The 72,089-nt window shown below is 45.3% G+C and overlaps 1 protein-coding gene across 1 annotated transcript; it reads left to right on the top strand.

Moving 5' to 3' along the window:
- Positions 1–28,727: 28,727 nt before the first annotated feature.
- LOC123990395 lies at positions 28,728–48,576 on the top strand. Its single transcript, XM_046290951.1, has 6 exons — positions 28,728–29,125; positions 38,933–39,104; positions 39,319–39,346; positions 39,400–40,183; positions 40,348–44,402; positions 45,308–48,576. The coding sequence occupies exons 1-6, from the start codon at positions 28,728–28,730 to the stop codon at positions 45,340–45,342; spliced, it is 5,472 nt and encodes a 1,823-aa protein (XP_046146907.1). The 3' UTR covers positions 45,343–48,576.
- Positions 48,577–72,089: the final 23,513 nt, after the last annotated feature.

Here is a 72,089-nt window from a genome sequence, read left to right as displayed (position 1 = left end):
AGGGGGGGACCTGATTCTAAATCAACATGGGCCCAGAACTGATCGAGGCAGATCAAAGGGAGAGAATAAACATGCATGCGAGGTGGCACTGAGCTACGCCAGGTCAAATATAATGTCCACTTTATCCTATACCAAGCTTTGTGTTGTACAATGGCCACACTAGCTAACAGTAATATACCCTGTTGGCCTCCAATAGTCCATTACCTGATAGTATTTTTTAACTCATACAGCAGCAAGCCTCTTTTCATGTTCTGGTGTGTTTGGCACAGGCCCAGCCTTAAATGAAGACAAACCCTAAATATGACTCAAATGGCACCTTATTCCCTATTTCGTGCACTACTTTTGACCATAGGGCCCTGGTGAAAATGTGTGCACTATATAGGGAATAGAATGCCATTTGGGACACATTTCTATCGTCATTAGTTGTAAACTTTGATAAAACTTTGGTCGAAAAACCCAGTTCAAATGTAGCTGTTTTATGTCAGAGGACAAAGGAACCAAAGAGAATAATCTCCAAAGAGATGATCATTCATACCAGCAATTTTCTATTTACTTCACAAATATAATTCAGGCAGATTGGATGTGAGCTGAATGCCTACTACCAGGATGTGTATCAGAAACCTGCAGTCACACTGCCTACCTACCTTTCTCCAGGTCAGGTCAGCAGTCAGCCCACTAAGATGAGAAATATCAGAGTTGTGTCTCAAATGGCACCCTATTCACTAAACACTCTTAGAAGAAAGAGTTCCAAAAGGGTTCTTCGGCTGTCCCCATAGAGCACCCTTTTTGGTTCCATATAGAACTATTTTGGGTTCCATGTAGAACCCTCTGTGTAAAGGGTTCTACACGGAACTCAAATGGGTTCTACCTGGTTAGAATCACCTTTGGCAGTGATTATAGCTGAGAGTCTTTCTCTGTCAAGTTGGTTGTTAATCATTTCTAGACAGCCATTGTCAAGTCTTGCCGTAGATTTTCAAACCAATTTAAGTCAAAACTGTAACTAGGCCACTCAGGAACATTCAATGTTGTCTTGGTAAGCAACTCCAGTGTATATGTAGCCTTGTGTTTTAGATTATTGTCCTGCTGAAAGGTGAATTTGTCGCCCAGTGTCACTTGGAAAGCAGACGAAACCAGATTTTCCGCTATAATTATGCTTGTGGTTAGCTCTATTCCATTTCTTTTTATCCTGAAAACGGACCTTACAGATAATTGTATGTGTGAGGTACAGAGGTGAGGTAGTCACAAAAAAAATCACGTTAAACACTATTATTGCAACTTATTATATGATTAAGCATGTTTTTACCCCTCCTCACGCCTACTCCCGCTCCCCATCTCTGGTACTCACCCATCTACTAACCACCGGTCCTGACATCATCATTACACCCACCTGCTCCCCATCGTTACGCACACCTGGATCTCATCATCAACTTGATTACTCTGCCTTTATTTAGCTCTCAGTAGCCTTAGTCATCAGGCTGTATTGGTTTTGTTCATGTTCAGTACACTTCTCCTGTTTTTGTTTATCGGCCTTTCTTCTTATTAAACTCACCTTCTGCATCTGCTTCCTGACTCCAAGCGTATATGTGACACTCCTGAAGGTATTTAGGCTTGCCACAACAAATACTTATTGACTCAAGAAATGTCTGGTTTTAATTTCTGAAAACACCATTCCACTTTGATATTGTATTGGGTATTGTGTCTAGGCCAAGTGACACACAATCTCTACACGACAAGATGTGGAAAAAGTCGAAGGGTGTGAATACTTTCTGAAGGCACTGTATGTCACTGGTTGTTGGACATATCTGTTGTATGGTGAACTTGGGCTTCATCACGGTTTATTTGTGAGTAAATCTGGATTTGATAATAGCCAGTGCTTACCCAGTCACCAACCTCGCCACACGTCACTGGAGGAACAGGTTATAACAACATGAAACAGAGTGCAGATAGAATGTTGAGTGCAGATGGAAAGAGACAAAAAACATAGCATGCTGAACACTAAACAAAGAGTAACAGATTGGTTCAAAGCAAACCAATGACGTTCACTGATAGTGTGGTGACATGGTTTTATCATAGTATCATCTTATAGTTGATACACTGTACATTGTTTTGTATTATATAAGCAACAGCATGTACTGGAACCGATAATAAAGAAGACATTATGACTTGATAATCTTATATATCATATCACCTCGTCCCCAAGCTCAATTGCTAGAGCCAGCTGGTGGACGAGATTACATATCCTACATCTCTTCTCCTCTGTTCAGGAGACCATCTCCAACTTCTCTCCTCCAATTTAGAGCCAGGTCTCTACGAAGTCCATCGTCTCTACATGTTACTCAAAAGGTTTGATCATCTGTACAGCGGTGGCTTTATCTATACAGCTGTGGTATAGTCCTACAGTAATTATTTCTAAGGGCTTTATTGAACACACATACAGTACCAGTCAAAAGTTGGAACACACCTACTCATTCAAGGTTTTTTCCTTATTTTTTTTTTACTCTTTTCTACATTGTAGAATAAAAGTGAAGACATCAAAACTATGAAATAACACATTTGGAATCATGTTGTCCCACTAAGCTCAAACCAGATGGGATGGCGTATCGCTGCAGAATGCTGTGGTAGCCATGCTGGTTAAGTGTGCCTTGAATCATAAATAAATAACTGACAGTGTCACCAGAAAATCACCCCCACACCATCACACCTCCTCCTCCATGTTTCACAGTAGGAACCACACTTTCAGAGATAATCCAAATTTGAACTCATCAGACCAAAGGACAGATTTCCACCGGTCTAATGTCCATTGCTCGTGTTTCTTGGCCCAAGCAAGTCTCTTCTTATTATTGGTGTCCTTTAGTGTGGTTTCTTTGCAGCAATTTGACCATGAAGGCCTGATTCACTCAGTCTCTTCTGAACAGTTGATGTTGATATGTGTCTGTTATTTGAACTCTGTGAAGCATTTATTTGGGCTGCAATTTCTGAGGCTGGTAACTCTAATGAACTTATCCTCCGCAGCCGAAGTAACTCTGGGTCTTTCTTTCCTGTGACGGTCCTCATGAGAGCCAGTTTCATCATAGCGCTTGATGGTTTTTGTGACTGCACTTGAAGAAACGTTCCGGACTGACCTTCATGTCTAAAAGCAATGGTCATTTTTCTTTGCTTATTTGAGCTGTTCTTTCCATAATATAGACTTGGTCTTTTACCAAATAGGGCTATCTTCTGTATACATCCCCTACCTTGTTACAACACAACTGATTGGCTCAAAAGCATTTAGAAGGAACGGAATTCCACAAATGAACTTTTAACAAGGCACACCTGTTTATTGAAATGCATTCCAGGTGACTACCTCATGAAGCTGGTTAAGAGAATGCCAAGAGTGTGCAAAGCTGTCATCAAGGCAACGGGTGGCTACTTTAAAGAATCTCAAATATAAAATATATTTTGATTTGTTTAAAACTTTTTTGGTTACTACATGATTCCATATGTGTTATTTCATCGTTTTGATGTCTTCACTAGTATTCTACAATGTAGAATAATAGTACAAATAAAGTAAAACCCTGGAATGAATAGGTGTGTCCAAACTTTTGAATGGTACTACAGTAGAGACCATTGAGACTGGATGTTCCCTCATCACACACACACACAGACACACGCACACACACTATGACTTTCCGTTAATGCTGTGCTTACATATAATGGCCTGCAGGAGATGACTATGGGCCATTGGGCACACACTGCAACAATGACTAGCTTTAAAGGGAGCAGATAAGCATCAAGTAGGTCATTTGAAGTTAATTTGGACTCTCTGGTTCTTTCCCAAATGGCACCCTACTACCTATAGTGAACTACTTTTGACCAGGGCCCATAAAGTGCCATTTTGTATACAACCTCTGTAAACATGAGCATATTGTTGGGTCAGCAGGTAGAGTGGCCATTACAAATCAATTATGAAATAGACCTATATTGAAACGTTAGAATGGGTGAATCACTGACGTTATATTACTGGAATGATTTCCGTTGTGGGAATACACAGGTTGAGGCAGCCAGAAAATACCAGCCCCCCCAGTTTTCAGGGATTCAGTTATATGCAACATCTGTGTCAATATTATGGAGGTCATTTGGTTTCTCTGTTCTTTTAAGTGGTGCAAAAAAAGAGAACAACTCTCTCCACCTGTGAACATTCAGCAAGGAAAACATTCTCGTGTGTGTGTTTAGTGTGCATCGATGCGGGGTTGCGGGTGTAGTCCTACTGTATTTGGTCAGAAATGTGCGTGCGTGCGCCTACTTTTTGTTACCTAACTCCATGGCAGATGGATTTAGATATTGACTTACCTGGTTAAATAAGGGCTAAACTAAAAATGTACTGTTTAGGCTACTATCATAATCTCACTTTGTAGCAAACTAATTGGAAAAAGAAAATATGAGGGGCACAGTAGGTCTATAAATTCAGGGCCATCCATTCAGTACAAAATCATCCAGCAGCGCCACTGCTGAAAAAAAGCATACTGTATTCATTATGTCGCTAACCAGGGCGCGTTGAGGAGAGCTGCTGCTCCTGCGTCCCTCCAGTTGCCGCCCCGAATAGGCATGCTAAGCAAATGCCCAGCACAGTACAGCACAGAGCTCATTCGGCCGCAGATACTGAACGCAGGGAACTATAGCCTACCAGACGATAACGCGACCAAGGCATCTCCCAGGTAAAGTGTCTATACAGTGCGTAATTTCAAGGTGATGATAGCGGTAGCCTATGTGTGAAATGTAGACTAATGCAAGAAAACGACGGATTAAATAGGATATCGAGTGAAGGCTGTGTCCGCTGGAGGCATATTCGGCAGAGGTTGAAGAATGCTGCTGGTATGAAGTAAACAGAGCAGAGGCAGAGAGAGAGAGAGAGAGAGGCGCATCTGCAAACGGTGCCTCAACTTAAAGCCTGGCTGGGTGATCTTCATATCTGCTGCAATTGCTTGCATTTTTCACCATAGATAGCTCACCGTATGTGGTTAAACATGGGATGTCAAGAACATAAGTTAGGGGAATGGACGAACGGAGTGACCGTTGTTTACATATTTATTTACTTCAATATAGAGTGCTAGCTGGACTCGCTGAAGGTTACCTGCAACTGCACTTCAGACCTAGCTAGCTAGCAACCTAGTTGTTATTCAACATTTCGCGTGTTTACAATGTAGCCAGCCCACCTATCAATAGCTTGCTGAAGGTTAGACAAACGTAGTGGCAATCAGTATCCAAATTGCAAATTGCATTGGCATATCACAGTTATCAAGCAAATGTTCAATTTAGTAAAGGTACAGACTAGAACTACAGTTTTGAACGCCTTCAATCTTGCTACATAGCGCAGTTATATTTAAAACATTTGTAACCATCAACAACACATCGCAGTGGGAATGTCAATGACCCAGCAATGGCACGGTTTTGGTCTGTCAAGTTTATGCGGCTGGCTGCGATGTGTCCCAATGTCGCACCTGCAGCATCTTCTCAATCACATGTCTGAGGTCAAATCATCAATCTTCTTACGTTTGCCCCATTTGGTCGAACTTGGATAACTTTTCAAGTACTTCTATTATAATGTAATTCTGATGGATTAATACAACCATCTAGATAAAAAAAAACATTATTATTAGACTAGTTAGAGACATACTACTCAAAAGTGTAGGTTACCAGTTGTGTGTGTGTGTGTGTGTGTGTGTGTGTGTGTGTGTGTGTGTGTGTGTGTGTGTGTGTGTGTGTGTGTGTGTGTGTGTGTGTGTGTGTGTGTGTGTGTGTGTGTGTGTGTGTGTGTGTGTGTGTGTGTGTGTGTGTGTGTGTGTGTGTGTGTGTGTGTGTGTGTGTGTGAGAAATGTGACTCATTGTGTTGACACAGGAGACAGACAGTCTGAGCGTACTGAAGTGTGAAATCGGCGGGACGTTGTTTCAACTCATTATTATTAAGAAACTGGGTTCACATTCTTTTTTTTTGTTTACTCAGCTTTTCGGTTGATGTTTTACCTGAACAAAAATAAACGGCCCAAATTTAGCTCAAACTTGAGAAAATTTGACTCATATGGTCTCATATGTTCATTCAACTAGACATTATTATTTGGGCATTATTTTCAACATACATATTTGGCACACATTGACATACATAATTATATTGTGCATGTTCATTTATACAGTAGTTAATATACTGTACATGTCTTCGCCTGGGATTTAAACTCACAACCGCTAAGGGCCCTAAGCAGCCCCCCAACCAAGCAGGCCCCAAAAAATGGTGGCCCCCCTCTTGACGGCAGAGAGAAAAATGTTTTAAATTATACACATTTTGCCATGGGGCATAGAACATTATGCAATTTTAAGGCACATTTCATTCGATTCTACACATTTTGCCATGGGACCAATATAAATTCTTGTAGGTTTAAAGCTAATTTCCTGCTATTCTACACATTTTGCCATGAGGTTGAGAATTTTTTTGGCCGTTTTAAATCAAATTTCCTGCAGTTCTACACATTTCGCCATGATGCAATGGCCCTGAATGCCCAGTCGGTATTCGGCCATGATTACTACAAGTTCAGTGGCTGACAAAACAAGAGAACCTGCTGATGTACAACCACATTTCTAACTTGCACCTTGTCTATTCTACTATTCTAATTCTCAAAAGTAAGTTGAGACCCCGATTGAGTTCCTTATGTCGCTTATACCTGGAGCCGACCCTGGTTCGTGGCATTCCAATCTTCCTGCTATGCCACCAGGTCTGTGTCCATGACGGATTTCACCTGTATTGCTACACGTTGCACTCAGCTCTGTTAAAAGCACACTCAATTTATTGTATTTATCATAGTGATTAGGGAGTAACATTAAAACATGCCCCACCAACATTAGACAACTATAGAGAAAAATACAAAAATTGCTGAAATAAGTCAATTAAACCAATGATTAGAGAATAGTCAGATTAAACTAATAATTGGCACAGACATGGTGGTATAGCAGGAAGCTCGGAATGCCATGAACCAAGAGGTTGTTAGTTCAAATCCCAGGTGAGGACATGTTGAAATATAATTTCCGTATAAATGAACATGCACAATGTCAATGTGTGTCAAATATTTAAGTTGAAAACGTTGTATGTTATAAGCACTATGTGTGTGTAAATAGTTCCACATACTTTTTTTTTGGGGGGGGTAATTATAATTTATAATGCGAATGAACATATGAGACATATCAGACAAGTTGAGCAAACACATCATTTTAAGTTGAAATCATTTTTGCCAACCTTTTTTCAAGTTGGAGCTAAGTTTGGGACAACTTTTTTTTTGAAGGTTCAGGTAACACATGGACCAGGAAGTTGAGTAAACAAAACCAAAAAAAACGCAGTGGAACCATATACTTAATAATAATTAGTTGAAACAGTTTTTAAAATATTTTTTCTAACAGTGTATGACGATGGTGATAAGGCACGAGGAAGAGGTCAACAACTGGTGTGATGAATGGTCAAGGTCAACTAACTAGGCTAGTAATAGGCTTCTCCATTTATTACATTCATTGTAGTCGGACACTGCTTGTTAGTTAATCTGCATGTAGGAACACCAAAAGGTCCGTTTGTATTTGTCATCCTCTCGTTAATAAACAAAAACATAGCAATACGGTGATAGGCAATGCGTCTTGAGAGGGTCATGATGAGTATTGCACAAAGAATTCAACAAGCTTGGTCTCGTTTCACTTTATTCTGACATTTCAGTTAGCCTAGCCCATGGCTCATTCTGTTAATTGGTGCTGTATGAAAACTTAACCCCCCCCCCCCACGTATTCCCACTTACTGGGTCTGTTTTGTGTCACCTAGGAGGAGAACTCAACATAACCTTTAGGGAGAGGAGTGGTGTCGAAAGGAAGGAAAAGAGGAAGAGAGTTTTGCCAGGCGTCACTTATCTTGGATGACGTGGAGAGAAGGTATCCTTCCTGGAGAACACTAATAATGACGGGTAACAGTAACACATGCCTCTGTAAATAGTTTAGCAATCTGATAGTGTATTAATAATCAGAATCTCTCACTGAGTGCTAGCTCGGCCTGTCAATATGGTTTTAGACTGAAGTTACCAGACAGAAAATCTAAGTTAAAACAGTGTAGGCCTATATGTCTACACTGTCTCATGAATAATACTAAACACAGACATAGACCTACACTCTATGAAATGAAAGACATTCAGCTGGATGGTATTAACATATTAGACTGGTTTGCTTCTGAAGTCAGAGGGGTGTTGAAAGCCAGCTGTCTTTTTCTTGACCTTTCACTCAGGGTCCTCTAGAGGGCAGATGTCTAGACTAGAGACCAGAGACCTGTGGTTCAGTTGGCCAGTTCAACTGGAAGTTCAGGAATCCAAACAAAGGTCATTATGATGCAGACATTACTGTGTTTTGTAGTGCTCTCACGCAACATTGCATTTTTACGAGTTTCATCCCAAGTGGTGCACTATTCCCTACATAGTGCACTACTTTTGACCTGAGTCCTATGGGAATAGGTTGCCGTTTAGGATGCAAGCCCATATCTTGTTATAAGATGACCATAGTCAGTCTTTCTAGGCCAATGTTTTAGGTTGATTCGTGTAGTTATCGGAACTCAGCCAGCAGCGTAATTCCTCTGTCTGAACTCACTCTTATTGGATTCATTTAAGCCTAGGTGTAAGTCCTAAATGACCTACATAGTGCATTACTTTTGACCAGAGGCCTATGTGCTCTGATCAAAAGTAGTGCACTATATAGGGAATAGGGTGCCATTTGGGACGCATTGTAGGTGTGGCCTTGCAGGGCTAAGAAGCTGCATGAGAACAGTACTGTAGTCTAGTCCTGTGGATTTCTATTAGACAGTATTAGTTTGTTTAGTATTTAGCTGTTTATTCATTTAGAAGAACCAGTAGGCCACAATGCTTTAGAGCCCCTGGTTTTACAGCATTTTAAGATGAAGCAGTAGACTACAAAGGACTTTGCATTGTCTAGGCAGAGGACAGATCCTCAACCGACGGGCACCGTGTGAGAGGTTATGTTAGCTGCGACAGCCTCTGTAGCATTTGTTGTAATGTTATTTCAAGGTTATGACTCTGGCATTCTTAGATTGACACATTGTTTTGGTCCACTACTGTAGTTTCCAAAGGATAACCGACACTGGACATGTAAACAGAGAGGTTGAAACTCCTTGACAAGTTTCAGCTCTGGGGTTTGATTTTATGGTGTGTGTGTGTGTGGGTGGGGAGGGGGGGGGGTGGTAAGTGTGTGTGTGTCAGTCATAGAGAGAGAAAGAGTGTGTGTGCACCTGTGCATGAGAGAGCGTGCTTGTGTGCGTGTTTTGACACATACCCTCCTTTGGCAGGGTCGGTGTAAGAACGTAAAGCCAGTTGGATGCCCCTGGCGGGTGGGTGTAAAGAGGGAAGTGGTTCGTTAATTCCGGCTGTACTACAGGAGAGGAAAGGAAAGGGCTGGTCAACACAGCCACAGCACTCTAGAGGCGTTGCATGGATGTATCCTGGCTATGTGACTCATACTGTACCAATTCAGCTTCTATCACTTAGCTCAAACAGCCGTAAGTCAGTTAGCCAGAGAGACTTCCTGGTACTAGACGATAAAACAGACCCATTCTTTACAGACATTGAATAATGTTAGCCATGCATGCACCATATCTTATTCCAAACTTTTATGCACTGTACGATTCTTATCAACGTTTAGGTCTGTTGACCTGTACTGTTTTTTTTTAAGGACGTTATCGACTAGTTCATAAAATAGCAGCTGATACTCTCTGATAAGGCAAAATCTGTAAAAAATCTGTCATCTAATTTGGAGTTCTGGACTTTTTGTCCCATAGCTTTTGATTCTTTCACATTTCTTCCCCCTCCATCGAAGTGTTCAGCTGCCTGCCAAGTCTGTCCATACCTGATTAGCATCGTGCTAGTGTACTGCGGTGTGTTAATCCTTTGATCACAGTGGTTCAGTCTGATAAACCATGCCTCGGTCATCTCAAGGTAGCCCCAAGAACCTTGATGAGAACTAATGACCATGAGAAGACAAACTGAACAGTGGACGGGGTAAAAAAAAAAAAAACACCTAGAAATATAATTTGTAGAAGGAACATTGGAACATCTCCATTCAAGTAAACATTCTATAATTCTATTTCTATGTTCAAAACCCAAAACAACGATGATATTCCTTTTATGAACTGCAGAGAACTGTACTGTATATCACGGGCATTAACTTGCTAATGTTTCAGACAGGCTTACCAAGACGTTCCAAGGCGTCTTTTATACTGTAAATTTAAAACTGGAGCAGGGTGTGGACTGGATTCCATTGAAAAACGTGTTATAAATAAGCCTATTGCGTGTGCGACACTAATATCCAACAAAACTTTTAATTTAGACCTAGATTTTTTTACACACTGCAATACTCTTTTAATGTTCCTCATCATCTGAAGTCATAACTTTGAATTGACAAATCCGCACTGCATTACAAACACTTTACACTGTTTGATTAGATCACTCTAGTGTGTCTAAAGTGAATCAAGTCTGTGGTCTGTAATATGTTACTGACTCCAGTGTAGGGGAATGTAACATCCCATCCCAACCCAACCCAACGGAGGTCCTTTCATACTGAAGCCAGATGACTCCCTCAGTAACTCCCACACTGTCAAGTTTTGGAGGGAAACAACAGGGATGTATCCCAAATGGCACTATGAGCCCTAGTCAATAGAGTGCCATTTGGGACATAGAATATGTGGAGCGAACAGCCTACATACATTTGTCCATAAGCAATCTGCTAAAACTCCCTAGAATGGCCAAAACCTAGGAAGAAACCTAGAGAGGAACCAGGCTATGTGGGGTGGCCAGTCCTCTTCTGGCTGTGCCGGGTGGAGATTATAACAGAACATGGCCAAGATGTTCAAATGTTCATAAATTACCAGCATGGTCGAATAATAACAAGGCAGAACAGTTGAAACTGGAGCAGCAGCACAATCAGGTGGACCGGGGACAGCAAGGAGTCATCATGTCAGGTAGTCCTGGGGCACGGTCCTAGGGCTCAGGTCCTAGTTGAAACTGGAGCAGCAGCATGGCCAGGTGGACTGGGGACAGCAAGGAGTCATCATGTCAGGTAGTCCTGGGGCATGGTCCTAGGGCTCAGGTCAGTTGAAACTGGAGCAGCAGCATGGCCAGGTGGACTGGGGACAGCAAGGAGTCATCATGTCAGGTAGTCCTGGGGCATGGTCCTAGGGCTCAGGTCCTCCGAGAGAGAGAAAGAAAGAAGGAGAGAATTAGAGAACGCACACTTAGATTCACACAGGACACCGAATAGGACAGGAGAAGTACTCCAGATATAACAAACTGACCCTAGCCCCCCGACACAAACTACTGCAGCATAAATACTGGAGGCTGAGACAGGAGGGGACAGGAGACACTGTGGCCCCATCTGAGGACACCCCCGGACAGGGCCAAACAGGAAGGATATAACCCCACCCACTTTGCCAAAGCACAGCCCCACTTAAACTACTGTAAACGAGGTGTTTAGAAGTGTTCTGTCCAGATGGACCTGAGTCTGAAAAACCACTGAAACACAATCAGTTGACATTTTGCAGCTAGGGCCCCTCACTCTTAGTGGGGTTGGACAGAACAGGAGAGCGAGAGTCAAAAGTTTGGAACCACCTACTCATTCAAGGGTTTTTCTTGATAAAAAACAACAACTGTTTTCTACGTTGTAGAATAATTGTGAAGACATCAAAACTATGAAATAACACATGGAATCATGTAGTAACCAAAAAGTGTTGAACAAATCAAAATATATTTGAGATTCTTCAAAGGAGCCACCCTTTGCCTTAACGGTTGCCAAGAGTGTGTATAGCTATCTCTCAACCAGCTTCACCTGGAATGCTTTTCCAACAGTCTTGAAGGAGTTCCCATATATGCTGAGCACTTGTTGGCTGCTTTTCCTTTACTCAATAGTTTTGAGGTTGTTGATTGTGGAGACCAGGTCATCTGATACAGCTCTCCATCACTCTCCTTGATCAAATAGCCCTTACACAGCCTGAAGGTCTGTTGGGTCATTGTTCTGTTTACAAATGGGATGGCATATTGCTGCAAAATGCTGTGATAGCCATTCTGGTTAAGTGTGTGGTTAAGTGTGCCTTGAATTCGAAATAAATCACAGATTGACTGGCCTTCATGTCTTAATGTAATGATGGACTGTCGTTTTGCTTTGCTTATTTGAGCTGTTCTTGCCATAATATGGACATGGTCTTTTACCAAATAGGGCTATCTTCTGTATACCACCTCTACCTTGTCACAACACAACTCTTTGGCTGAAACGCATTAAGAAGGAAAGAAATTCCACAAATTAACTTTCAACAAGGCACACCTGTTAATTGAAATGCATTCCAGGTGACTACCTCATGAAGCAGGTTAAGAGAATGCCAAGAGTGTGCAAAGCTATCATCAAGGCAACGGGTGGCTACTTTAAAGAATCTCAAATATAAAATATAACACTTTGTTGGCTACTACATGATTCCGTATGTGTTATTTCATAGTTTTGATGTCTTTACTATTTTACAATGTAGAAAATAGTAAAAATAAAGAAAAACCCTTGAATGAGTTTGTGTCCAAACTTTTGACTAGTACTGTACATACAAAGAGACTGTCAGAAAGAGTGAGACAAAGAGAGGGGTGGGCTGGGGCTGTGAGTTGTAGCGGATCTGGGCTGGCAGTGTGGCGTTGAAATATGACCATGTGTGACTTGGCCATGTGTGACCTATGGTCCCTTGTCAAAAGTTGTGCACTTTAGGGAAAAGGGTGCCATTTGGGACATATCCCGTTTTCAGCCTTCGCAAGAGCGTCTCAGAGATACTCAGTGTCGTGTTGAGAGAGCTGATTGGAAACACCGACACACATCCTCAGGAAGCCCCAATTCCATGCAGGGTACGCTGGACGATGATGTCACAGAGCCAAACAATAAAAAAGGTTTTGGCAGAATGTAGTTGGCCCCTCCCCTCTTCTGGTCTCTCTGGCCAATGAGGTTTGCAACAATACAGAGGTGTGGCTCCTCTGAAGGAATATTTGAGGCAGGGATTGGATGGGATGTTATGCTTTGGGTCTCTGGCAGACCTGGGTTCAAATACTATTACATTTCACTTTACACTGCATGCAGTGCCAGATGGATGGTGTTTGCACTTTTGTAACTATTCTATTGGTTCCATTGCAACAGGCAAGTTCAATCAAAAATTGATTTCAAATAGTGTCTCCAGACACAAGTTTGTGGGTTATTCCTAGATTCCTTTTTGTTTTCTAGCCATGTGCTGCAGTTTTCTAGGATTGTTTTACGGATGGATCATGCAGTGGAGGCTGTTGGGAGGAGCTATAGGAGGACAGGCTCATTGTAATGGCTGGAAAAGAATCAATGGAATGGAGTCAAACGTGTTTTTCATATGATTGATCTGTTTGATACTGTTCCATGAATTCTATTCCAGCCAGTACAATGAGCCTGTCCTCCTATAGCTCCTCCCACCAGCCTCCACTGGGATCATGTCACGCTCACTGTCTCCTGAATACCTTTTTGACATTGATTCCTACTTTGACCACCGCTAAGGAAAAGCGTTCATAAGCTGTGTAAATAGGCTTAGGTTTATAGGTAGACAGACAGATAAACTATGAATGTTTCTTACAGTTTTATCACTATATAATGTAGGAATAAGTAACCGACACCAATTTGTCCTTCATTCCTTGTCAGGGTTCAGTTCCAGAAACTATTGCAGCGCCCAGAGCTATGATGATGAATGTCAGATGTTGTCATCGCCACAAAATTGTTTGAATGTGAGCGTATGTCTGTCTGCTAGCCGGCCTGTAGATATTTTCACTGTGAAACACTTTGGCAACGCCCATTACATATTCTTTAAAAGAATTGCACTAACCCTTTCTGCATAGAATTGTCCAAGCTCGTTAGGCAAACTGTTGGATAATATGGATCTATACTTGACTGTTGTTGCCTGTTAGCTTTTTCTTTCTTAACGTAGCTATAGACAACTTCAATTTCCTGACTAGGGCTCTTCATCTGTGTCGTCAAAGCCCTAGTCTTGTCTCTGTCCCATGCTTCTCTCTCTCGAATTCAAAGGGCTTTATTGGCATGGGAAACATATGTTTACATTGCCAAAGCAAGTGAAATAGATAATAAGTTAAATAAAAAAATGAACAGTAAACATTACACTCACAAATGTTCCAAAGGATAGGAGACATTTCAAAAATCATATTATGGCTTTGTACAGTGTTGTAACAATGTGCAAATAGTTCAAGTACAAAATGGAAAATAAATAAACAAATATGGGTTGTATTTACAATGGTGTTTGTTCTTCACTGGTTGCCTTTTTCTTGTGGCATTAGTTCACAAATCTTTCTGCTGTGATGGCACACTGTGGTATTTCACACAATAGATGGGAGTTTAAATTTGATTTGTTTTTTAAATTCTTTGTGGGTCTGTGTAATCTGAAGGAAATATGTGTCTCTAATATGGACATACATTTGGCAGGAGGTTAGGAAGTCCAACTCAGTTTCCACCTCATTTTGTGGGCAGTGTGTACATAGCCTGTCTTCTCTTGAAAGCCAGGTCTGCCTACGGCGGCCTCTCTCAATAGCAAGCAATGCTCAATGAGTCTGTACATAGTCAAAGCTTTCCTTAATTTTAGGTCAGTCACGGTGGTCAGGTATTCCGCCACTGTATACACTCTACCGGGGCCATGAAGAGGATTGACACCAAACTGGTAATTGGGAAACTGTCTTCCTCCTCCAGCCTTTTGGTATGCATCCAAAATGGCACCCTATTCCCTATATAGTGGACTACTTTTCTCATCAAAAGTAGTGCACTATGTAGGGAATATGGTGCCATTTGGAAGGCAACCTTGGTGTTGTAGCCACTAGCTGCCAGTCAGGACAGATGCCTTCTTCTTCAAAAAATGCCTTTATTTATGTACTGTACAGTGCATTCGGAAAGTATTCAGACCCTTTCCCTTTTTCCACATTTTGTTACATTACAGCCTTATTATAAAATGTACAGTGCATTTACATTTATATTTAAGTCATTTAGCAGACGCTCTTATCCAGAGCGACTTACAAATTGGTGCATTCACCTACTTACTTGCGAAAGTATTCGGCCCCCTTGAACTTTGCGACCTTTTGCCACATTTCAGGCTTCAAACATAAAGATATAAAACTGTATTTTTTTGTGAAGAATCAACAACAAGTGGGGCACAATCATGAAGTAGAACGACATTTATTGGATATTTCAAACTTTTTTAACAAATCAAAAACTGAAAAATTGGGCGTGCAAAATTATTCAGCCCCCTTAAGTTAATACTTTGTAGCGCCACCTTTTGCTGCGATTACAGCTGTAAGTTGCTTGGGGTATGTCTCTATCAGTTTTGCACATCGAGAGACTGAAATTTTTTCCCATTCCTCCTTGCAAAACAGCTCGAGCTCAGTGAGGTTGGATGGAGAGCATTTGTGAACAGCAGTTTTCAGTTCTTTCCACAGATTCTCGATTGGATTCAGGTCTGGACATTGACTTAGCCATTCTAACACCTGGATATGTTTATTTTTGAACCATTCCATTGTAGATTTTGCTTTATGTTTTGGATCATTGTCTTGTTGGAAGACAAATCTCCGTCCCAGTCTCAGGTCTTTTGCAGACTCCATCAGGTTTTCTTCCAGAATGGTCCTGTATTTGGCTACATCCATCTTCCCATCAATTTTAACCACCTTCCCTGTCCCTGCTGAAGAAAAGCAGGCCTAAACCATGATGCTGCCACCACCATGTTTGACAGTGGGGATGGTGTGTTCAGGGTGATGAGCTGTGTTGCTTTTACGCCAAACATAATGTTTTGCATTGTTGCCAAAAGGTTCAATTTTGGTTTCTTCTGACCAGAGCACCTTCTTCCACATGTTTGGTGTGTCTCCCAGGTGGCTTGTGGCAAACTTTAAACGACACTTTTTATGGATATCTTTAAGGAATGGCTTTCTTCTTGCCACTCTTCCATAAAGGCCTGATTTGTGCAATATACGACTGATTGTTGTCCTATGGACAGAGTCTCCCACCTCAGCTGTAGATAACTGCAGTTCATCCAGAGTGATCATGGGCCTCTTGGCTGCATCTCTGATCAGTCTTCTCCTTGTATGAGCTGAAGGTTTAGAGGGACGGCCAGGTCTTGGTAGATTTGCAGTGGTCTGATACTCCTTCCATTTCAATATTATCGCTTGCACAGTGCTCCTTGGGATGTTTAAAGCTTGGGAAATCTTTTTGTATCCAAATCCGGCTTTAAACTTCTTCACAACAGTATCTCGGACCTGCCTGGTATGTTCCGTGTTCTTCATTATGCTCTCTGCGCTTTTAACGGACCTCTGAGACTATCACAGTGCAGGTGCATTTATACGGAGACTTGATTACACACAGGTGGATTGTATTTATCATCATTAGTCATTTAGGTCAACATTGGATCATTCAGAGATCCTCACTGAACTTCTGGAGAGAGTTTGCTGCACTGAAAGTAAAGGGGCTGAATAATTTAGCACGCCCAATTTTTCAGTTTTTGATTTGTTAAAAAAGTTTGAAATATCCAATAAATGTCGTTCCACTTCATGATTGTGTCCCGCTTGTTGTTGATTCTTCACAAAAAAATACAGTTTTATATCTTTATGTTTGAAGCCTGAAATGTGGCAAAAGGTCGCAAAGTTCAAGGGGGCCGAATACTTTCGCAAGGCACTGTATACAATTATTTTTTTATTTCATCAATCTACACAAAATACCCTATAATAACAAAGCAAAAACAGGTTTTTATACATTTTTGCAAATTTATTACTAATATAAAACAGAAACACCTAATTTACGTAAGTATTCCGACCCTTTACTATGAGACACGAAATTGATCTTTTTTAAAAAACCTTTATTTAACCAGTAAGGGCTCATTGAGATTAAAATCTCTTTTTCAAGAGCGCCCTGGCTAAGATAGGCAGCACCAAGTCGTTACAAAAAAATGACCGACAGACAACATGAAAAACTTGTTATGCAGGTGAGTGAGGACCCAAAAGCGACTTAAAAGAAACTGAGTTTATTTAAGTCCAAACAGAAATAACTTAATCCTCAATCCTTAACAGGAAATGTCCAAACGGGGAAAACAGAAATCCTCTAGTTGTAGAGGGGAATTGCAGGATAAGCGGCAACAGACTGCAGGTCCCTTCGGGTAGACGCGGGCCGTAGCTGACAGAGACACCTGCTCACACGCAGCATCTGAAGATAAGGCAAAACACGACTGGACGGAACAAGAACACAGCAAACAGCAAACAAGAATCCGACAAGGACAGAAGCAGAAACAGAGAGAGAAATAGAGACTTAATCAGAGGGCAAAATAGGGGACAGGTGTGAAAGAGTAAACGAGGTCGTAAGAAGAATGAGGAACAGCTGGGAGCAGGAACGGAACGATAGAGAGAGAGAGGGATAGAGAGAGGGAAAGAAACCTAATAAGACCAGCAGGGGGAAACGAATAGAAGAGAAAGCACAGGGACAAGACATGACAATATATGACAATACATGACAGTACCCCCCCACTCACCGAGCGCCTCCTGGCGCACTCGAGGAGGAACCCTGGCGGCAACGGAGGAAATCATCGATCAACGAACGGTCCAGCACGTCCCGAGATGGAACCCAACTCCTCTCCTCAGGACCGTAACCCTCCCAATCCACTAAGTACTGGTGACCACGTCCCCGAGAACGCATGTCCATAATCTTCCGGACCCTGTAGATAGGTGCGCCCTCGACAAGGACGGGGGGGGGGGGAGATGAACGGGGGCGCGAAGAAAAGGCTTGACACAGGAGACATGGAAGACTGGGTGGACACGACGAAGATGTCGCGGAAGAAGAAGTCGCACTGCGACAGGATTAACGACCTGAGAAATACGGAACGGACCAATGAACCGCGGGGTCAATTTGCGAGAAGCTGTCGTAAGGGGAAGGTTACGAGTGGAGAGCCATACTCTCTGACCGCGACAATACCTAGGACTCTTAATCCTACGCTTATTAGCGGCTCTCACAGTCTGCGCCCTATAACGGCAAAGTGCAGACCTGACCCTCTTCCAGGTGTGCTCACAACGTTGGACAAAAGCCTGAGCGGAGGGAACGCTGGACTCGGCGAGCTGGGACGAGAACAGAGGGGGCTGGTACCCAAGGCTACTCTGAAAAGGAGATAGCCCGGTCGCAGACGAAGGAAGCGAGTTGTGAGCGTATTCTGCCCAGGGGAGCTGTTCTGCCCAAGACGCAGGGTTTCGAAAGGAAAGACTGCGTAAGATGCGACCAATAGTCTGATTGGCCCGTTCTGCTTGACCGTTAGACTGGGGATGAAAACCGGAAGAGAGACTGACGGAAGCCCCAATTAAACGACAAAACTCCCTCCAAAACTGAGACGTGAATTGCGGGCCTCTGTCCGAAACGGCGTCTAACGCAAGGCCATGAATTCTGAACACATTCTCAATGATGATTTGTGCCGTCTCTTTAGCGGAAGGAAGCTTAGCGAGGGGAATAAAATGAGCCGCCTTAGAGAACCTATCGACAACCGTTAGAATAACAGTCTTCCCCGCTGACGAAGGCAGACCGGTAATAAAGTCTAAGGCGATGTGAGACCATGGTCGAGAGGGAATGGAAAGCGGTCTGAGACGACCGGCAGGAGGAGAGTTACCTGACTTAGTCTGCGCGCAGTCCGAACAAGCAGCCACGAAACGGCGCGTGTCACGCTCCTGAGTAGGCCACCAAAACCGCTGGCGAATAGAAGCAAGCGTACCCCGAACGCCGGGGTGGCCAGCTAACTTGGCAGAGTGAGCCCACTGAAGAACAGCCAGACGAGTAGAAACGGGAACGAAAAGAAGGTTACTAGGACAAGCGCGCGGCGACGGAGTGTGAGTGAGTGCTTGCTTTACCTGTCTCTCAATTCCCCAGACAGTCAACCCGACAACACGCCCCTCAGGGAGAATCCCCTCGGGTCGGTAGAGGCTACAGAAGAACTGAAGAGACGGGATAAAGCATCAGGCTTGGTGTTCTTAGTGCCCGGACGATAAGAAATCACGAACTCGAAACGAGTGAAAAACAACGCCCAACGAGCCTGACGCGCATTGAGTCGTTTGGCAGAACGGACGTACTCAAGGTTCTTATGGTCAGTCCAAACGACAAAAGGAACGGTCGCCCCCTCCAACCACTGTCGCCATTCGCCTAGCGCTAAGCGGATGGCGAGCAGTTCGCGGTCTCCCACATCATAGTTACGTTCCGACGGCGACAGGCGATGAGAAAAATATGCGCAAGGATGGACCTTATCGTCAGAATGGGAGCGCTGGGACAGAATGGCTCCCACGCCCACCTCTGACGCGTCAACCTCGACAATGAATTGTTTAGTGACGTCAGGAGTAACAAGGATAGGAGCGGATGTAAAACGCTTCTTGAGGAGATCAAAAGCTCCCTGGGCGGAAACGGACCACTTAAAGCACGTCTTGACAGAAGTAAGGGCTGTGAGAGGAGCTGCCACTTGACCGAAATTACGAATGAAACGCCGATAGAAATTTGCGAAACCGAGAAAGCGCTGCAACTCGACACGTGACTTAGGGACGGGCCAATCGCTGACAGCATGGACCTTAGCGGGATCCATCTGAATGCCTTCAGCGGAAATAACAGAACCGAGAAATGTGACGGTGGAGACATGAAAAGCGCACTTCTCAGCCTTCACATAAAGACAATTCTCTAAAAGGCGCTGGAGAACACGTCGAATGTGCTGAACATGAATCTGGAGTGACGGTGAAAAAATCAGGATATCGTCAAGGTAAACGAAAACAAAGATGTTCAGCATGTCTCTCAGTACATCATTCACTAATGCCTGAAAGACAGCTGGAGCATTAGCGAGACCGAACGGCAGAACCCGGTATTCAAAATGCCCTAACGGAGTGTTAAACGCCGTTTTCCACTCGTCCCCCTCCCTGATGCGCACGAGATGGTAAGCGTTACGAAGGTCCAACTTAGTAAAGAACCTGGCTCCCTGCAGAATCTCGAAGGCTGACGACATAAGGGGAAGCGGATAACGATTCTTAACCGTTATGTCATTCAGCCCTCGATAATCCACGCAGGGGCGCAGGGTACCGTCTTTTTTCTTAACAAAAAAAACCCCCGCTCCGGCGGGAGAGGAAGAAGGCACAACGGTACCGGCGTCGAGAGCAACAGACAGATAATCTTCGAGAGCCTTACGTTCGGGAGCCGACAGAGAGTATAGTCTACCCCGGGGGGGAGTGGTCCCCGGAAGGAGATCAATACTACAATCATACGACCGGTGAGGAGGAAGGGAGGTGGCCCTGGACCGACTGAAGACCGTGCGCAGATCATGATATTCCTCCGGCACCCCTGTCAAATCACCAGGTTCCTCCTGTGAAGAGGGGACAGAACAGGAGGGATAGCAGACATTAAACATTTCACATGACAAGAAACGTTCCAGGATAGGATAGAATTACTAGACCAATTAATAGAAGGATTATGACACACTAGCCAGGGATGACCCAAAACAACAGGTGTAAAAGGTGAATGAAAAATCAAAAAAGAAATGGTCTCACTATGGAAACCAGATACTGTGAGGGTTAAATGTAGTGTTTCACATAATATACTGGGGAGAGGACTACCATCCAAGGCGAACATGGCCATGGGCTCCCCTAACTGTCTGAGAGGAATGTCATGTTCCCGAGCCCAGGCTTCGTCCATAAAACAGCCCTCAGCCCCAGAGTCTATCAAGGCACTGCAGGAAGCTGCCGAACCGGTCCAGCGTAGATGGACCGACAAGGTAGTACAGGATCTTGATGGAGAGACCTGAGTAGTAGCGCTCACCAGTAGCCCTCCGCTTACTGATGAGCTCTGGCTTTTACTGGACATGAAATGACAAAATGTCCAGCGGAACCGTAATAGAGACAGAGGCGGTTGGTGATTCTCCGTTCCCTCTCCTTAGTCGAGATGCGAATACCCCCCAGCTGCATGGGCTCAACACCTGAGCCAGTGGGGGGAGATGGTAGTGATGCGGAGAGGGGGACACTGTTAACGCGAGCTCTCTTCCACGAGCTCGGTGACGAAGATCTACCCATCGTTCTATGCGGATGGCGAGTTCAATCAAAGAATCCACGCTGGAAGGAACCTCCCGGGAGAGAATCTCATCCTTAACCTCAGCGTGGAGTCCCTCCAGAAAACGAGCGAGCAACGCCGGCTCGTTCCAGTCACTGGAGGCAGCAAGAGTGCGAAACTCTATAGAGTAATCCGTTATGGATCGATCACCTTGACATAGGGAAGCCAGGACCCTGGAAGCCTCCTTCCCAAAAACTGAACGATCAAAAACCCGTATCATCTCCTCTTTAAAGTTCTGATACTCGTTAGTACACTCAGCCCTTGCCTCCCAGATTGCCGTGCCCCACTCACGAGCCCGTCCAGTAAGGAGAGATATGACGTAGGCGATACGAGCTCTACCCCTTGAGTATGTGTTGGGCTGGAGAGAGAACACAATATCACACTGGGTGAGAAACGAGCGGCATTCAGTGGGCTGCCCAGAGTAACATGGTGGGTTATTAATTCTGGGTTCCGGAGACTCGGAAGCCCAGGAAGTAGCTGGTGGATCGAGACGGAGATTGTGAAACTGTCTTGAGAGGTCGGAGACCTGAGCGGCCAGGGTCTCAACGGCATGCCGAGCAGCAGACAATTCCTGCTCGTGTCTGCCGAGCATCGCTCCCTGGATCTCGACGGCTGAGTTGCGAGGATCCGTAGTCGCTGGGTCCATTCTTGGTCGGATTCTTCTGTTATGCAGGTGAGTGAGGACCCAAAAGCGACTTAACAGAAACGGAGTTTATTTAAGTCCAAACAGAAATAACTTAATCCTCAATCCTTAACAGGAAATGTCCAAACGGGGAAAACAGAAATCCTCTAGTTGTAGAGGGGAATTGCAGGATAAGCGGCAACAGACTGCAGGTCCCTTCGGGTAGACGCGGGCCGTAGCTGACAGAGACACCTGCTCACACGCAGCATCTGAAGATAAGGCAAAACACGACTGGACGGAACAAGAACACAGCAAACAGCAAACAAGAATCCGACAAGGACAGAAGCAGAAACAGAGAGAGAAATAGAGACTTAATCAGAGGGCAAAATAGGGGACAGGTGTGAAAGAGTAAACGAGGTCGTAAGAAGAATGAGGAACAGCTGGGAGCAGGAACGGAACGATAGAGAGAGAGAGGGATAGAGAGAGGGAAAGAAACCTAATAAGACCAGCAGGGGGAAACGAATAGAAGAGAAAGCACAGGGACAAGACATGACAATATATGACAATACATGACAAAACTACATGTAATCTAGTAAAAACCATTGAATTCACAAGAGTATAAAACAGCAAATTAAAAACATTGACAGGTCAGTGAATCAGCCTCAAAATCCTTCATCAGTGATTTAAAAATACCAATTGGGACAAGTTCTTCCAGTTTAAAAGTATTTTGTAAGGTGTTCCAAGACGATGGCGCGGAGTACATAAAAGCCCTTTTACCAAATTCAGTTCGGACATTTGGAACAGTTAGCAGGATAAAGTCCAGTGAACGAAGAGAGTACCCACCACATTTCTGAATAATAAAAATGCACAAATAAAAAGGTAGTAAACCCAAAATGGCTTTGTAGAATCCTGCTTAGCAGCTTAGCTGCATCCTGTTTCCATTGATCATCCTTGATATTTCTACAACTGTCACACCCTGATCTGTTTCACCTGTCTTTGTGTATCCACCCCCCTTCAGGTGTTGCCCGTCTTTCCCATTATCCCCGGTGTATTTATACCTGTGTTCTCTGTTTGTCTGTTGCCAGTTCGTTTTGTTTCGTCAAGCCTACCAGCGGTTTTCCCGTGCTCCTGTCTTTCTCTAGTTCCTTTTTTCCGGTTTTGACCGGTTTTTGCCTACACTGAGCCTGCCTGCCATTCTGTACCGTCCGGACTCTGCTTTAGATTACTGACCTCTGCCTGCCCTTGACCTGTCGTTTGCCTGCCTCCTGTTTTTATATTAAACTTTTGTTACTTCGAAACTGTCTGCATCTGGGTCTTCTACTGAGCCTTGATGACAACTTGATTGGAGTCCACCTGTCGTAAATTCAATTGATTGGGGATGATTTGGAAAGGCACACACCTGTCTATATGAGGTCCTACAGTTGACAGTGCATGTCAGAGCAAAAACCATGCCATGAGGTCAAAGGAATTGTCCATAGAGCTCCGAGACAGGATTATGTCAAGGCACAGATTTGGGCTAGGGTCCCAAAAAATGTCTGCATCCTTGAAGGTCCCCAAGAACACAGTGGCCTCCATCAGTCAGGGAGGTGACCAACGAGCCCGATGGTCACTCTGACAGAGCTCCAGAATTCCTCTGTGGAGATGGGAGAACCTTCCAGAAGGACAACCGTCTCTGCAGCACTCCACCAATAAGGCCTTTATGGTGAAGTGGCCAGACGGAAGCCACTCCTCAGTAAAAGGCACATGACAGCCTGCCTGGAGTTTGCCAAAAGGAACCTAAAGACTCTCAGACCATGAGAAACAAGATTCTCTGGTCTGATGAAACCAAGATTGAACTCTTTGGCCTGAATGACAAGCATCACATCTGGAGGAAACCTGGCACCATTTCTACGGTGAAGCATGGTGGCAGCAGCAGTAGTAAACATTATACTCACAAATGTTCCAAAGGAAAAGAGACATTTCAAATGTCATATTGTGGCTATATACAGTGTTGCAACGTAGTACAAATAGTTAAAGTACAAAATGGAAAATAAAAAAACATAAATATGGGTTGTATTTACAATGGTGTCAATTCTTCACTGGTTGCCATTTTCTTGTGGCAACAGTTCACAAATCATTCTGCTGTGATGACACACTGGTATATCACCTAATAGGTGGGAGTTTGCCAAAAGGCACCTAAAGAATCTCAGACCATGAGTAACAAGATTCTCTGGTCTGATGAAACCAAGATTGAACTATTTGGCCGGAATGCCAAGCATCACGTCTGGAGGAAACCTGGCTCCATCCCTAAAGCATGGTGGGGGCGGCAGGGTAGCCTAGTGGTTAGAGCATTGGACTAGTAACCGGAAGGTTGCAAGTTCAAACCCCCGAGCTGACAAGGTACAAATCTGTCGTTCTGCCCCTGAACAGGCAGTTAACCCACTGTTCCTAGGCCGTCATTGAAAATAAGAATTTTTCCTTAACTGACTTGCCTAGTTAAATAAAGGTTAAAAAAATTGGTGGTGGCAGCATCATGCTTAGGGGATGTTTTTCAGCGGCAGGGAGACTAGTCAGGATCGAGGGAAAGATGAACGGAGCAATGTACAGAGAGATCCTTGAGGATCCTTTAGGACCTCAGACTGGAACGAAGGTTCAACTTCCAACAGGACAACGACCCTTAGTACACAGCCAAGACAACGTAGGAGTGGCATCGGGACAAGACACTGAATGTCCTTGAGTGGCCCAGCCAGAGCCCGGACTTGAACCTGATCGAACATCTTTGGAGAGACCTGAAAATAGCTGTGCAGCGACGCTCCCCATCCAACCTGATGGAGCTTAAGAGGATCTGCAGAGAAAAATGGGAGAAACTCCCCAAATACAGGTGTGCCAAGCTTGTAGCATCATACCCAAGAAGACTCAAGGTTGTAATCGCTGTCCGGGATGCTTCAACAAAGTACTGAGTAGAGGGTCTGAATACTTATTTAACAGTGATATTTGCGGGGGGGGGTTATACATTTGCAAACATTTCTAAAAACCTGTTTTCGCTTTGTCATTATGGGGTATTGTGTGTTGATTGATGAGGGGGAAAAACGATTTAATCCATTTTAGAGTCAGCCTGCAATGTAACAAAATGTTGAATAAGTCAAGAGGTCTGAATACTTTCCAAATGCACTGTATTTCATTACAAACCAGTGAAACCAGAAAACACACTGATTTATTATCTGGACTCTGTCTAGTATTTGTTATCGAATTTAGCCTACCGAGTGGTTGTGATTGAAGAAATGTCAATGAGTGTTAGGCGACATTCATTTTCTTTAGGCTACATAGTGTGAGAGAGAGTACAGTGCTGTGAAATGCCAGATCTGGTCTGCATATGGTTTAGCTTATTTTTAGCTTAGCTAGGCCTCCATGATATCCATAAAGAAGATCATTAATTTCATTTTGACAGAGTCAAATCATTAAAAAGTACCAGATCTGCACTTTTCAAGAATCCGCAGCAGCAGCAACAACAGTAGAAGTGTTTCCTTGCCAGGATCATTAAAGATCTAAGTCAGTAGCTAACACAACGCACGTATTGTTAACAAAACTCAAATGTTGTTGTTGTGGTGTTAGGAAAAGAGGGAATGAAAGTGGGCCGTTGTTGCTGTCCGGGGCTGCTGCTGTTGCCTGAATCAGGAGTTTCATTTGATATCAAATGGTAATTCCATTGCGTAAGAGAATTAGGGATATTTAAACTGAGCTCGCCGTTGGACGCTAGGGCAGGGGGGGGGGGGGGGGGGGGAGCCAGGAGGGTCACGAACAGAGGGGAAAAGGGAAATACTTATCCTGATGTTGACTGGTGATGGTGAAGATAAGGCCCATTTAGAGATGATTACTGACGGACATGAATTAGGATTGTGGGTTTAAATATGTCTTACATCGGGCAGCATATGTTATGGATCATAATCAGTTTTGATTATATTATGACATTGCCGAAATTACACGTGTGAGTGTCTGTCTGTGGGTTGGTTCTTCTATCCTTGTGGGGACCTAAAGTTAAAACAAGGAAAATTCTCCCTCATGGGGACATTTCCCACGACCCCATGAGGACAAAGGCTATTTTAAGCTTAGGGGTTATGGTTCGGGTAAGGGGTTAGTGGTTAAGTTTATGGTTAGGAGTAAGGTTTAAGGATTGGGTTATGGTTATGGTAAGGCTTATGGTTAGGGAAATAGGATTTTGAATGGAAATTAATTTTAGGTCCCCACGACGATAGAAGAACATAATGTATGTGTGTCAAAAGTAGTGCCCTATTGCGTATTTCCAATGATGATTTACTCCAGTGTTTCACCCAAAAGGCTCTGTTTCCATCTACACGGGCCAACACCCGTGTCTTACTGGGCCATGGCTCCCGCAGACCTACTCTGACTTGAAGCCAAGGCAAGCTCCTGGGTACTTTTCAGCTGGCATTTACATAACAAAGGCTAACTGTGAACTTTAACACCGACTAACAAAGCAACAGTCTCAAATGATGCAGGTTGTTGATTCTGCAGGCCACAAGTCTTTAGTGTCGTGATATAATAACACTAGAGCGAACATTAACATGAAACACTGGCGGCCCGCTGTCTCATTGGAAAAGCACAACGTAGGGAATAGCAGCCTCTGTGTAGACCAGGGTCCGGGATGGTGTAACGTTTCACTTGTTGCTGCTAGAAATGGGAGAAATGTCACAGGACAACGCTATCCTAGGTTGCCTGAACTGTTGAACTCTTTGTTTTACCAGTTGCATTAGCAGAGATGGAATGGGGGTTTGCAAGTTAAAATGTGGTTTGCACATAGTGTCACATCTGGCATGGCTTGGATACATTTGGCGTATAGGCCTATCTAATTGAGACTTTGCATCATTTTGGGTTCAAGATTGTGAAAACAAGTTTGCAGTTGAATCTGAGTTTGACAGTGCGCTAATTCATCAGTAATCAAATCCAGTATTTATTTTGTGCAATGTTCACAAATATCTACTCTAACAGAAATGTGCCTGAAAGAAAATGCTCCACCAAAATGCAGTTGGCAACAGTTAAACAGGAAAAAGGTAACACTGTGCCAGAGCCAACAGTCAATCCCCCAATACTAACAGGTTTAAAGTTTTACATGGGAAAGATAATCGTATTAGTGGGCTGCTCATACAAAGAGAGCGGGCAGTGTTTCACGCTCCTAGAGAGACCGTTAGTCACCTAGGTAGTACCACGACTAAGGTGGTGGACGGCAGGCAAGGCAATAGAGCAACGCAACACCGCTACAAGACGTCTCCAGTCTGGAACTGCATTCCAAAAGCATCTCAGAGTGGCAGTGCTGATTTAGGATCAGTTGTTTAGATCACAATGAATAAGATTAGCCTGCTGGAGGGGAGGGGGGGGGTGTAAATCCTAGATTAGCACCTGAGATGCTTGATTCATACAGCCTCTGGTCTATGTACAATACTTTGTAGAATATTATTTATTGAAACACTGTGATTTACTCTAGACTACCACAGGCTCGTCCTCCTATCTCTGCTTTAAGTATAATCCCAGAAGGTGTTGGTATAAACTAGGCCAGTGATTCCTAATCTTTTTTGGTTACTGTACCCCGACTCACATTTAGCTCTGTTTGGACATACAAAGTATCCTCTCATGTGCATTTTACCAGTAAGCCTATGGTTTTATAAGTCTTCCCAAGTACCCCCTGTGGATAGCCCAAGTACACCCAAGGGTACACATACCCTAAATTGGGAACCATTGAACTAGGCTAACTCTTATTTGGTATACAGTGACACGGAGACTAGCGTTAGCATCTGTCCAGTGGTACGCTGCTGTAAACATCACTAACAGGTCACTACAATACAGGCAGAGTATAATCCACTCATATTACCCAGGGGCTTTCAGGCATATGCCCAGGATTCAGGAATATCCTCAGGGCGTTCTGGAGCTGTATGCCTGGCTGGCTGGGTGGGTGATTATTATAGCTACGCCCCAGATTAGGATTGGATGTGGAAAGAGGCTGGAACACACACACACACACACACACACACACACACACACACACACACACACACACACACACACACACACACACACACACACACACACACACACACACACACACACACACACACACACACACACACACACACACACACACACACACACACAGTCCTGGTGGTGCAGGCAAGCTGAGTAACACAAGATGAGGGGAGCACCGCTTAGCCTGTTACATCAAGATCCACTGCAACACTGACTACCCTCCCAATCCCCACCGCTGATTTCCCAAACATGGGCTAGCCAACCAGCCGCTGCCTCAGGGCTACAGTTCTACAGTTCAGGTATTATTACATAGTTATTACATGATATGTGTCACTAGCACCGTTATTACTATTGATAATAAGGATATTTTGGGTTGCTCTAACTAGCGCTGGTGATTTTCCTCTCCCGCTGTCTGCATGTGGTGGGCTTAGTATCAGACCTCTGTCTCGGACTGAGATGGAGAGACTCCTGTTGTGGGGCAGAGAGGAGAGCAGAGAAGGGGAGGAGAGGAGAGGACGGGGAAAGAATGGGGAGAGGAGAGGGGCGTCCTGTTGTCGGGCAGAGGAGAGGGAAGGGAAGGAGAGGAGAGGGAGGCAGACAGAGCGGTTGGTTTGTTGGTGGAGGGAGCGGAGGCTTTGAAATGGGGGGTTTTGTTCTCGCCTCTCCCCTCTTCTCCGTCCAGTTGGGCAGTACTCTAAAGAGAATGATATGGAGACAGAGGGATAATTGTTTTAACCACCCCCCCCGCTCTTTATCTATCTCTCTTTCTCTCCTGTTTTCCCAGTGATGGCCAGTCAGCTGTGCAGCTGTGCTCGGGCTCCTTTCGCTGCGTCTAGCAACCAGGTCTGAGTGACGCTACCCCCCCACCCACCCGCCCTCTTTCAAAAACAACACCAGCAAAACAAATGCGACCATGTACAGCGTGGAGGACCTGCTTATCTCTCATGGATACAAGCTGCCCCAAAACACCTCTACCGCCCCCACTGCCGTCTCCCCCAACCCCCCGTCCTCCTACGATAACAAGCGTTACGGCGACCCTTCCTCCTGTCGCCAGGAGATCTTAGAGAGCCGGTCTGGTGGTGGTCACGGCACGGTGAACGGGTATGAGATAGACTCTGCGCCGGGGGTATATGTGTTCGGCAACAATAACTGCAGGAAGCCCCAGCCACCAGCCCCAACCAAAAGCTACTCCTCGAGTCACACTGACAATGCATGGAGGGACAGGAACAGCCAACCACAGAGGAGGGAAGCCGACAGCGGTAACCAAGGTGACACCCACTCCTTGGGCGATTCTCTCACGACAGATAGCGGGTGAGTCGGGCTACTTAATCTTTTGAAATGCTAGTGTTGTTTTCCATTTTTCTTTTATCATTGCATGCAATCTTGACATTTCTCGCTTGCATGTTGTTAATCATACAGTTGGTCTGTTGCAGGAATCTTGTTTGGCACATAGTCATGCAAAGGTGGAGTCAGTCAGTATAGGAGTTCTGCATTGGGATGCTGCACCACAGATTCTCTCCCTCTCTCTCACCTCTCTATTTCTCCCTTTCTTTTTATCTTTCCCTCCCTCCCTTTCCGATAAAGCCAGTAGACAGGGAGTTGGGGTAATGTGTTCTGGAGTCTTAATCTGCCACATGGGACAGTTGTGTTGTAAACAGACTAGAACTGCTGCTACTACTGCTGATGATAGACCCCAGCGCCAACATCCGTCTGAGCATGCCCAGTTCTACAGACAGATTTTTACATTCCAAATGGCACTCTATTCCTTTATAGTGCACTAAGGAAGTGCACTATTTTTTATTTTACCTTTATTTAACTAGGCAAGTTAAGTTAAGAACAAATTCTTATTTACAATGACGGCCTAGGAACAGTGGGTTAACTGCCATGTTCAGGGGCAGGAAGACAGATTTTGACCTTGGCAGCTCTGGGATTTGATCCACCAACCTTTCGGTTACTGGCCCAACTCTCTAACCACTAGGCCTTCAGTTCTTCTATTATTACATTTAAAAATATGGATATACTTTGTAAAAAATCTCTCAAAAAAACGCTGTCCTACCGTAACACGCACATTAAAAGACTGTAGCATTAATGTACCTTAAGCCACACCCCTACACATATAACCAGGTGATGGGATTGCACCCCTCTCCAGAATAGCCACATGGTGAGTAGCCTGCAGATATTTTGGAAAAAATGAGTAAGCAAGTTGGTAAATCTTCATGTATTTTTAAGAAGTGTCACTACCGAACATCTAATATACAGTGCCTTGCGAAAGTATTCGGCCCCCTTGAACTTTGCGACCTTTTGCCACATTTCAGGCTTCAAACATAAAGATATAAAACTGTATTTTGTGGGACACAATCATGAAGTGGAACGACAGTTGGAAGACAAATCTCCGTCCCAGGCTCAGGTCTTTTGCAGACTCCATCAGGTTTTCTTCCAGAATTGTCCTGTATTTGGCTCCATCCATCTTCCCATCAATTTTAACCATCTTCCCTGTCCCTGCTGAAGAAAAGCAGGCCCAAACCATGATGCTGCCACCACCATGTTTGACAGTGGGGATGGTGTATTCAGGGTGATGAGCTGTGTTGCTTTTACGCCAAACATAACGTTTTGCATTGTTGCCAAAAAGTTCCATTTTGGTTTCATCTGACCAGAGCACCTTCTTCCACATGTTTGGTGTGTCTCCCAGGTGGCTTGTGGCAAACTTTAAACGACACTTTTTATGGATATCTTTAAGAAATGGCTTTCTTCTTGCCACTCTTCCATAAAGGCCAAATTTGTGCAATATACGATTGATTGTTGTCCTATGGACAGAGTCTCCCACCTCAGCTGTAGATCTCTGCAGTTCATCCAGAGTGATCATGGGCCTCTTGGCTGCATCTCTGATCAGTCTTCTCCTTGTATGAGCTGAAAGTTTAGAGGGACGGCCAGGTCTTGGTAGATTTTCAGTGGTCTGATACTCCTTCCATTTCAATATTATCGCTTGCACAGTGCTCCTTGGGATGTTTAAAGCTTGGGAAATCTTTTTGTATCCAAATCCGGCTTTAAACTTCTTCACAACAGTATCTCGGACCTGCCTGATGTGTTCCTTGTTCTTCATGATGCTCTCTGCGCTTTTAACGGACCTCTGAGACTATCACAGTGCAGGTGCATTTATACGGAGACTTGATTACACACAGGTGGATTGTATTTATCATCATTAGTCATTTAGGTCAACATTGGATCATTCAGAGATCCTCACTGAACTTCTGGAGAGAGTTTGCTGCACTGAAAGTAAAGGGGCTGAATAAATTTGCACGCCCAATTTTTCAGTTTTTGATTTGTTAAAAAAGTTTGAAATATCCAATAAATGTCGTTCCACTTCATGATTGTGTCCCGCTTGTTGTTTATTCTTCACTAAAATACAGTTTTATATCTTTATGTTTGAAGCCTGAAATGTGGCAAAAGGTCGCAAAGTTCAAGGGGGCCGAATACTTTCGCAAGGCACTGTATCAAGAAATATGTAAAGTAGGATTTGGGACTAATACAGTGGGGCAAAAAAGTATTTAGTCAGCCACCAATTGTGCAAGTTCTCCCACTTAAAAAGATAAGAGAGGCCTGTAATCTTCATCATAGGTGCACTTCAACTATGACAGACAAATTGCGATAAAAAAATCCAGAAAATCACATTATAGGATTTTTAATGAATTTATTTGCAAATTATGGTGGAAAATAAGTATTTGGTCAATAACAAAAGTTTATCTCAATACTTTGTTATATACCCTTTGTTGGCAATGACAGAGGTCAAACGTTTTCTGTAAGTCTTCACAAGGTTTTCACACACTGTTGCTGGTATTTTGGCCCATTCCTCCATGCAGATCTCCTCTAGAGCAGTGATGTTTTGGGGCAGTTGCTGGGCAAAACGGACTTTGATCTCCCTCCAAAGATTTTCTATGGGGTTGAGATCTGGAGACTGGCTAGGCCACTCCAAGACCTTTAAATGCTTCTTACGAAACCACTTCGTTGACCAGGCGGTGTGTTTGGGATCATTGTCATGCTGAAAGACCCAGCCACGTTTCATCTTCAATGCCCTTGCTGATGGAAGGTTTTCACTCAAAATCTCACGATACATGGCCCCAATCATTCTTTCCTTTACACGGATCAGTCATCCTGGTCCCTTTGCAGAAAAACAGCCCCAAAGCATGATGTATCCACCACCATGCTTCACAGTAGGTATGGTGGTCTTTGGATGCAACTCGGCATTCTTTGTCCTCCAAACACGACAAGTTTAGTTTTTACCAAAAAGTTATATTTTGGTTTCATCTGACCATATGACATTCTCCCAATCTTCTTCTGGATAATCCAAATGCTCTCTAGCAAACATCCGACGGGCCTGGACATGTACTGGCTTAAGCAGGGGGACACGTCTGGCACTGCAGGATTTGAGTCCCTGGCGGCGTAGTGTGTTACTGATGGTAGGCTTTGTTACTTTGGTCCCAGCTCTCTGCAGGTCATTCACTAGGTCCCCCCGTGTGGTTCTGGGATTTTTGCTCACCGTTCTTGTGATCATTTTGACCCCACGGGGTGAGATCTTGCGTGGAGCCCCAGATCGAGGGAGATTATCAGTGGTCTTATATGTCTTCCATTTCCTAATAATTGCTCCCACAGTTGATTTCTTCAAACCAAGCTGCTTTTACCTATTGCAGATTCAGTCTTCCCAGCCTGGTGCAGGTCTACAATTTTGTTTCTGGTGTCCTTTGACAGCTCTTTGGTCTTGGCCATAGTGGAGTTTGGAGTGTGACTGTTTGAGGTTGTGGACAGGTGTCTTTTATACTGATAACAAGTTCAAACAGGTGCCATCAATACAGGTAATGAGTGGAGGACAGAGGAGCCTCTTAATTAAATAATTTATAGGTCTATGAGAGACAGAAATCTTGCTTGTTTGTAGGTGACCAAATACTTATTTTCCACCATAATTTGCAAATAAATTCATAAAAAATTCTACAATGTGATTTGTCTGTCATAGTTGAAGTGTACCTATGATGAAAATTACAGGCCTCTCTCATCTTTTTAAGTGGGAGAACTTGCACAATTGGTGGCTGACTAAATACTTTTTTGCCCCACTGTATATTTGCTGGGATGTACATCTGTCCAAATGAAAGATAGCCAGCCATATGTTATTTGTGTCCAGACCAAAATTGTCCCAGCCGTAACAATTGACACGATAGAGATATATAGAGGTCTCATCTTTGTATCTGTGCCATTATGGTGTCTGTGACAGCACAGACCGCACCATTGAGGCTATCTCCATTATAAAGTTGCATGCGCCATGCTCTACCAACTGAGCTACAGAGGACCACCAAGTGGGTAGTGGACAAGTGCACACTTCAGGAAAAAGTGTAGTGTATTAAGTTGCATAGCCAGCAGGGGGGCTCCAACCCTCCAAGAGCCCAAACATTTACATCTATTTTGTCAAAACATAGACTTCGGGGGCCTCCCGAGTGGCGCAGTGCTAGAAGTGTTACTACAGACCCGGGTTCATTTCTTGGCTGTGCCACAACCGGCCGTGGCCTGGAGTCCCATAGGACAGCACACAATTGGCCCAGCGTCGTCCGGATTAACGGAGGGTTTGGCTGGTGGGGCTTTACTTGGCTCATCGCGCTCTAGCCACTCTTTTTGGCGGGCCGGGAGTCTGCGGGGTGACCCTGGTCGCCAGTTGAACAGTGTTTCCTCCTACACATTGGTGCGGCTGGCTTCCGGGTGAAGCTGGCGGTTGTTAAGGAGCGCAGTTAGGCGGGTCATGTTTCGGAGGACGCATGACTCCACCTTCGCTTCTACCAATCCCTTTGGGGAGTTGCAGCGATGAGACAAGATTGAAAATTGGGGAGAAAAATGGGGTAAAACACCCCCCACAAAAAAACTATAATGTGCCATATTGTACTTTACCTTACTGTACTGTAATCTATTGTACTGTACTTTACTCAAGTTTACTTGAGTTTCTTACAATTGAAGAAAGGGCCCATGGACTCTTGGTCTTGGCTCTAGGATATTAACTTAGTCTTTGGTTTACAAACTATAGGCAACCCAATTTGAAGAAGACAATGCTCTCTGATCATTGGCTGATCTGATCACTCCCAGCCCATAGGAATCCCCACCCAGCTTACTTTTAAATGGTGGAAGCCCTGAATGGCAATATCTATACTAAAATGAGTCCTCCATTTATCTGTATGATTTACACCGAAACGGATATTATTTTTCCAAAATAAAGACAGGTAAATTGACAATTTAAGCATCCAACAACATATTTAATTAGATGCATAAGTAAATCAATCGATCAACAAGTTTCAAATATATACAATCAACATTGAACATTTTACAGAGAACAATAGAGATGATATTTCTCTAAATTTCAATTTGAAGGTTTAGAAAATCAGGTTAAATCATGTTTTTACCATTTTGTTAATTTGGTATGCAAATTCTATTTCTAAAATGTATCTGTAATAGAAGGTTAATCAAAAGGATCAATACTGTGCATGATTCTCTCTTTACTGAAACATTATCAGTATGTTTTGGACCTGGCCAATTTAATGGGATGGTAAAGAATTCAGCTAAGTATTTCAAATATGCAATGCAAACAAATGTGTGTGAATAGTATGTACAGTCGGAGGTTTACATACACTTAGGTTGGAGTCATTAAAACTTGTTTTACAACCACTCCACAAATTTCTTGTTAACAAACTATAGTTTTTGCAAGTCGGTTAGGACATCGACTTTGTGCAGGACACAAGTCATTTTATAATTATAATTCACTGTATCACAATCCCAGTGGGTCAGAAGTTTACATACACTAAGTTGACTGCCTTTAAACAGCTTGGAAAATTCCAGAAAATGAAGTCATGGCTTTAGAAGCTTCTGATAGGCTAATTGACATCATTTGAATCAATTGGAGGTGTACCTGTGGACGTATTTCAAGGCCTACCTTCAAACTCAGTGCCTCTTTGCTTGACATCATGGGCAAATCTAAAGAAATCAGCCAAGACATCAGGAAAAAAACACAAGTTTGGTTCATCCTTGGGAGCAAGTTCCAAACACCTGAAGGTACCATGTTCATCTGTACAAACAATAGTACGCAAGTATAAACACCATGGGACCACGTAGCCGTCATTCCGCTCAGGAAGGAGACGCTTTCTGTCTCCTAGAGATGAACGTACTTTGGTGCAAAAAGTGCAAATAAATCCCAGAACAACAGTAAAGGACCTTGTGAAGATGCTGGAGGAAACGGGTACAAAAGTATCTATATCCACAGTAAAACGAGTCCTATATCGACATAACCTGCAAGGCCACTCAGCAAGGAAGAAGGCAGTGTTCCAAAACTGCCATACAAAAGCCAGACTACGGTTTGCAACTGCACATGGGGACAAAGATCGTACTCTGGTCTGATGAAACAAAAATAGAACTGTTTGGCCATAATTACCATTGTTATGTTTGGAGCAAATAGGGGGAGGCTTGCAAGCTGAAGAACACTATACCAACCGTAATGCACAGGGGTGGCAGCATCATGTTGTGGGGATGTAGTAATACAGGAGGGACTGGTGCACTTCACAAAATAGATGGCATCATGAGAAAGGAAAATGATGTGGATATACTGAAGCAACATCTCAAGACATCAGTCAGGAAGTTAAAGCTTAGTCGCGAACGGGTCTTCCAAATGGACAATGACCCCAAGCATACTTCCAAAGTTATGGTAAAAGGGCTTAAAGACAACAAAGTCAAGGTATTGGAGTGGCCATCACAAAGTCCTGACCTCAATCCTATAGCAAATTTGTGGGCAGAACTGAAAAGCGTGTTCAAGCAAGATGGCCTACAAACCTGACTCAGTTACACCAGCTCTGTCAGGAGGAATGGGCCAAAATTCACCCAACTTATTGTGGGAAGCTTGTGGAAGGCTACCCAAAACGTTTGACCCAAGTTAAACAATTTAGAGGCAATGCTACCAAATACTAATTGAGTGTATGTAAACTTCTGACCCACTGGGAATGTGATGAAAGAAATAAAGCTGAAATAAATCATTCTCTCTACTATTATTCTGACATTTCACATTCTTAAAATAAGGTGGTGATCCTAACTGACCTAAAACAGATTTTTTTACCAGGATTAAATGTCAGGAATTGTGAAACACTTAAATGTATTTGGCTAAGGTGTATGTAAACTCCCGACTTCAACTGTATGTCTACCTGACATATGTTGGAAGACGTGCGCTGAAAGTTTGGGAAAAACAGGATACAAATGTTCATTTTTTTCCAACCCCCAATTTGCACCACTTCTGTAGAATGACCCATATAGGGAATAGGATGCCATTTGGGACGCATGGAGACAGATAGGGACGTCTGCCTGTTTTAAAACCCCGATCAGTAGTAGGCTATCGATAGCCCCTCTCTCCATCGCTTCACATAGAACCTTCCTTATATAACGCATTCAACATTAATAATGCACGCAGCATTTAAATATGGAGAAGAGATGCTGCCTGCTATTCTTAGTTCAGTTAAGGTGTTATGCAATGGCAACCTTTCCGGGGGAATGTCCCTTGGTGTTAAAATGTAGGATTTTTACAGAGACACTCATCCTTTCGTCTGTCCTTTCAGCTTGAGTAGCCTAGTTGCAGTAGCAGCGCTGGAGGTTTGTGTATTGTATAGCTCTGTAGCTGAATTCATTCTCTATGTAATTCTATGATATCAGTACCCAATGACACTCAATTATATACTATTTCAGTAAATGTAGATTTTTATTTTTTATATGTATATATTTTTATATTTGTTGTTTTTGATATTTGCTCATAGAACAGGGATTTGACCTTGAATATTACACAATGGTAACATTGATTAAATTAGGCATATATAATTCAACCTGCATAGCCTAACCTTGCCTCAAGTGCAAACAGCGCATTTGATTAGAAAATGTAAGCATTAAAATCATATACGTGACACTTTTTACAATGGTTGTTGCTGGGGTGTTTTTAGCTTAGTTGTTGAAGGTAAATATGGAATATACCTCATCTTTCCACTAGGAGGTGCAGATGCTATCCACTTACTATTGACTAAGTAGGCTGTAATATAAGATATGGGATGCAGTGGAACTTAATTCTCACGGCTGACTACCCTGACAGAACATGAGAAAAGCATGGAGAATCAGCTTCTCTCAGACCGTAGGGTGCACACATGTCATGTTTGTTTGCATGTACAGTAGGAATATCCGGAAATAGCTGTAACTAGGCCTATATCCTATCCAGAGACTGGGAGTTGGCTTGCATTATGCGTGTGTATCTCTAATGGTCACACAGCAGCAACCCTTCCATTCTACATTAGCCTTTAGAGATGGGGAGAGACAGACCACTGATGTCTCTATTCCTCTACCAGTAGTGTTCTGACTCCCTCCAGTGGAAGAGGGCCTCAATGACATCTTGCTGTAGAGTTATTCCTGATCTGTGTCCTGTGTGTGTTCTAGGTTTCTAGGTTCTATTTCTGTGTGTTCTATTACTGTGTGTTCTAGGTTCAACTACTGTGTGTTCTAATAGTGTGTTCTGGGTTCTTATACTCTGTATTCTAGGTTCTAATACTGTGTTCTTTGTGTTCTACATTCTAATACTGGGTTACAGTGCCTTCGGAAAGTATTCAGACCCCTTGACTTTTTCCATATTTTGTTATGTTACAGCCTTATTCAAAAATGTATTATATATATTCAGTAATATACACATGACAAAGCAAAAACAAGTTTTCAGAAATCTTTGCACATTTAAATTAAGCTCCAGTGCATCCTGTTTCCATTGATCATCCTTGAGATGTTTCTACAACTTGATTGGAGTCCATCTGTGGTAAATTCAATTGATTGGACATGATTTGGAAAGGCACACACCTGTCTAATATAAGATCCCTCAGCTGACAGTGCAAGTCTGTGCTAAAATCAAGCCATGTGCTCGAAGGAATTGTCCGTAGAGCTCCGACACAGGATTGTACCAAAACATTTATTGACGGTCCCAAAGAACACAGTGGCCTCCATCGTTCTTAAATGGAAGACTCTTCCTAGAGCTGGCCGCCCGGCCAAACTGAGCAATCGGGGGAGAAGGGCCAAGAACCTGATGGTCACTCTGACAGAGCTTTAGAGTTCCTCTGTATAGATGGGATAACCTTCCAGAAGGACAACCATCTCTGCAGCTCTCCACCAATCAATCAGACTTTGATGGTAGAGTGGCCAGACAGACAGTGCTCCTCAGTAAAAGCCACATGATAGCCCGCTTGGAGTTTGCCAAATGGCACCTAAAGGACTCTCAGACCATGAGAAACAAGATTCTCTGGTCTGATAAAACCAAGATTGAACTCTTTGGTCTGAATGCCAAGCGTCACATCTGGAGGAAACCTGGCACCATCCCTACGGTGAAGCATGGTGGTGGCAGCATCATGCTGTCGGGATGTTTTTCAGCAGCATGGACTGGGAGACTAGTCAGGGTCAAGGCAAAGATGAACGGAGCAAAGTACAGAGAGCTCCTTGATGAAAACCTGCTCAGGACCTCAGACTGGGGCGAAGGTTCACTTTCAAACAGGACAATGACCTTAAGTACACAGGCAAGACAATGCAGGAGTGGTTTGCGGACAAGCTTCTGGCTTCTCTGAATGTCCTTAACATCTCTGGAGAGACCTGAAAATAACTGTGCAGCAACGCACCCCATCCAACCTGACAGAGCTTGAGTGGATCTGCAGAGAAGAATGGTATAAACTCCCCAAATACAGGTGTGCCAAGCTTGTAGTGTCATACCCAAGAAGACTCGATGCTGTAAATGCCATATTTCAGTTATTTATTTTTAATAATTTAGCAAACATTTCTAAAAACCTGTTTTTGCTTTGTCATTATGGGGTATAGTCTGTAGATTGATGGGGGGGGGGGGCAATTTAATACATTTTCAAATAAGGCTGTATAGTAACAATGTGGAAAAGGTCAAGAGGTCTGAACACTTTCTGACAGCACTGTATGAGTGCTCTAGTCTCTAATAGTCTGCGTTCTTTGTGTTTTAGGTTCTTATCCAGTGTTCTAATACTGTGTTCTGTGTGTTCTAGGTTCTAATATTGTGTTGTCTTCTCTGTGTTCTAGGTTCTGTGAGGGGCCCAGAGGGGTGTATTCAGAGTCCAGGGGCCACCGAGACGTGTCCTACTGGAGGAGGAGAGGCCAGGACTTCAGTGTTCTCCTGGATTACGCTGACTTCAGAGAACCTCGAGGAGGAGGCTATAGGTCAGAGGGGGTGCAGCAGCCGCAGAGACAGGAGGTGATTTAAATCTGTGATTAGTTTATTTGACCTTTTTAAAAGAAATAGTGTAATGATAAGTAAAACCACTGAGGATGACACAATAACGCGTGCTCCAAATGGCACCCTATTCCCCATAGGCCCTGGATCAAAGGTATGGCACTACATAGGGACTAGGTTGCCGTTTGAGTCCTATACAAAGACTGCTTTCCGTTGTTGTCCTCTGTCTGTCTAGGTGCCCCCAGAGGATCAGCGGCAGCAGCGTGAGAGGCAGCGTTGGGCAGTCCAGTCCCAGGCCCAGTCCCGCTCCAAGCAGAGAGAGGCAGCGCTGCAGCAGTGGACGACGGTGCCGTGGAGAGGAAGTGTCAGAGCCTGGGCACGGACGAGTGGCGACCCTCCGTGGTCAGCTTCGCCCGCCAGCTCTCGGACAGTGAGGGCGACAGTTGGGCTCGGGCTCAGGAGCAACAGCAACTGCAGCAGCGCCACCTCCGGACACCCGATGGCGCTGTGGTTGTAATGGGGCCCAGGAACAAAGGGAAGTCCCAGTCTCTGCCCCGAATGCTGCCGCCGGACAGCCTGCAATACGTGGCCATGTCTGGGTCTGTTGGGTCTGGGCAGGACGTGTACAGGAAAGTCAACGGCCATCCAGGGTCCCATCACGACCCTTACAACAGATATAACCACAACCAGGCTGGGACAGGGGACAGGGACAGGTGGTCTGAGAATGACAGCAGACCATCCAGTCAGGCTAGTATGGCCAGCCAGCTTAGCCAGGCCTCTCTGGTACCAAAGACCCGGCTCAGCCGTCCCCTGCGGCCTCCGTCCTACGAGGTGCACCAGCAGACCCGGGGGAGTTCTGAGACGCTGTCAGGAGACCCAGCAGCAGCATCAACTCCACAGCCCCAGGCCAGGGACAGAACCCCCCTCCCCCACCCCAGGATGGGTGACCCCAGGCTGGACTATTATTCACAAGATGGAGGGTCCGGCACGGATCCTCCGGGTTATATCCCTCCCCCATCGTATCCCCCCAAGAGAGCTCCGCTTATGAGAGGGGGCCATGGAGGTCACAGGGGCTATGGAGAGGTCCCAGTGAACTACAGGTAATGGTTGTTGTAGCCTTACTTGTGATTTTTTTATATTACTTGTTTACTTTGCTTCTGAAAGCACTTGGATCATTTTCTGTTGTTGAGAACCATCTGCTAAATGACCAAATGAACATTAATGTAATATACAATGTAGATGTTAAATACTTTGTTATTATCAGGTACCACCAGGTGTTCCAGCAGCAACAGATGCGTGGGACCCCGGACCCCTGGTTCAGTAGCAGACACACCGATGGAGGAGGGTCCTGGCCGGAGCCTCAGAGAGAGCCCCTCCGAGAGAGGAGCGTGCCCCACCGGAAGCAGCTCTACCCTGGCTACAGCGAGCAGCAGCACCAGCCGGGTCTGGGTCCTGGCATCCAGTACGTCCACGACCCACGTGTCCGACAAAATTCCGGGGGAGGAAGCTCGTCTCTAGGCGGCGGAGGTAACTCCATGACGGACCCCGACAACATTCGCCACATCCGTAACTCCACATCCTCTGAGCTTCCCAGTGTCACCGTGTCAGACCATTCGTCTGATGACAGTGCCTTCCTGTCCCTCGCCTCCACGGGGGCCCCGCCGACACTTGCCAGCACGTCAGATCCAGCCAGTCCGACAACGCCGAAGTCTACTAGCGACTATGACAATAAGAATAACCGGTGGAAGCAGCAGCACAGCGATTTGCACAAAGAGACTGACTCACTAGATAACTTCCCAGCAGCAACTGACCAAAACTGTAACAGGTATAATCCCAAAAACAACCTAGGTGGTTTCTCTGCCTTCCAGCCCCCAGCCCCGGCCTCATCGGTGCTTCTTAGCTCCAGCTCAGACCAAGGATTCTCGGAAACAACCATCACGCAGGTGAAGAAGATAGTTCCAGCAGACTCGGGGGTAGACCACAACAACAGAAACTCTAAGAGGAAGTCTCACAGTGAGACCATATTCTGCCTGGTGTCTGTCCCCATCCACATGCAGCAACAACAAACCAATAAAGACTCAGTCTCCACAGCAGACCAGAACAATAACGAGAAGATGCCTGACAGTCTGCCAAGTAGTCTGCCAATCGTGAGCGTCTTAGCCACAGAAGACAACCAAAACACTGTGGTCCAATCAGACAACAGCCAAAGCCTCCGTAGCAAGTCGTTATCAGACATGGGTCTCAAACCCCCCTCCCACACCAGCAGCTTCAGTTCTATGAGAAGCACCAGGAAGGGTCCTCTGAGGAAGGAGATAGTAGACGCCTGGTCACTCCAGGCCAGTGCTGACAAAGAGCTGTGCTATGCCGGCTCCTGGCCTGGGGACCAATACAGGAACCAGGAAACCCAGACCAGCTCCCCCGTGAAGGGTCCTGGGTGTACAGGGGGGAAAGATCCACCTGGAGGACAGGGGGGTCAGGAGCCAGGCCACCCGGCCTCAGACACAACCACAGACAGCGGCGTGGGCCCCGACTGCAGCTCTGTGTCCGCCTCCTACGGCGTGGGCTACCCCATGAAAGGCCAGAAGAACCTCCACCCATCCAGCAACAGCGCCTTCTCCCGCCTCAGTATCAGCCCGGCCCAGCCCCTGTCACTTCCATCACTCCCACCCCAGCCTCCACCCTCTGGATCTGGGGAGGAGAGAGACCAACATACCTCCACATCCAGAAAGACTGGTGCTACTACCACCACCTCCAACACCACTACCAAACCCCCAGACGATGTCAACGCTAACAGCCAGGGCCAGGTGGCGTTTGGTCAGTTCCTGCTGAAGCCGGTGAGCCGGCGGCCGTGGGACGCCATCGAGGAGCTGGAGTGTTTCAACAAGGCTGCAGGCGTAGAACTAGACCAGATCCAGAAGAACCAGAAGGTCCAGCCCAGGAGACCCAGTGTGGACCAGTGTATAGATGACCTGGATGAGGTGTACAGGAACATCATGGAGCTGAGCGGAGAAGACACACAACATCAACATCAGCCCATAGCCCCTCCCCCTCTAGATTCTGAGCGGGAGACAGTTAGCCTTCCAGACCAGCGCCTGAATATCAAACCCAACAACAACGTCCCTACCATCAGGCCCAGACTAGACAGCTGGGGCCCTGGTTCCTCTATAGACCCAGAATATAGGGAGGTGAGGAGTGCCTTCTCCAGGCCCCAGCCCCAGAACAGGACCAGCATCCCCAGACCACTGAGAGAGGACCAGGTGCCAACTGGTTTCAGAGACTACAAACTCCACAATGAACAGAGTGACCACAGGGAAACCTATGACCCCAGGCTTACCTATAGGCAGGAGCAGGACGTCGCCAAGGAGTCTCTACTGAGGGACGTGGGGCTCACCGTCTACACTGAGGCCCCTGGGAGTCTCGGAGAGCAGGACCAGCACTGTGGCCCCACATTCACACCGCTCACATCGTTAGACCACAAGGAACTATGTCACAACGTACAGCTATTATGGGAGAGTGGAGAGAAACCATCTCTAGCCAAAAGCAGCCAGGTTGAGGTTGCGCACATCCGTGAGGGAAGTAATAAGGACGAGCTGGGCCCCACTAAAGTAGTGGAAGAGAGGAAGGTAAAGCCGGATAATGTGCCCGTCGTGCCACCAAGATTCAGAGGCCATGAGCCCAATCTGAACATCCGCAGGGCACGGAGTGAGAACAGCAGGTCGCCAAGAGGTGAAGGGTTGCAGGGGTCACCACGACCCGGCAGGCTGACCCGGGAGGCAGCAATCGCCTTCAAGGATGGCGACTACAGATACAGCGTCAGCTCCGATCCTCTGAGTTGGCGTAACGAGGCGACGTTGGCAGATCGACACCTGGAGACCCTGCTGATCAAGGAGAAGGCGAACACCAGGCCCACGGAGGACCTGAGTAATCTATATGAGGTGAAGTGTGCCAAGGGGATCCCTGAGAACGAGACGATGGAGCAGAGAGCAGCCAGGATACTGGGGATAGACGTAGCCCCGGATTCACTGCAGAGCCGGGTCCAGGAGAGAGACGAGGAGTCACTGCAGGGGGTGGTGGAGGAGAGCGAGGAGGAAGGAGAGACTGGCATAGGTGAAACGCAGGCACACAGCCCTTACAGAGAGCAGCAGAACCAATATGACACAAAGACTGGGGAAGAGACACCAGAACTCCATCCAGAAGGAGCACAGGCTGTGGAATCACTGGGCCTGGTTGAACGGAAAGAGGAGGAGAAGGAGCATAGAGACAACACAGAGAATCAGAGACAACACAAAGAAGAAACCCAGGAGCACAGTCCGGACAGAGACACGGAGACAAAGCATGTGAGAAGACAGTACGAAGAAGTGATGGAGGTAGAGGTATCCGTGGTTACCTTGGGAGAGGAGAAAGGAGGAGGACCCAGTAAGGATGACAGCCTATCAGTATATGAAGACAGACATGCTGGAGGAGGTGGAGAGAGCCAGAGCCACCCCTCCATGGTGCTGGAGCTACCGGAGTTCCCTCCCAGTAGTCTGCCCCTGTCTCTGCCCATGACCCGAGACGAGGAGCTGGCCCTCAGCGTGCTGAGTGTGGGAGGGGGTGGGGAGAGGCAAGGAAAGAAGGGACACGGTAGTGGTGGTGCCTCCCCCAGGCTCTCCTCGTCCCCCTCCTCCATATCACCTGGCTGCACGGAGAGCACGGCCCACATGGATGAGCCATTCTCCGTCTCCCGCATCCGTGTCAGGAGTTCAGGAGAGGCAGAACCAGAACAAGAGACCGGGGTAGTGGTAGAGGCAGAGCGAGAGAACGACGCAAACCCAGGGGAAGGGATGAGGCAGGCAGAGGAGAAGAGAGAGGGGGGGGAGATGGAGTCCAAGGCAGAGGGGAAAGAGATAGAAGATGAGCCAGATGTCGTGCAGGAGGAGGAGGAGAAAGAGGAAGTCAAAATCAAGGGGAAGAAGGATGAGGAGAAAGAGCCAAAGACGAAAAGAGAGGAGAAGACAAGAGAGGGGCAGGAGGTGGAGAAGGATGAGGTGGTAGAGCCTGATGAGAAAAGAGAGGGGCAGGAGGTGGAGAAGGATGAGGTGGTAGAGCCTGATGAGAAAAGAGAGGGGCAGGAGGCGGAGAGGAGTGAGAAACCAGATGTCCAACAGGAGGTTAGGCCAGAGCCGGTCTCCAGACCTACGAAACCTCCTCTCCTCCCCAAGCCCATCCCTAAACCTCGTAGCGGCACGGTGACCAAGAGAGAGATCACCCTCCCCCTGAGCTTCAGTGTGTCTTCCTGTGGCTCCTCTCCCACCCTAGAGGACGGCGAGATGCTCTCGGGTACGGTAGGAACATGGACACATGCATGCCTTAAATAAGAACCATTTTAAAACACTTTTCATACTACAGTTCAAAGTGCATTAAATACATCATTGTACAATAGGCACAGGTAAATATATTTTGTTTGATCTTGAAAGATGTGCATTTCCTTCAGCCTCGTTCATTAGTGGAAGGGAGATTTGTTTTGGCATGTGTGCCACAAGAGGGAGCTGTTATCCTAGCATATGAGTGATAGAAGTTTAATTTAGACTTGGTTTTAATACATTCTAAAGACTAATACTGCTGGAAAACACACTAAGAACATTCTCAGATGAACTAGTAGGGATGCAACCTTTGCTCTGGCAGTTTGACCTAAGTGAACAATAAGGTGTTTTTATAGCAGAACTGTGGGAGAACCCAGCCATAAAACCACTCCAGAAATGATTATTCCAGCTGTATGATAGAACTGTTTATTGGGTTGGTTTAGCGGGTGTCGATGGAAGGGTGTGTGTGTGTGTGTGTGTGTGTGTGTGTGTGTGTGTGTGTGTGTGTGTGTGTGTGTGTGTGTGTGTGTGTGTGTGTGTGTGTGTGTGTGTGTGTGTGTGTGTGTGTGTGTGTGTGTGTGTGTGTGTGTGTGTGTGTGTGTGTGAGCTGGGAATCCTCCGAGACCACTGTGACTCACTGAAACAAGTTGTTTTAAGTAAGATGGATTATCCTAGCCTGGTCCCAGATCTGTTTGTGTTCTTGCCAGATTGGCATTGCAATGAGTGACCAAGAGTTGGCATGATTGCACAAACAGACTGGCACCCAGACTTGGATTTCCCTGTGTTCTCATTACTGTGTATGAATGAACCTTTTAGCTAATGGAATCATCATGGTGAATCTCTGACTGGATTGTGATTGGTGTCCGTTCTTTTACTCCTCAGACTCCTATGATCCTAGTCGAGTGGAGAGAGTGTAACCTCGACCTCTATCAATACCTTGGACATCCGGGGGGGGAATTGGCTTTGGTCACCGCTCTGTCCGCCCATCCGTCCGTAAACTTTTCAGTCAATGCCTTTGTGTGTCTCCCAAATAGCACCCTTTTCCCTATATAGTGCACTTCTTTTGACCAGAACTCTATCGGCCTGGCCAAAAGTAGTGCACTCGATAGGGAATTAGGACACAAACTTCATCTCACCCCATGACCCCCCCCCCCCTCCAACCACTGTGCACCCTTTTCACCAGTACAAGCATTGTTTACGCAACAGCAACAGTCTATAATGTCTGTCTGACTCTTGGTGCTCCAATGGCCTCTCGACTGCCAAACAAGAGAACCACCTGGACATACTTCTACTTACCCTCCTCTTCCTCCTCTTCACCATTCTCCTCTCCTTCCAGACGCTTCCAGTCATTAGTGTCCTACTTTTGACTAGGGCCCTTAGGGCTCTGGTAAAAAGTTGTACACTGTATAGTAAATAGGGTGCCATTTGGGACGTTAGCTGGGTTTTCTTGGAATTGCATGTCTGTCATCAACTGTCTCACAAATCCCAATACAACAGCACTGTGGTTCCTTCCTAGAGGCCTGATGTTGGAATATGAATGTAAAGAAGTGCTTCTGCTTTTCAAACACAAACCGTTACTATGAGATGAATCCACAAAAAGACAAACGTCTCGCATTACAATCAGTGTTACTTATGCACACACCAAATGTAAATAATAATTATAGAGGTTTAAGGTTTTATTCCAACATACTTTTGTGAGGTTTGTTGCTGAACTGTATATTTTCTTACCTGCGTTGAGAACTTAAATGTCGAAGAAGAATCAGATTTTGAAAGCTATACTCTTGAGATGTTATTACCAATGGATACATCTTTCCTGTTTTCTGTTCTTGTGTGTGTGTGGCTTGGCTGTGAGCCTGAGAATGTAATTCAATACGAGGCTGGACCAGATTGAGAATAGCCTGGTCCCGGATTTGTTTTTGCTGTCCTGCCACCTCTTATGGTCATTGGTTTGACAGTTGGCATGACGGCACAGACAGTTCTGGGATCAGGCTAGATATAAAACACTGTGGTGTTTGACAAAATTGTCACTCAGAGCAATACTGTTGTTACACAGGGCTTCTCTTGGGGCTGCTTTGAGAGAGCAGCCAAGAGACTGTGTCCTGTAAGGCCCAATCCCAAACTGCCCCATAGACACCTACATTTGAGATGGGGCCCAAGACATTGATCTCATTACAAATCGTTGCGTTAAATCTCTACCATTTGGTACTGAGAGCACCAGAGGTGGCACTGTTAGCTAACGTCACTGGTCCTGTGTCAACTGTCTGTGAGTCGCTGGTGGTTCACCGTTGGAGGGGTTCCTCGGGTGAATGCGAGGACCGTTTCCTTTCATTTCTAGTGCCATGGTGTGTCAGGACTGTGTCAGCACTGTGTCAGCACTGTGTCAGCACTGTGTCAGGACTGTGTCAGGACTGTGTCAGGGGTCAGATTTTGTTCTTTCAGCATCAGCAATCGCAGCGGCATTTCATTTCGCAAAATGTATTTATTTTTGTTAATCAATCCTCATACTGTACAAAAAAAGAAGTATATTTTAAGTATATTTTCAAATGTAAAAGAGGTTTATATTTAACCGTGCAGTTTCATTTGCTCACATAAATCCATTTTTGAGATATCACGTGAATATATCACATTTTTTCCAAAAGTGCTTTTTTTTTGTAAGGAACAATAGATAGACATGTAAGGATCTCAGTGTGCCTTGTACACACTTCTGTTTCTGTGGTCCCAAATAGCACCCTATGCCATAGTGCACTGCTTTTTGACCAGAGCCCTATTGACCCTAGTCGAAATGAGTGGACTATGTAGGGCAGGGGTACTCAACTCTTACCCTATGAGGTCAGCAGCCGGCTGTTCTTCTGTTCTACCTAATTATTAATTGCACCCACCTGGTGTCCCAGGTGTAAATCAGTCCCTGATTAGAAGGGAACAATGAAACAATGCAGCGGAACTGGCTTCAAGGTCCAGAGTTGAGTTGGAGGGATATAGGGGATATGCTGCCATTTTGAGGCGTACCAAACGTTTCTTTATGTTTAACACATACAGTATGTGTACTTTAATGGCTAAGCTCATTTTCTTATTTCAACTGGACATGTTGTAATTCATCCTTAATTGTATATGGATAAGACCATTTTGTGTTATTTTGGCAATAATAATGAAATGTATGTTATGGAAATCAAAACTATATCTTTGATATATAAAATGTTAATTCATTAACCTGATAAATGTAAACGTTCAACATATCAAACGCCTTGTAAGCTGGCAAAGCATAGCAATTCATATGTTTACATGCTCTTCACTAAGGATTTAATTGTAATTGTTATACACCTTTATGTTGTTGCTCAAATAACTGGCTTGCATATCACATTAGACTATATGTAAGGCCGTGTGTGTCATCAACCAGTACTTGTTGAAAGATCTAAGTCTAATTCTGAACCAAAACAGGTTTCCATGTATAAAGACTTCAATATGTTATTTTTCCCCGCTTGCTACAAACATACTGCTATTATCTTTACCCCGGGATTGAATTTATGCGGTACGGATGGATGTTGCGTAAGCAGGAAGTCAGTTTGAGCTTTGAGTTTGTGATACAGTAGCCCTGCCTGATATCAAGCACAGGATAATGTTGACACCATCGAATTAGAATGATTGAAATTCTAAGTATGATTCTACTTCTAATCATTGTAATTCTATGGTTGACACTACCAACCCTTTGCCCTGTAACTCTAGGCTAGGTTCCAGGTGGACTATCGTTAAATGGTCATTCTCATAGACCTTTTGTACTGCAAGCTATTTGTAACATAGATACTATCGTTGCATATCTTGCTGTGATGTTTTCTATTTTCATACAAAGTCTGTACAGCTTTTTTTGTATACGTGCATACAGGCATCCATTTTCTTTTTGTTATTGCATGTAATTCGTAAGAAGGTGTTATGGAGAGAGAGGTAATTTGCATATAATCGCATTTGGTACTATAGTCTACCCAATAAGCAGCTGTTCTATTTCATATAATGCATATTTTATTTCCAAAAATGTACGCCACGTATTTAAAATGAAATGCAAGGTATTTTTTGGAGTATTGTAAAAAGGGAACTCTGTTTTTGGAGCCACATGTTTGTCTGTATTCATGTTATGATCATTAAAAAGGAGCATACATACAGTCAGAGTGTGCTAGTGTTGTATAACATTGCAGATTATTCATAAATAAACTCTTCGCATGTGAGATATGCCTCAGTTTTTTTTTAATATTATCACTTTGGAGAAATATTTAGATGTGTATTTGGTTTCAGTGCAAAGAGGCAGTCTGTGAATCATACCGACGTATTTATGATGAAGTGATAGTACTAAAATGGCCTATGTTCTATTCAAAACTACACTGTTCTGGCTGTGATCACTACATCTTCCATGGTTCCATGCACGTATCATGCTATTGAATCTGTCCATAGTGCTGGACAAGGTACATGACCAAAAGTATGTGGACACCTGCTCGTCGAACATCTCATTCCAAAATCACGGGCATTAATATGGAGTTTGTCCCCCCTTTGCTGCTATAACAGCCTCCACTCTTCTGGGAAAGCTTTCCGCTTGATCAAATCAAATCAAATCGAATTTTATTTGTCACATACACATGGTTAGCAGATGTTAGTGCGAGTGTAGCGAAATGCTTGTGCTTCTAGTTCCGACAATGCAGTAATAACCAACAAGTAATCTAGCTAACAATTCCAAAACTACTACCTTATAGACACAAGTGTAAGGGGATAAAGAATATGTACATACAGATATATGAATGAGTGATGGTACAGAGCGAAATAGGCAAGATAGAGTAGATGGTATTGAGTGCAGTATATACATATGAGATGAGTATGTAAACAAAGTGGCATAGTTAAAGTGGCTAGTGATACATGTATTACATAAGGATGCAGTAGATGATATAGAGTACAGTATATAAGTATATATATGAGATGAATAATGTAGGGTATGTAAACATTATATTAGGTAGCATTGTTTAAAGTGGCTAGTGATATATTTTACATCATTTCCCATCAATTCCCATTATTAAAGTGGCTGGAGTTGAGTCAGTGTGTTGGCAGCAGCCACTCAATGTTAGTGGTGGCTGTTTAACAGTCTGATGGCCTTGATCAGTGAGTTGTGCAGACCTCACTACCCTCTGGAGAGCCTTACGGTTGTAGGCGGAACAGTTGCCGTACCAGGCGGTGATACAGCCCGACAGGATGCTCTCGAATGTGCATCTGTAGAAGTTTGTGAGTGCTTTTGGTGACAAGCCAAATTTCTTCAGCCTCCTGAGGTTGAAGAGGCCCTGCTGCGCCTTCATCACGATGCTGTCTGTGTGGGTGGACCAATTCAGTTTGTCTGTGATGTGTACGCCGAGCAACTTAAAACTTACTACCCTCTCCACTACTGTTCCATCGATGTGGATAGGGGGGTGTTCCCTCTGCTGTTTCCTGAAGTCCACAATCATCTCCTTAGTTTTGTTGACGTTGAGTGTGAGGTTATTTTCCTGACACCACACTCAGAGGGCCCTCACCTCCTCCATGTAGGCCGTCTCGTCGTTGTTGGTAATCAAGCCTACCACTGTTGTGTCATCCGCAAACTTGATGATTGAGTTGGAGGCGTGCATGGCCAAGCAGCCGTGGGTGAACAGGGAGTACAGGAGAGGGCTCAGAACGTAACCTTGTGGGGCCCCAGTGTTGAGGATCAGCGGGGTGGAGATGTTGTTGCCTACCCTCACCACCTGGGGGCGGCCAGTCAGGAAGTCCAGTACCCAGTTGGATAGGGCGGGGTCGAGACCCAGGGTCTGGAGCTTGATGACGAGCTTGGAGGGCACTATGGTGTTAAATGCCGAGCTGTAGTCGATGAACAGCATTCTCACATAGGTATTCCTCTTGTCTAGATAGGTTATGGCAGTGTGCAGTGTGGTTGAGTGCATCGTCTGTGGACCTATTTGGGCGCTAAGCAAATTGGAGTGGGTCTAGGGTGTCAGGTAAGGTGGAGGTGATATGGTCCTTGACTAGTCTCTCAAAGCACTTCATGATGACGGAAGTGAGTGCTTCGGGGCGGTAGTCGTTTAGCTCAGTTACCTTAGCTTTCTTGGGAACAGGAACAATGGTGGCCCTCTTGAAGCATGTGGGAACAACAGATTGGGATAGGGATTGATTGAATATGTCCGTAAACACACCAGCCAGCTGGTCTGCGCATGCTCTGAGGGCGCGGCTGGGGATGCCGTCTGAGCGTGCAGCCTTGCGAGGGTTGACACGTTTAAATGTTTTCCTCAAGTCGGCTGCAGTGAAGGAGAGTCCGCATGTTTTAGTTGCGGGCAGTGTCAGTGGTACTGTATTGTCCTCAAAGCGGACAAAAAAGTTATTTAGTCTGCCTGGGAGCAAGACATCCTGGTCCGTGATGGTGCTGGTTTTCTTTTTGTAATCCGTGATTGACTGTAGACCCTGCCACATACCTCTTGTGTCTGAGCCGTTGAATTGATATTCTACTTTGTCTCTATACTGACGCTTAGCTTGTTTGATTGCCTTGCGGAGGGAATAGTTACACTGTTTGTATTCGGTCATGTTTCCAGTCACCTTGCCCTGATTAAAAGCAGTGCTTCACGCTTTCAGTTTCACGCGAATGCTGCCATCAATCCACGGTTTCTGGTTTGGGAATGTTTTAATCGTTTCTATGGGAACGACATCTTCAATGCACGTTCTAATGAACTCGCACACCGAATCAGCATATTCGTCAATGTTGTTGTCTGACACAATACGGAACATATCCCAGTCCACGTGATGGAGGCAGTCTTGGGGTGTGGAATCAGATTGGTCGGACCAGCGTTGAACAGACCTCAGCGCGGGAGCTTCTTGTTTTAGTTTCTGTCTGTAGGCAGGGATCAACAAAATGGAGTCGTGGTCAGCTTTTCCAAAAGGAGGGCGGGGCAGGGCCTTATATGCGTCGCGGAAGTTGGAATAGCAATGATCCGAGGTTTTTCCAGCCCTTGTTGCGCAATCGATATGCTGATAAAATTTAGGGAGTCTTGTTTTCAGATTTGCCTTGTTAAAATCCCCAGCTACAATGAATGCAGCCTCCGGATATATGGATTCCAGTTTGCAAAGAGTCAAATAAAGTTTGTTCGGAGCCATCGATGTGTCTGCTTGGGGGGGAATATATACGGCTGTGATTATAATCAAAGATAATTCCCTTGGTAGATAATGCGGTCTACATTTGATTGTGAGGAATTCTAAATCAGGTGAAAAGAAGGACTTGAGTTCCTGTATGTTGTTGTGGCCACACCACGTCACGGTAACCATAAAGCATACGCCCCCGCCCCGCTTCTTACCAGAAAGATGTTTGTTTCTGTCGGCGCGATGCGTGCAGAAACCAGCTGGCTGCACCGTCTCCGATAGAGTCTCTCCAGTGAGCCATGTTTCCGTGAAGCAAAGAACGTTACAGTCTCTGATGTCCCTTTGGAATGCTACCCTTGCTCGGATTTCATCAACCTTGTTGTCAAGAGACTGGACATTGGCGAGGAGAATGCTAGGGAGTGGTGCACGATGTGCCCGTCTCCGGAGTCTGACCAGAAGACCACTTCGTTTTCCCATTTTTCGAAGTCGTTTTTTGGGGTCGCCGGCTGGGATCCATTCCGTTGTCCTGGGTGAAAGGCAGAACACAGGATCCGCTTCGCGAAAGTCATATTCTTGGTCGTACTGATGGTGAGTTGACGCTGCTCTTATGTTCAGTAGTTCTTCTCGACTGTATGTAATGAAACCTAAGATGACCTGGGGTACCAATGTAAGAAATAACACATAAAAAAACAAAAGAAACTGCATAGTTTCCTAGGAACGCGAAGCGAGGCGGCCATCTCTGTCGGCGCCGGATGTTGGAACATTGCTGCGGGGACTTGCTTCCATTCAGCCATGAGCATTAGTGAGGTAGGGCACGGATGTTGGTCGATTAGGCCTGGCTCGCAGTAGGTGTTCCAATTCATCCTACAGGTGTTCAATGGGTTTGAGGTCAGGGCTCTCTGCAGGCCAGTCAAGTTCTTCCACACCTATCTCGTCAAACCATTACTCCATGGACCTTGCTTTCTGCACAGGGACATTGTCATGCTGGAACAGGCAAGGGTCTTCCCCAAACTGTTGCCACAATGTTGGCAGTACAGAATCCTCTAGCATTGTATGCTGTAGCGTTAAAATTTCCCTTCACTGGAACTAAGGCGCCTAGCCCGAACCATGAAAAACAGCCCCAGACCACCATTCCTCCTCCAAACGTTACAGTTGGCACTATGCATTCGGGCAGGTACAGTTCTCCTGGCATCCGCCAAACCCATCGTCGAACTGCCAGATGGTGAAGCGTGATTATTCACTCCAGAGACCGCGTTTCCACCGCTCTAGAGTCCAATGGTGGTGAGCTTTACACCACTACAGCCGACGCTTGGCATTGCGATTTTAGGGTTGTGTTCGGCTGCTCGGCCATGGAAACCCACTTCATGAAGCTCCTGACCAACAGTTATTGTGCTTCCAGAGGCAGTTTGGAACTTGGCAGTGAGTAATGCAACCGAGGACAGACCATTTTTACGCACTAGCTGCTTTAGCACATGGCGGTTCCGTTCTGTGAACTTGTGTGGTCTACCACTTTGCGGCTGAGCCATTGTTGCTCCTAGACATTTCCACTTCACAGTAACAGCCCTTACAGTTGACCGGGGCAGCTCTAAGAGGGCAGAAATTTGGCAAACTGACTTGTTGAAAGTCACTGAGCTCTTTTATTTTTTTATTAAACCTTTATTTAAACTAGGCAAGTCAGTTAGGAACACCTTATTTACAATGACGGCCGCTGGGCCGCCCTATTGGACTCCCAATCACGGCCGGTTGTGATACAGCCTGGAATTGAACCACGGTCTATAGTGACGCCTCTAACACTAAGATGCAGTGCCTTCGATCACTGCACCACTCGGGAGCCTCTTCAGTAACGCCATTCTACTGCCAATTTTTGTCTACGGAGATTGCATGGCTGTGTGCTCAATTTTATACACCTGTAATGGGTGTGGCTGAAATAGCTGAATCCACTCATTTCAAGAGGTGGCCACATAATTTTGTATATATAGTGTATATATACAACATCTTATCAAAGATCAGTGATACTATCAGGAGCGGTGTGCAGGTTTCTACTTTTTTCTCATTATATTCAACTGTCACCGTGCACCTGCAAAAAACATGTGCCCAGATGTGCGAGTGCCTTTTGAATTGTGTGTGTATATAGTGTATATAACTGGTCTGCTAGCTCTGGTAGAATAACAAGTCCATTCAAATAGGATCAGTGATGTAGGAGTGTACTGTACCACGGTAGAAACCATAAGTAGGTCACAGCATAATACTGACTGAAAGAGTCTCTGCGTGAATGTTCCTGTGTATAGAAAACAATAGTAGCAGTGCATTATATACTGCGTAGGGTGCTATTGGGGACGCAACCTATGATCAAAGCCATCCTCATTAGCGTTTGAACAGGATCTGAACGTCCCAGATAACAATGATGTTTTGTTGTTTCCTCTTCTCATTCAGTATCCCTCCCTGGGATTGGTTCATCTAACCATGAACTGATTGTCCTGTCTTCAAAAGGTCATTAAGTAATGAACTGTTGTGTGGTGTACATTCATGTGGACATACCACTTCCTAGCATATCCTATCTGTATCAGTTGTGTTTTAAAGCGTTTTACAGCGTTTTACAGCCTTTCCAGGGGACAGTGAAGTTGTGATGTGCAGTAGTGTGCATTCAGAAATCAATGAAGAGGCTTAATGGAATACCAATGGTACTGCAAGTACTTCCTACTGAGTGGTCCCATATACCAGGAACACACACACACACATTTAGCTGCTGACAAACAATGCAATAGATTATCTCAGTATCTTGTTTAGCTTAGTATCTAGTTCAACTGTAAGCTATAAAAAGAGAGTCGCACGCTCCATATATATAACCTCCTAGTCATTTATTGGGTAAAAAAAAACACCAACTTTTCGGGCATCACTGTGCCTTCTTCAGGGCCATTACTACCCTAACATTGGCCTCTCTGTCTGGGTATTGTTCTGTACTGTACCTGACACTTTCCGGAGTAAATCCTCATTGTTTTGGATTTGATGGGCTATGGACCAACTGGCCTAAGGTCCTATGTAATACCAGAACAGACATGCTAAACAGTAACAGTATGACCCCTAACACCAGGGGATCAAGAGGTGAAGCTACCTACAGAGGGTGATGCTGTATGTACCAGAGGAGGCTGGTGGGAGGAGCTATAGGAGGAGTCAAATCTGTAGTTTCAATATGTTTGATGTGTTTGATACCATACCATTTCAGCCTTTACAATGAGCCCGTCCTCCTATAGCTCCTTCCACCAGCCCCCTCTGGTACGTACCTCGAGTCCCCTGCTGTGACTGGCCCAGCCTGAGGTCAGGACCAGGCCTGTGTACCAACTGGCACCCTATTCCCTATATAGTGCACTATATAATATGGACTGTAGTCTGTAGTGGAACGGACCACATTGTCTATAGCAGGAGTGTTCCGCCTCCTCTCCCTCCCCAGTTTTAGCTCAATGGGTCTTTTCCATTGGTCAGATGGAATAAATTGCCATTGTGTGTAGGTGCTGGCTGGTCTGGTGCATTACAGGTAGCCCTCGTTGTAGCCTACCGTGTGTGCCAAGTATAGGCTACAGATCATGGGAGATGCCCACTTCCCACTCATCATGGAACCTGTCTAACTACCAGACCCAGTCGTCACCCACTGATGAGTCTGTCTCCACTGGTGTAGATATATATATATTTTTTTTTTAATTGAAAAATATCTCACTGCAACAAAAAAGTGTGATATTCTGCTTGGCCTGGCATATCTTATTAATGTACACACCATCTTTTATTTAGTCTGGGAAAGACAGTAAAAAAAGCCCAATCCTTTGTGTTTGAATGACCTCAGCATAAAGCAGGGCCTGGAGGTATTGAGCGACTGAGCTGTGGCTGTTTTCACTTTCTCACGACTGAAAACAAGACATGGAGCCAGAGCCAGTTAATTTGTCGTCCATGTGTTTGGCACAGAGACAGTTAGTTTCCCTGTTCTACAGTGTCAGGGGACTGGCATATTTAAATCCCTTTTTTATGCGCCCCCAAATGGCATACACTCTGGTCAGAAGTAGTGCACTATGTAGGGAATAGGGTGCCATTTGGGATGGAACCCTTCTTTCTTGTGGGGTAATTGGCCCAGCACCATGACTGTTTACTCCAGCAGCTTTACAGCAGGTCAATTTGCCAAATGCCACAGGCACCACACCAGCAGCTGTCAGATCAGTCCTAATTTTTCAGTGAAACTCTTTCTGCTCTCTCTCTCCTCCTCTTTCTCTTGCCCCCCCCCCTCTCTCTGTCTCTCTCGCTCTACTCTTTATGCCTCTTTCTTCCTCTCCTTCTCTCACACACAGCAATCATGCGTTCATGACCTTTAAGCTGATAGGACCAGGCAGCTCAATTTGTACCAGCTGACCTTTCGCGGCCATGAGAAATCAGCTGCTCTCAAGTGTTTGTTTTTCAAGCCATCCTTGCAAAGAGGATTATTACTGATCTTGCAACATCCCGTGAAACGTGTCTAGAGCATGAACATGTTATATTCATAGAACGTGGCAACTATGTTCTGTCTATGTTTGGTGTGACGCTGATGGAATATTCCTCAGAAAACTGGACACGTTGATGGAACGTGGCAATATTCTTGCAAGACGTTGATGGAACGGCAACCTATGTTCTGACATTAAGATGTTCTGTCTATGTTTGGTGTCTGATGGAAACAGTTCTGTCTATGTTTGGTTGCGTTGATCTCTGGAACTATGTTCTGTCTATAAAAACGTTATGGTACGCTGATGGAATATTCCTCAGAAAACTGGACACCGAAATATTCTTGCAAGACCATGGCAACCTTGTTTGACATTAAGAGAGTGGTCTCTTGGAAACAGTCCTTGCACATCTCTGGAACGTTCCTATAAAAACGTTAGGTAATGACCTAATGAGACGCCTAAGGGAACGTTCTCTAAAGTTGTGGTAATGTTTGCTGTTAGCTGGGATGTCCCTCTCTCTCTCTCTCTCTCTCTCTCTCTCTCTCTCTCTCTCTCTCTCTCTCTCTCTCTCTCTCTCTCTCTCTCTCTCTCTCTCTCACTCACTCACTCACTCTCCGGCAAATGTGTCTTTGTTTTCCTCTCTGGGGTGAGCCACGCTGGCTGCACAAACCCCCTCTTCAACCAATGTCTCCTGTTGTTTCTCTGACCTGAGCAAGCCCTGATGCTACTACACGGAGCAAACACATTTCTGCTTTGCTTTGGTAAAAGGGTAATGGTCTGGCTCTGATTCTAAAGAAGAATGGAAGGGAAAGGGTTGTTTGACTATTTTCTGTGGGAAATAGTTCACAAAACAAACTAATTGAACTAAAATATGTATATAACTATCCTGCTTAAGCCTAGAAATGAAAGTAGACAACTTTGTTGACATGCACTGCTTATGAATGTGTTTAGTTTACTTTGTTTAGTATGTTACGTTTTTTTTTGTTTATTTGGAGAACTTTCTGTGATTAAATACGTAGACGGATACTGAAGGCCTATAAAGTATGACGGAGAGAGCCAATAAGCCATAAATAGTATTTTAATTATTCAGCAGTGCTAACGACAGGCCACAAACAGTACAGTATGGTACAAGGCCTCCCAGGCTATCCATCATCCACAGGATTATACACAGTGAATTATGGATGAGGCCTGTCCCAGAGACCTGGAAACATCAACCACTCTTTAGACTTCTCTCAGAGACAGTGGTGATGGTCCGCTTTGGCTCAGCTGGTTAGAGTGTGTGTCGCTGGCAACATCAAGGTTGTGGGTTCAATTCCAGAAGGGATCCCATATTGGAAATGTGTGCATTCACTCTGCTATAAGTCCCTTTAACTCAATAACAAGTTCCATACTTACAGTATGATGACTATGTCCCAGTTAGGTTCAAGAGGACCTGGATTCATGGGTGGAAAAGTGATTTGCTGTGGAGTGTAACTCCATCACTCAGTCCACACAGTTTGATGGGACTAACCAGCCTGACAACTTTCCCTCATGAAGTTTGGAAATGACCCTGTACTTGTTAATATGTTTTGGTGTTGTTTCTAGATTTGATACAATCCAGGCTTTGTTGCTATAACTGCATGGTTTCTGTTGTGTATGTACTGTCAGTAAATATGACATGTAATGTCAAAACCTTGAACTGTTATACACTATTTTTCTTCAACCTAGCGGCAAATATTTTTGGAAAAGACTGCCTTTCCTTGACCCTGTATTACGAACATCTTTCACCGGCAACCCATGTACTATAGCATTCAGAGCAATTCCATATCACACCTTCCACCCGTTTAATGTCTTATGAAGTGTAATGCATTATATGATCTGATTGGCTGCTTCATCCACTGCCTGCAGAGAATGTTGTCTAAGTCGACTATTTTAGGGTTTTTCGTCTGCATCCCAAATGGCATTTATTTTGCTCCGGCTTTTACTTTCGGGATATTAGGAGTGAATCTAAAATTGCCCGTCGCACTGACTGCCCATTGCAAAAAAAGTGAACACTCAAGTAACTTTTCACATGAGTAACGGGTGTCATCAGTTTGTACTGTTTATGAAAGCTGCTTTAGCTCTTTCCGTTCTCATTTCTCGTTGAGTTCTCCTAAACTGGAACTGTTTATAAAAGGAGTTCCAAAAAGACCACACCTTGCACTGAGATGAACTGATCAGCCCACGTTACCATGGTAACGTACAGTCAACAGCAGGAGTGGATCGTTAGTGCGCTGTGAGCGAGCCAATCGGTCGGTGTTTAGAGTCAGACGTCCACCTAGGTCTGGCCCGGGGAAGAACGACTGCCCCCTCTCATTGAAGCCGTGGAAGTTCAAGGCCGAACGCTGTACTGCAGGCATTGTTTGCAGAAAACAGGATCCCCCATTATACTGGTCTGGAAAACACGACCCTAGGCAACAGTAACTAGGCTCTGGTTTCACTCATGGACTCTTTTAGCATAGAGGAGCAATGTAACTGCTAGTTTGCTTCAACTACCTTCACTAAAACCACTGCAAAGGTTTTGCCTGCAAACTTTGGCTTTGAATGGCGACGTTCTGGCATGTCTGCCTCGTGATTCGGTGGGAGAATTGTCTGTCTGAAGAGAACCCACCCTGGATTTTTTTTCTCCCTTATTTTAGTTGCCAAAAGAGTCCATAATTGAAACCAGGCCCTAGTCACTGTTGCCTGAGGTCAGGTTTTCGAGACTAACATTATGGTGAATGGGAAAATGGCAATCTTCGTGGTGAATCTTTGTGTAAATAAACACAAATTTCAAAGACAATCATGATACCAATAATTGTTTGTAATACACTAGATGTATGTCCGTCAAATGATTATTTTAAAATCGCACACAGAAGAAGTTATAAGGATCATTTAGTGGGGGTGACCACCCACAAGCAGCTCACTCTGAGGCAGGATCCCCGTTATAGAAATAGAATGGAGAAAAACATTATGGAGAAAAATATCTTCAGAATGAGGACTTCCATTCTAGTAATTCTATTTCTATGCCAGGCAGCCAATGGAGCCTGGTTGGCCCCTTGTCCACATCAAAGAGCCCACTCACTCTGAGCAGCCCCTATCAAAATCTAAACTGTAAATGCCATACCATGTCAACAACCAGAGAAGGCTGTAATTCAAGAGGACATTTTCTACAATCCACATTACTAATAGAACTAACGATTGCCGATAATAAAGTATTTTCGCATATGCTTTCTAGATGAATGCCAGCCATTACAATAATTACATTGTTTGTTTGAGGTTGAAAGACAGACCACAATCCTTCAATGTGAATTTCTTGCCCTTCAGACTTGATTGGAAAGGGCATTATCAGTGGCATTAAAGTACAGACACAACTGGAGTATTCCTGGAAGCAATCAACATACCATAGCCAAAAGAAGGGATGAGGAGGAGAGGTGATGGAGAGGAGGAGGAAGAAGAGGGGATAGAGGAGGATCAGGAGGAAGAAAGGAGGAATAGAAGAGAGGAGAGAACAGTAGAGAAGAGAGGAGATGAGGAGGGTGAGGAGAGAAGATAACATTAGGGATGGAGGAGGAGAGGGCCTGAGGTCCCCCCCTCCATAAATCTGCCTAATTCCCCTGACAACAGTGAAGTGCTGACAGGGAGAGATGTCGGGCCCACCCTGGACCTGGCACCTCACCTAGCCACAATGAGGCAGAGAGGGGCACGCTAGCAGACAAGACGTGACACTTACAGCCCAAATGTGGTGGAGCCAGACAGAATCTCTTCAACCCCATTAACCCCCTATCTTATTCCCCTGCACACACACACATAGAGCACGCACTGTGACACAAACACACAGACACACACACTTCTGTAGGTACATACACAAATCCGTGTCAATAAAGACATACACACTCATGTGTTATTGGCTTTGATCGTTGGCTCAGCCGAGTGTCTTTCTCAGCTCAGGTTCCTCACATCCTTGCAAGCTGTAGTTTTCTCCAGTGTTGTCTCCTTCTCTCTCTCTCCATCTCTGCCCTAAGCCCAATCCGTTCTGCTTCCAGACAAGCTCAGAGTTGTCTGTACTGAGCACATTGTCCTATGAGAGTGTATTGTTTGGAGCCTTTAGAACCTTTGAATCATTCATAATGTTTGTCACAATTGTTAATTTCGCACTGTGGAAGTCTTCCACAAAATATTGTTCAACTTTTTTTTTTTTTGGTCACATTAATTCCGTCTAACAGTTTTGGTTTGAAAAAGGGACATTATTTTCAGAGATGTAATGGAGGGAGCACGGTGCCTGTCTGCGGCCACAAACACACAATAAGGACAATGTAGAACAGCTACCAGAAAACACATTCTGAGACAGTGGTTGGCAACATACAGTACCTCAAACACTTCTCAAATGGGATTTTGGGGACGAATAACATCAGGCAATAGATGAACCTTCCGTTAGAGGCCATGGGATAGATAGTTGTACCATGAGTCATCAACATGATCTAATAAGACGATGCTTGGTCACCTTCCCGGGATTGAACCGGTTATGGTTAACAGTCACTTCCATCCTGCAAGAGAAGGTTACAGCAACAGTGATGATGCAATCAATCAAGGATGTGAGTAAGTCAATGAGAGAACTCTGGGTAATCTATATGTTGCCGCTGGCTATAGGATACACATGTCAGACCGAGCCATTCATTGTTATATAATAGATCTGTCAGGCAACAAAATGTCTCCTCTGTGAAGGTTTCTACAGTATATTGTTTGTTACCTGGATACAGAAAGAATGTAGGCAATTACTGGGGTCTCTGGTTGGAATTTAGACTTGTGATGATTTGGTAACAGTTGATAGGACTATGCAAAGAACTGTGTTTATGTCTTAGTTAACTGTAATAAATACCCTGAATGTAGTTTAATTTGGTCTTAGTGAACATTGTTCATTTTTTTCTGTTTATCAGAGCCACGGCATTTTATTGAATATAACTTATTGAATAAGGTATTCTTTTCTTCCAAAGTCTCTTTTCATCATTATTATTCCCCAAGATCATTAACGTTACCATATAATACCATAGAGCATTAAAAAAACACACAAACCAGGAGATTTCACAGTTTTTTAGAGCACAAAACAACAACCAAAAAACCTGTGTATTAAATGTAGGTGACAATTAACATTTATGGGTAAAAACGAAATTAAAAGTAATTAAAAGGCATTAAAATCATTAATCTTTGAATATTGTCTTACAGTCCTATGACATAATCCACATTGTTGTACTGTACCAAACTGAAAATTATTAGTCTGCTATCAAGTTGTAAACTTAACAACATACTGTATGTGTATAATTCACAGTGTTCAATAGGGTTTCTATCAAATCAAGACACTAGCTGTATATTGTAGTCTTGCAGCCCTTTATATTATCCCTGTATATCCGCTGCCAACTAGAGCAGCTTCTCAAAGCTACCAGAACTACCAAAGGCTTGTTCTGCTCAGTAACGAGCTGGAGTTTACTGTAATACACAGGAGATGTTTACAGAGGCTGTCCGGACATGAATTGCCCCTTAGGCCCCACATCCATCCATCCTGCGTCATAGTCAACACACAGCACGCCTCATCCACCTCCCTACTCAATGACTGAGTCCCATGTGATACCCTATTCCCTAGAAGTTGACTACTTCTGACCAGGGCCCATAAGGCTCCAGGGAATAGGGTGCCATTTAGGACTCAAACAATGTGTCCAAATGTGCCCTTCAACTTTCCACAGCACCAGCTACACTCAGGTCAGGTCCACTCAAGGTCCAGATCCATCAAGCAGTAGGGGCGCCAGCAGAGCAAAAAGAGAGACGAGAGACGTAATCTCCAAGGAGAGTGACAACTACCCTCAGCAGTGTCATGGGTCTGAAGAGTCAGAGCTACAAATATTCCTGGTGATAAACAGGGGATAGGATTTTTTTTTTACCAGAGATCAAATAATGCTTCATCCTGTGACTGATATAAAAGAACAGCATATGGCTGACAGAATAACACCACAATGGAAAGACAAAGTTCAATCTTAATTACTATATAATTACAGCTTGGCTTTATTCAGAATTATACTCATCACAGTACCTTATTGGCCCCAAACCACGTCTCGTCTTGTTTTCTTCGGCTCATGTAATTAAAACAAAAGATTCACATCGATGACGCATATTTCCCTGGCCCTTGAGTATTGTTGAACACTCTGCAAAGTAAATTCAGCTCTCGAGTTTAGAGAGGAAGCACAAGTGTTTCATTAGCATTTCAAACGTTGAGGTGGGTGTCCTAAAACTTTACCAACTGGCTTTTCTCCACAGAAGCAATGTCTTTGCTTTACACCATTTGCTTTTTCTCTCCTCTCACTTGCCATGTAAAACAAAAGACAGTGTTTCTCACAATGTTCAGTGACACTAAAGAAATAAATTGCCCCGTACCTTGTTTGGGTCGTGTCTTTGTCAACAAAGGGGAAAGGTGAGAATTAAGAACACATATTTATTGATTCTCAACTTTGTTTAAGCACGATTTAGTAAAGTAATGGTTGAAGTCCATGGTTGTGTCCCAAATGGCATCCTATTCCCTACATTATATAGTGTATTACTTTTGACCAGAGCTATATGACCCTATTCAGTGCACTACTGTTGTTACTGTCATAACAATCACTGCTGTAATGAAAACGAGGGGAGACAGAGAGCTGGTTTCAAGTGCAGGGCGCAGCAGGTGATTATTGCAAAGGACCACAGGAGGCAGGTGACTGGGTTCAGCGGCAGGCAGAAGGTCATACACAGAGGGTCAAAAAGGGCAACAGTACAGGGAGGGAAAAGGCTAGTAACGTAGTCTGGGAGATCAGGCAATAGGTAGCCAACAGGAAATCTGATCTAAAGGAAATCTAAAGTACAGGCAGGGAGTAGGCAAAAACTATCATACACAGGACCACCAGCGTTCATCAAGACGTGTGTCGCAAAACAAACAACACCTCACAGTGATGGGGTGCAAAGAACTGAACTAAATAGTGTGTGATAAGGACATACAGGTGTGTGAACAGGTGATAAGAATTCAGGTGATTGGGATCTGGAGACTGAGCTGCGTTCAGGGGATCTAGGTGGTTGAGGGTGTGAGCTGTGAGCAGACGTTACCACTGCCAGCTCTTTGTAGGCTTCTTCTTTCAACATTTGTATGAGATAACCAGAGATTAGATCAGAGATATATCTCTATGTATGGCTCTGTGTACGATGTGTACTATTAACGTCAGAGGCTGTAATATGAGGTAAATAACATCCGTGCTCACTGCTTGACATACTGTAGTAGAACTGCTGAAGTGAAAGAGGTGTTGTTAGTGTAGCCAGAGCGGCTAGCTTGACTTCATTACTGGAGCTTTTACCAGTCAGTCACAGAGGAACAGAATGTGGAGGAAGAGCGAGCGTGCACGTGCACGTGCACACACAGAGAGAGAGAGAGAGAGAGAGAGAGAGAGAGAGAGAGAGAGAGAGAGAGAGAGAGAGAGAGAGAGAGAGAGAGAGAGAGAGGGAACGAGTCCTCTGCTAAATGACTAAAATGTACATGAGTGAGAGAAAGAGAGCAAATAGGGAGGAGGACAGGCTTTGATAAATGCCCTCTTTAGACATGAGAGCCTCATGCCAAGTTATGCTGCCCACTCAATCCCATGCAGCTGCTGACCTGAATTCTCGGAAACTTTTTGTGGCTCCTAAATGACACAGTCTTGCCCAATAAAGAAATGAAACCCTACACAAGTTGGTACAACATGTGATGACGAGTTTACACAGAAGAGGGAGGGCAAGAAAAGTTGGTCAGTAGCCTATAATACAGCAAGAGATTAAGAATACCACTTCAAAGTCAGCATAGTCAATATGCAATGTTGACTTGTTCCAGGTGTTATTGTTTTAAATCTTTACATGGACACTGTCATATGTCTGTTGTGTCCCCCCCCCCCCACGCTGAAAACAGCCGTTGCGTTCCATGGGGACTAACAGATCTAATTTGCAGTCCTGTGCGTGACGTCTTCTGTTTTCTTATCTGGAACTGTGAAGAAGAGGCTCCGGGCTATTTGAGCCCGTTCTCCAATAAATCACGCTCACACACACTCTAATAAGACAAAGTGGTCTGAGGTCATCAGATGAGAGACAGACAGACTAGTAATGTATAACCATTTTATATATTTACAAAAAATATATATGGGGGATTGGAAATGATGCAGAAAATGATATTGATGAAAGCTACAATCTATTTGCAATATTAAAGCTGATCTACTCCCCACTCCCAAATGAAATGTGATCACGTGAACTTATGTGAAGTTAATGTGATAACATGTGACAACATGTAAAAGCAACATGTGATAACATGAAACTACACATGTGAAAACATGATCTTATGTATACTGAACACAAACATTAACGCAACGTGCAACAATTTCAGCGATTTTACTGAGTTACAGTACATATAAGGAAATCAGTCAACTGAAATGAACTCATTAGGCCCTTATGAACGGGCAGGGGTGCAGCCATGAATGGACCTTGGAGGGCATAGGCCCACCCACTTGGGAGCCAGGCCCAGCCGCCAGAATGACTTTTTCCCCACAAAAGGGCTTTATTACAGACAGAAATACTCCTCAGTTTCATCCGCTGTCTGGGTGGCTGGTGTCAGACAATCCCACAGGTGAAGAAGCCGGATTTTGGAGGTCCTGGGCTGGCATGGTTACACGTGGGCTGCGGTTGTGAGGCCGGTTGGACGTATTGCCAAATTCTTTAAAGCAACGTTGGAGGTGGCTTATGGTAGAGAAATTAACATTAAATTCTCTGGCAACAGCTCTCGCCACCATGGGTAACTGTTCACAACGTTGAGATCAGTAAACCGCTCACCCACACTACGCCAAACACGCTGTCTGCCATCTGCCCCATACAGTTGAAACTGTGATTCATCCATGAAGTGCACACTTCTCCAGCCCACTGGAGTCGGTTACAACGCCGAACTGCAGTCAGGTCAAGACCCTGGTGAGGACGACGAACACGAAGATGAGCTTCCCTGAGACAGTTTCTGACAGTTTGTTTAAAAATGATTCGGTTGTGGAAACCCACAGTATCATCAGCTCTCTGGGTGGCTGGTCTCAAACGATCCAGCAGGTGAAGAAGCCGGATGTGGAGATCCTGGGCTGACGTAGTTACACGTGGTCTGCGGTTGTGAGGTAGGTTGGACATACTGGGTTGGAAGCGGCTTATGGTAGAACAATTCACATTAAATTCTCTGCAACAGGTCTGGTGGACATTCCTGCAGTCAGCATGCCAATTGCATGCTCCCTCAAAACTTGAGACATGTGTGGCATTGACATTCTTATCCAGTTTACAGGAGCAATTAGGGTTGTGCCTTGCTCAAGGGCACATTAAATGATATTTCAGTGACTGGCCCAATGCTCTTAACCTCTGCAGTATACTTAGACACTGCCAGTCTGCCACATTCTTTCGATCTTCCTCTGTCTCTGTGCAATGAATGATGGTCTGGTATTACTGGCCTGTAAAACGCCATGACTCTGGAAATAGACTAGAATAATTGTCCTGACTTGTTGTAGCGTAGAGTCATATTTACAACAAGGAAACACTGACACATCAAGATATCATACTAGTTTCGGCCATAACATGTTTCTGTAAACAATTTTTTATCTTCAATTTTGTTTCCATCAGTGATTCGCATCAGGCTGTTGTGAATAATATCTGTCCACTCCACTCCCCTGGGCAGAGAGAGAGAGTTTAATTTTGTCCACTGAACAGGAGAGGGGGGTTGTTGCTAGGAGCAACAAGCTGGTGGCAAACAAATGGAGTCCATTGTGAAGCCGGCACAGCGTTGGCTAGGCTGGGGCCCTTGTCAGAGGGTAAGACTTTACTTTTAGGTATACTTTAATGTATTGAACTACATGAATGCATATAGTCTGGGTAACCATTTGACTAGATGTTCAGGAGGTCTTATGGCTTGGGGGTAGAAGCTGTTTAGAAGCCTCTTGGACCTAGAGTTGGCGCTCCGGTACCGCTTGCAGGGCGTTCGCAGAGAGAACAGTCTATGACTGTCATGTTTTGTCATTGATTATCATGTCTTGTCTCTGTGCTTCCCTTCTATTCGTTTCCCTCTGCTGGTCTTATTAGGTTCTTTCCCTCTTTCTATCCCTCTCTCTCCCCCTCCCTCTCTCCCTCTCTCGCTCTCTCTCTCTCTATCGTTCCGTTCCTGCTCCCAGCTGTTCCTCATTCTCCTAACTACCTCATTTACTCTTTTCACACCTGTCCCCTATTTTGCCCTCTGATTAGAGTCCCTATTTCTCCCTCTGTTTCCCGCTTCTGTCCTTGTCGGATCCTTGTTTGATGTTCGCAGTTCTGTGTCCTTGTTCCGCCCTGTCGTGTTTTTACCTTCTTCAGATGCTGCGTGTGAGCAGGTGTCAATGTCAGCTACGGCCGGTGCCTTCCTGAAGCGACCTGCAGTCTGTGGTCGCGTCTCCAGTCGTTCCTCTCTACTGACGAGTGGATTTCAGTTTTCCTGTTTTTGCATTTACCTAGATAATATCCAGGATTATCGCTTTTGTTTAAAACTGGAATAAAGACTCTGTTTCCGTTAAGTCGCTTTTGGGTCCTCATTCACCTGCATAACAGAAGGATCCGACCAAGAATGGACCCAGCAACTACGGATTCTCGCAACACTGCCGTCGAGATCCAGGGAGCAATGCTCGGCAGACACGAGCAGGAATTGTCTGCTGCTCGTCATGCCGTTGAGACCCTGGCCGCTCAGGTTTCCGACCTCTCAGGACAGTTTCAGAGTCTTCGTCTCATGCCACCAGCTACTTCCTGGTCTTCCGAGTCTCCGGAACCTAGGGTTAATAACCCACCATGTTACTCTGGGCAGCCCATTGAGTGCCGCTGCTTTCTCACCCAGTGTGATATTGTGTTCTCTCTCCAACCCAACACATACTCAAGAGAGAGAGCTCGGATCGCTTACGTCATATCACTCCTTACTGGTCGGGCTCGGGAGTGGGGCACAGCTATCTGGGAGGCAAGGGCTGAGTGTTCTAATGATTATCTGAACTTTAAAGAGGAGATGATACGGGTTTTTGATCGTTCAGTTTTTGGTAAGGAGGCTTCCAGGGCCCTGGCTTCCCTATGTCAAGGTGATCGATCCATAATGGATTACTCTATAGAGTTTCGCACTCTTGCTGCCTCCAGTGACTGGAACGAGCCGGCGTTGCTCGCTCGTTTTCTGGAGGGACTCCACGCTGAGGTTAAAGATGAGATTCTCTCCCGGGAGGTTCCTTCCAGCGTGGACTCTTTGATTGCACTCGCCATCCGCATAGAACGACGGGTAGATCTTTGTCACCGAGCTCGTGGAAGAGAGCTCGCGTTAACGGTGTTCCCCCTCTCCGCATCTCAACCATCTCCTCCCTCCGGCTCAGAGACTGAGCCCATGCAGCTGGGAGGTATTCGCATCTCGACTAAGGAGAGGGAACGGAGGATCACCAACCGCCTTTGCCTCTATTGCGGTTCTGCTGGACATTTTGTCATTTCATGTCCAGTAAAAGCCAGAGCTCATCAGTAAGCGGAGGGCTACTGGTGAGCGCTACTACTCAGGTCTCTCCATCAAGATCCTGTACTACCTTGTCGGTCCATCTACGCTGGACCGGTTCGGCTGCTTCCTGCAGTGCCTTGATAGACTCTGGGGCTGAGGGTTGTTTTATGGATGAAGCATGGGCTCGGAAACATGACATTCCTCTCAGACAGTTAGGGAAGCCCACGCCCATGTTCGCCTTAGATGGTAGTCTTCTCCCCAGTATCAGATGTGAGACACTACCTTTAACCCTCACAGTATCTGGTAACCACAGTGAGACCATTTCCTTTTTGATTTTTCGTTCACCTTTTACACCTGTTGTTTTGGGTCATCCCTGGCTAGTATGTCATAATCCTTCTATTAATTGGTCTAGTAATTCTATCCTATCCTGGAACGTTTCTTGTCATGTGAAGTGTTTAATGTCTGCTATCCCTCCTGTTTCTTCTGTCCCCTCTTCTCAGGAGGAACCTGGTGATTTGACAGGAGTGCCGGAGGAATATCATGATCTGCGCACGGTCTTCAGTCGGTCCAGAGCCAGCTCCCTTCCTCCTCACCGGTCGTATGATTGTTGTATTGATCTCCTTCCGGGGACCACTCCCCCTCGGGGTAGACTATACTCTCTGTCGGCTCCCGAACGTAAGGCTCTCGAGGATTATCTGTCTGTTTCTCTCGACGCCGGTACCGTGGTGCCTTCTTCCTCTCCCGCCGGAGCGGGGTTTTTTTTGTTAAGAAGAAGGACGGTACTCTGCGCCCCTGTGTGGATTATCGAGGGCTGAATGACATAACGGTTAAGAATCGTTATCCGCTTCCCCTTATGTCGTCAGCCTTCGAGATTCTGCAGGGAGCCAGGTTCTTTACTAAGTTGGACCTTCGTAACGCTTACCATCTCGTGCGCATCAGAGAGGGGGACGAGTGGAAAACGGCGTTTAACACTCCGTTAGGGCATTTTGAATACCGGGTTCTGCCGTTCGGTCTCGCTAATGCTCCAGCTGTCTTTCAGGCATTAGTTAATGATGTACAGAGAGACATGCTGAACATCTTTGTTTTCGTTTACCTTGACGATATCCTGATTTTTTCTCCGTCACTCGAGATTCATGTTCAGCACGTTCGACGTGTACTCCAGCGCCTTTTAGAGAATTGTCTCTACGTGAAGGCTGAGAAGTGCGCCTTTCATGTCTCCTCTGTCACATTTCTCGGTTCTGTTATTTCCGCTGAAGGCATTCAGATGGATCCCGCTAAGGTCCAGGCTGTCAGCGATTGGCCCGTTCCTAAGTCACGTGTCGAGTTGCAGCGCTTTCTCGGTTTCGCTAATTTCTATCGGCGTTTCATTCGTAATTTCGGTCAAGTGGCTACCCCTCTCACAGCTCTTACTTCTGTCAAGACGTGCTTTAAGTGGTCCGGTTCCGCCCAGGGAGCTTTTGATCTCCTCAAGAAGCGTTTTACATCCGCTCCTATCCTTGTTACTCCTGACGTCACTAAACAATTCATTGTCGAGGTTGACGCTTCAGAGGTGGGCGTGGGAGCCATTCTGTCCCAGCGCTTCCATTCGGACGATAAGGTCCATCCTTGCGCTTATTTTTCTCATCGCCTGTCGCCATCGGAACGCAACTATGATGTGGGTAACCGCGAACTGCTCGCCATCCGCTTAGCCCTAGGCGAATGGCGACAGTGGTTGGAGGGGGCGACCGTCCCTTTTGTCGTTTGGACTGACCATAAGAACCTTGAGTACATCCGTTCTGCCAAACGACTCAATGCACGTCAAGCTCGTTGGGCGTTGTTTTTCGCTCGTTTCGAGTTCGTGATTTCTTATCGCCCGGGAAATAAGAACACCAAGCCTGATGCCTTATCCCGTCTGTTTAGTTCTTCTGTGGCTTCTACCGACCCCGAGGGGATTCTCCCTGAAGGGCGTGTTGTCGGGTTGACTGTCTGGGGAATTGAGAGACAGGTAAAGCAAGCACTCACTCACACTGCGTCGCCGCGCGCTTGTCCTAGTAACCTTCTTTTCGTTCCTGTCTCTACTCGTCTGGCTGTTCTTCAGTGGGCTCACTCTGCCAAGTTAGCTGGCCACCCCGGCATTCGGGGTACGCTTGCTTCTATTCGCCAGCGGTTTTGGTGGCCTACTCAGGAGCGTGACACGCGCCGTTTCGTGGCTGCTTGTTCGGACTGCGCGCAGACTAAGTCAGGTAACTCTCCTCCTGCCGGTCATCTCAGACCGCTTCCCATTCCTTCTCGACCATGGTCTCACATCGCCTTAGACTTTATTACCGGTCTGCCTTCGTCTGCGGGGAAGACTGTGATTCTTACGGTTGTCGATAGGTTCTCTAAGGCGGCACATTTCATTCCCCTCGCTAAGCTTCCTTCCGCTAAGGAGACGGCACAAATCATCATTGAGAATGTGTTCAGAATTCATGGCCTCCCGTTAGACGCCGTTTCAGACAGAGGCCCGCAATTCACGTCACAGTTTTGGAGGGAGTTCTGTCGTTTGATTGGTGCTTCCGTCAGTCTCTCTTCCGGTTTTCATCCCCAGTCTAACGGTCAAGCAGAAAGGGCCAATCAGACGATTGGTCGCATATTACGCAGCCTTTCTTTTCGTAACCCTGCGTCTTGGGCAGAACAGCTCCCCTGGGCAGAATACGCTCACAACTCGCTTCCTTCGTCTGCTACCGGGCTATCTCCGTTTCAGAGTAGTCTTGGGTACCAGCCTCCTCTGTTCTCATCCCAGCTCGCCGAGTCCAGCGTTCCCTCCGCTCAGGCTTTTGTCCAACGTTGTGAGCGCACCTGGAGGAGGGTCAGGTCTGCACTTTGCCGTTACAGGGCGCAGACTGTGAGAGCCGCCAATAAACGTAGGATTAAGAGTCCTAGGTATTGTCGCGGTCAGAGAGTGTGGCTTTCCACTCGTAACCTTCCCCTTACGACAGCTTCTCGCAAGTTGACTCCGCGGTTCATTGGTCCGTTCCGTGTCTCTCAGGTCGTCAATCCTGTCGCTGTGCGACTGCTTCTTCCACCCTGTCTTCCATGTCTCCTGTGTCAAGCCCTTTCTTCGCGCCCCCGTTCGTCTCCCCCCCCCCGTCCTTGTCGAGGGCGCACCTAATTACAAGGTACGGAAGATCATGGACATGCGTTCTCGGGGACGTGGTCACCAGTACTTAGTGGATTGGGAGGGTTACGGTCCTGAGGAGAGGAGATGGGTTCCATCTCGGGACGTGCTGGACCGTTCGTTGATTGATGATTTCCTCCGTTGCCGCCAGGGTTCCTCCTCGAGTGCGCCAGGAGGCGCTCGGCGAGTGGGGGGGTACTGTCATGTTTTGTCATTGATTATCATGTCTTGTCTCTGTGCTTCCCTTCTATTCGTTTCCCTCTGCTGGTCTTATTAGGTTATTTCCCTCTTTCTATCCCTCTCTCTCCCCCTCCCTCTCTCCCTCTCTCGCTCGCTCTTTCTCTCTATCGTTCCGTTCCTGCTCCCAGCTGTTCCTCATTCTCCTAACTACCTCATTTACTCTTTTCACACCTGTCCCCTATTTCTCCCTCTGTTTCCCGCTTCTGTCCTTGTCGGATCCTTGTTTGATGTTCGCAGTTCTGTGTCCTTGTTCCGCCCTGTCGTGTTTTTACCTTCTTCAGATGCTGCGTGTGAGCAGGTGTCAATGTCAGCTACGGCCGGTGCCTTCCTGAAGCGACCTGCAGTCTGTGGTCGCGTCTCCAGTCGTTCCTCTCTACTGACGAGTGGATTTCAGTTTTCCTGTTTTTGCATTTACCTAGATAATATCCAGGATTATCGCTTTTGTTTAAAACTGGAATAAAGACTCTATATATGCCATTTAGCAGACGCTTTTATCCAAAGCGACTTACAGTCATGCGTGCATACATTCTACGTATGGGTGGTCCCGGGGATCGAACCCACTACCCTGGCGTTACAAGCGCCATGCTCTACCAACTGAGCTACACAGGACTCTGTTTCCGTTAAGTCGCTTTTGGGTCCTCATTCACCTGCATAACAATGACAAGGGTGGCTGGGGTCTTTGACCATTTTTAGGGCCTTCCTTTGACACCGCCTTGTATAGTGGTCCTGGATGGCAGGAATCTTGGCCCCAGTGATGTACTGGGCCATTCGCACTACCCTCTGTTGTGCCTTGAGGCCGAACAGTTGCCATGCCAGGCAGTGATGCAACCAGTCAGGATGCTCTCAATGGACCCATGCCAAATATTTTCAGTCTCCTGAGGGGGAATAGGTTTTGTCGTGCCCTCTTCATGACTGTCTTGGTGTGGTTGGACCATGTTAGTTTGTTGGTGATGTGGACACCAAGGAACTTGAAGCTCTCGACCTGCTCCTCTGCAGCCCTGTCGATGAAAATGGGGCATGCTCGGTCCTCTCTTTCTTGTAGTCCACAATCATCTCCTTTGTCTTGATCAAGTTGAGGGAGAGGTTGTTGTCCTGGCACCACACGGCCAGGTCTCTGACCTCCTCCCTATAGGCTTTCTCATCGTTGTCGGTGATCAGGCCTTCCACTGTTGT

Source organism: Oncorhynchus gorbuscha, linkage group LG12 (genome assembly GCF_021184085.1).
Source record: "Oncorhynchus gorbuscha isolate QuinsamMale2020 ecotype Even-year linkage group LG12, OgorEven_v1.0, whole genome shotgun sequence".
Lineage (NCBI taxonomy): Eukaryota > Metazoa > Chordata > Actinopteri > Salmoniformes > Salmonidae > Oncorhynchus > Oncorhynchus gorbuscha.
This window is presented reverse-complemented; position numbering and strand designations above follow the sequence as displayed.

Bases quoted from the DNA above. Each gene is read 5' to 3' on its own strand.
- LOC123990395 (XM_046290951.1), top strand. From the start codon at position 28,728: ATGTACAGCGTGGAGGACCTGCTTATCTCTCATGGATACAAGCTGCCC. The intron at 39,347-39,399 runs GTGAGAGGCAGC...CGCTCCAAGCAG, and splicing joins AGAGGATCAGCGGCAGCAGC to AGAGAGGCAGCGCTGCAGCA. The intron at 44,403-45,307 runs GTACGGTAGGAA...TTTACTCCTCAG, and splicing joins GGACGGCGAGATGCTCTCGG to ACTCCTATGATCCTAGTCGA.